Below are 72,089 nucleotides of genomic sequence, written 5' to 3'. Positions count from 1 at the left end.
CTTCCACACTGTTTGCAATTATTCATTTTATACAATGGAAAAGCTGTTGTATTTATATTGTATTTTATGCTTCTGGCGTTGACTTCTAAGGCCCTAACTATTCGATGTGGTGGCGTAACGACCTAGAGTGAAGTCTAGGTTGCCCGAAACGTAGGAATGACAATAACTTTAACACTGTTTGCAATTATTCATTATATACGATCGAACAACTGTTATATTTATATTGCATTTTCTGCTTTTGGCGTTGACTTCTGAGGCCGTAGCTATTCGATGTGGTGGAGCAACGCCCTAGAGTGAAGCCTAGGTTGCCCGGAATGTAGAAATGACCATATCTTTCATAGTGGTTGCAATTATTCCTGTCATACGATGGAAAAACTGTTGTATTTTTATTGTATTTTATGCTTCAGGCGTTGTCTTCTAAGGCCCTAACTATTCGATGTGGTGGCGTAACGACCTAGAGTGAAGTCTAGGTTGCCCGAAACGTAGGAATGACAATAACTTTCACACTGGTTGCAAGTATTCATGGTATGCGATGGAAAACCTGTTGTATTTTTATTGTATTTTATACTTCTGGCGTTGACTGCTTAGGCCCTGACCATTCGATCTGGTGAAGCAACGCCCTAGAGTGAAGCCTAGGCTGTCCGAAACGTAGAAATGACCATTAATTTCACTCTGGTTGCAATTATTCATGCTACACGGTGGAAGAACTGTTGCATTTCTATTGCATTTTCTGCTTCTGGCATTGACTTCTAAGGTCCTAGCTATTCGATCTGGTGGGGCAACGTCCAAGAGTGAAGCCTATGTTGCCCGGAACGTAGAAATGACCATTACCTTCACACTGGTTGCATTTATTCCTGTTATACGATGGAAAAACGGTTGCATTTATATTGTATTTTATGCTTCTGGCGTTGACGTCTTAGGCCCTAACTATTCGATGTGGTGGAGCAACGCCCTAGAGTGAAGCCTAGGTTGCCCGAAACGTAGAAATGACCATAACTTTCACACTGGTTACAATTATTCCTGTTACACGATGGACAAACTGTTGTCTTTTGATTGTATTTTACGCTTCTGGCGTTGAATTCTAAGGTCCTAGCCATTCGATCTGGTGGGGTAACGTCCAAAAGCCTATGTTGCCCGGAACGCAGAAATGACCATTACCTTCACACTGGTTGCAATTGTTCTTGTTATACGATGGAAAGACTGTTGTATTTTTATAGTATCTTCTGCTTCTGGCGTTGACTTCTTAGGCCCTAACTATTCGATGTGGTGGAGCAACGCCCTAGAGTGAAGCCTAGGTTGCCCGAAACGTAGAAATGACCATAACTTTCACACCGGTTACAATTATTCCTGTTACTCGATGGACAAACTGTTGTATTTTGATTATATTTTACGCTTCTGGCGTTGAATTCTATGTCCCTAGCCATTCGATCTGGTGGAGCAACGCCCTACAGTGAAGCCTCGGTTGCCCGAAACGTAGAAATGACCATAACTTTCACGCTGGTTGCAATTATTCGTTTTATACGATGGAAAAACAGTTGTATCTTTACTGTATTTTATGCTTCTGGCGTTGACTTCTAAGGTCCTAGCTAATCGATCTGGTGGGGCAACGTCCAAGGGTGAAGCCTATGTAGCCCGGTACGTAGAAATGACCATTAGTTTCACACTGGTTGGAATTATTCTTTTTATACGATGGAAAAACTGTTGTATTTATTTTGTATTTTATGTCTCTGGCGTCGACTTCTTAGGGCCTAGCTATTGGATTTGGTGGACCAACACCGTAGAGTGAATCCTCGGTTGCCCCGAACGTAGAAATGACCATATCTTTCATACTGGTTGCAATTATTCCTGTTACACGACGGAAAAACTGTTGTATTTTTATTGTATTTTATGCTTCTGGCGCTGACTTCTTAGGCTCTAACTATTCGATCTGGTGGAACAACGCCCTAGAGTGAAGCCTGGGTTGCCCGGAACGTAGAAGTGATCATCACTTTCACACTGGTTGCAATTATTCATGCTATACGATGGAAAAACTTTTGCATTTCTATTGCATTTTCTGCTTCTGGCATTGACTTCTAAGGTCCTAGCTATTCGATCTGGTGGGGCAACGTCCAAGAGTGAAGCCTATGTTGCCCGGAACGTAGAAATGACCATTACCTTCACACTGGTTGCATTTATTCCTGTTATACGATGGAAAAACTGTTGCATTTATATTGTATATTATGCTTCTGGCGTTGACTTCTAAGGCCGTAGCCGCTCGATGTGGTTGAGCAAATCCCTAGAGCGAAGCCTAGGTTGCTCGGAAAGTAGAAATGAACATCACTTTCACACTAGTTGCAATTATTCATGCTATACGATGGAAAAACTGTTGTATTTTTACTGGATTTTATGCTTCTGGCGTTGACTTCTAAGGTCCTAGCTATTCGATCTCGTTGGGCAACGTCCAAGAGTGAAGAGTGTGTTGCCCGAAACGTAGAAATGACCATTACTTTAACACCGGTTGCAAATATACATTATATACGGCGGAAAAACTGTTGTATTTATATTATATTTTATGTTTCTGGCGTCGAGATCTTAGGCCCCAGCTATTCGATCTGGCGGAGCAAGGCCCTAGAGTGAAGCCTAGGTTCCCCGAAACGTAGAAATGACCATAACTTTCACACTGGTTGCAATTATTCCTGTTACACGATGGACAAACTGTTGTATTTTTATGGTATTTCATGCTTCTGGCGTTGACTTCTAAGGCGCTAACTATTCGATCTGGTGTAGCAACGCCCTAGGGTGGAGCCTAGGTTGCCCGGAATGTAGAAATGACCATATCTTTCATACTGGTTGCAATTATTCCTGTTATACGATGGAAAAGCTGTTGTATTTTTATTGTATTTTATGCTTCAGGCGTTGACTTCTTAGGCCCTATCTGTTCGATCTGGTGGAACAACGCCCTAGGGTGGAGCCTAGGTTGCCTTGAACGTAAAAATGACCATAACTTTCACACCGGTTACAATTATTCCTGTTACACGATGGACAAACTGTTGTATTTTGATTGTATTTTACGCTTCTGGCGTTGAATTCTATGTCCCTAGCCATTCGATCTGGTGGAGCAACGCCCTAGAGTGAAGCCTCGGTTGCCCGAAACGTAGAAATGACCATAACTTTCACGCTGGTTGCAATTATTCGTTTTATACGATGGAAAAACAGTTGTATCTTTACTGTATTTTATGCTTCTGGCGTTGACTTCTAAGGTCCTAGCTAATCGATCTGGTGGGGCAACGTCCAAGGGTGAAGCCTATGTAGCCCGGTACGTAGAAATGACCATTAGTTTCACACTGGTTGGAATTATTCTTTTTATACGTTGGAAAAACTGTTGTATTTATTTTGTATTTTATGTCTCTGGCGTCGACTTCTTAGGGCCTAGCTATTGGATTTGGTGGACCAACACCGTAGAGTGAATCCTCGGTTGCCCCGAACGTAGAAATGACCATATCTTTCATACTGGTTGCAATTATTCCTGTTACACGATGGAAAAACTGTTGTATTTTTATTGTATTTTATGCTTCAGGCGTTGTCTTCTAAGGTCGTAGCTATTCTACGTAGTGGAGCAACGCCCTAGAGTGAAGCCAAGGTTGCCAGGAGCGTAGAAATGACCATTACCTTCACACTTGTTGCAATCATTCGTTTTATACGAAGGAAAAACTTTTGTATTTATATTGTATTTTATGCTTCTGGCGTTGCCTTCTTAGGGCCTGACCATTCGATCTGGTGGAGCAACGCCCTAGAGTGAGGCCTAGGCTGTCCGGAACGTTGAAATGTCCATTAATTTCACTCTGGTTGCAATTATTCATGCTATACGATGGAAAAACTGTTGCATTTTAATTGCATTTTCTGCTTCTGGAATTGACTTCTAAGGTCCTAGCCATTCGATCTGGTGGGGTAACGTCCAAAAGCCTATGTTGCCCGGAACGCAGAAATGACCATAACTTTCACGCTGGTTGCAATTATTCTTTTTATACTATGGAAAAACTGTTGTATTCATTTTGCATTTTATGTCTCTGGCATCGACTTCTTAGGCCCTAGCTATTGGATCTGGTCGACCAACGCCGTAGTGTGAAGCCTCGGTTGCCCTGAACGTAGAAATGACCATTGCTTTCACACTGTTTGCAATTATTCATTATATACGATCGAACAACTGTTACATTTATATTGTATTTTCTGCTTCTGGCGTTGACTTCTAAGGCCGTAGCTATTCGATGTGGTGGAGCAACGCCCTAGAGTGAGGCCTAGGTTGCCCGGAATGTAGAAATGACCATATCTTTCATACCGGTTGCAATTATTCCTGTTATACAATGGAAAAACTGTTGTATTTTTATTGTATTTTATGCTTCAGGCGTTGTCTTCTAAGGTCGTAGCTATTCTACGTAGTGGAGCAACGCCCTAGAGTGAAGCCTGGGTTGCCCGGAACGTAGAAATGACCATTACATTCACACTGGTTGCAATTATTCCTGTTATACGATGGAAAGACTGTTGTATTTTTATTATATCATATGCTTCTGGCGTTGACTTCTAAGGCCCGAACTATTCGATGTGGTGGAGCGACGCCCTAGAGTGAAGCCTAGTTTGCCCGGAAAGTAGAAATGACCATAACTTTCACACTGGTTGCAATTATTCCTGTTATACGATGGAAAAGCTGTTGTATTTATATCGTATTTTATGCTTCTGGCGGTGACTTCTTAGGCCCTAACTATACCATCTGGTGGAACAACGCCCTAGGGTGAAGCCTAGGTTGCCCGGAATGTAGAACTGACCATTACTTTCACACTGGTTGCAATTATTCGTTTTATACAATGGAAAAACTGTTGTATTTATTTTGTATTTGGTGCATCTGGCGTTGACTTCTTAGGCCTTAACTATTCGATCTGTTGGAGCAGCGCCATAGAGTGAAGCGTAGGGTGCCCGGAAAGTAGAAATGAACATTACTTTCACACTGGTTGCAATTATTCGTCTTATACGATGGAACAACTGTTGTATTTATAATGTATTTTATGCTTCTGACATTGAATTCTAAGGCCGTAGCTATTCGATGTGGTGGAGCAACGCCCTAGAGTGAAGCCTAGGTTGCCCGGAACCTAGAAATGACCATTACTTTCGAACTGGTTGCAAGTATTCGTTTTATACGATGGAAAAACTGTTGTATTTATTATGTATTTGGTGCTTCTAGCGTTGACTTCTTAGGCCATAACTATTCCGTCTGGTGGAGCAACGCCATAGAGTGAAATGTAGGTTGCCCGTATCGTAGAAATGACCACTATATTCACACTAGTTGCAATTATTCCTGTTATACGATGGACAAAATGTTTTATTTTTATTGTATTTTATGCTTATGGCGTTGAATTCTAAGTCCCTAGCTATTCGATCTGGTGGATCAACGCCCTATAGTGAAGCCCAGGTTGCCCGGAACGTAGAAATGACCATTACTTTCCCACTGTTTTCAATTATTCATTTTATACGATGTAAAAGCTGTTGTATTTATATTGTATTTTATGCTTCTGCCGTTGACTTCTAAGGCCCTAACTGATCGCTCTGGTGGAGCAACGCCCTAGAGTCAAGCCTAGTATGCCCGGAATGTTGAAATGTCCATAACTTTCACACTGGTTGCAATTATTCGTTTTATACGATGGAAAAACTGTTGCATCTTTATTGTAATTTATGCTTCTGGCGTTGACTTCTTAGGCCCTAACTATTCGATCTGGTGGAACAACGCCCTAGAGTGAAGCCTAGGTTTCCCGGAACGTAGCAATGACCATTACGATCACACTGTTTGCAAATATACATTATATACGATGGAAAAGCTGTTGTATTTATATTGTATTTTATGCTTCTGGCGTTGACTTCTTAGGCCCTAACTATTTGATCTGGTGGAGGACCGCCATAGAGTGAAGCCTAGGTCGCCCGGAACGTAGCACATACCATTACCTTCACACTGGTTGCAATTATTCCTGTTATACGATGGAAAAACTGTTATATTTATTTTGTATTTTATGCTTCGGGCGTCGACTTCTAAGGCCCTAACTATTCGGACTGGTGGAGCAACATCCTAGAGTGAAGCCCAGGGTGCCCGGAACGTTGAAATGACCATCACTTTCACACTGGTTGCAATTATTCCTGTTATACGATGGAAAAACTCTTGTATATTTATTGTATTTTATGCTTGGGCGTTGACTTCTATGGCCCTACCTATTCTATCGGTTGGAGCAACACCCTACAGTGAAGCCTAGGTTGCCCGGACAATAGAAATGGCCATAACTTTCATACTGGTTGCAATTATTCCTTTTATGCGATGGAAAAACTCTTGTATTTATATTGTATTTTATGCTTCTGGCGTTGACTTCTTAGGCCCTATCTATTCGATCTGGTGGAAAAACGCCCTAGTGTGAAGCCTAGGTTGCACGGAACGTAGCAATGACCATTACTTTCACAATGTTTGCAATTATTCATTTTATACGATGTAAAAACTGTTGTACCTATATTGTATTTTACTCTTCTGGCGTTGACTTCTTAGGCCCTAACTATTCGATCTGGTGGAAAAACGCCCTAGTGTGAAGCCTAGGTTGCGCGGAACGTCGCAATGACCATTACGATCACACTGTTTGCAAATATACATTATATACGATGGAAAAGCTGTTGTATTTATATTGTATTTTATGCTTCTGCCGTTGACTTCTTAGGCCCTAACTATTTGATCTGGTGGAGCATCGCCATAGAGTGAAGCCTAGGTTGCCCGGAACGTAGCACATACCATTACCTTCACACTGGTTGCAATTATTCCTGTTATACGATGGAAAAACTGTTCTATTTATTTTGTATTTTATGCTACGGGCGTCGACTTCTAAGGCCCTAACTATTCGATCTGGTGGAGCAGCGCCATAGAGTGAAGCCTAGGGTGCCCGGAAAGTTGAAATGAACATTACTTTCACACTGGTTGCAATTATTCGTTTTATACGATGGAAAAACTGTTGTATTAATTATGTATTTTATGCTTCTGACGTTGAATTGTAAGGCCGTAGCTATTCGATGTGGTGGAGCAACGCCCTAGAGTGAAGCCTAGGTTGCCCGGAACCTAGAAATGACCATTACTTTCACACTGGTTGCAATTATTCGTTTTGTACGATGGAAAAACTGTTGTATTTATTATGTACTTGGTGCCCCTAGCGATGACTTCTTAGGCCATAACTATTCCGTCTGGTGGAGCAACGCCATAGAGTGAAATGTAGGTTGCCCGGATCGTAGAAATGACCATTATATTCACACTGGTTGCAATTATTCCTTTTATACGATGGAAAAGCTGTTGTACTTATATTGTATTTTATTCTTGTGGCGTTGACTTCTTTGTCGCTAACTATTCGATCTGGTGGAACAACACCCTAGGGTGAAGCCTAGTTTGCCCGGAAAGTAGAAATGACCATAACTTTCATACTGGTTGCAAATATTCGTTTTATACGCTGGAAAAACTGTTGTATTTACATTGCATTTTATGCTTCGTGCGTCGACTTCTAAGGCCCTAGATACTCAATCTGTTGGAGCAACGCCCTAGGGTGAAACCTAGGTTGCCCGGAAAGTAGAAATGACCATAACTTTCACACTGGTTGCAATTATTCCTCTTATACGATGGAAAAGCTGTTGTATTTATATCGTATTTTATGCTTCTGGCGTTGACTTCTTAGGCCCTAACTATACCATCTGGTGGAACAACGCCCTAGGGTGAAGCCTAGGTTGCCCGGAATGTAGAACTGACCATTACTTTCACACTGGTTGCAATTATTCGTTTTATACAATGGAAAAACTGTTGTATTTATTTTGTATTTGGTGCATCTGGCGTTGACTTCTTAGGCCTTAACTATTCGATCTGTTGGAGCAGCGCCATAGAGTGAAGCGTAGGGTGCCCGGAAAGTAGAAATGAACATTACTTTCACACTGGTTGCAATTATTCGTCTTATACGATGGAACAACTGTTGTATTTATAATGTATTTTATGCTTCTGACATTGAATTCTAAGGCCGTAGCTATTCGATGTGGTGGAGCAACGCCCTAGAGTGAAGCCTAGGTTGCCCGGAACCTAGAAATGACCATTACTTTCACACTGGTTGCAAGTATTCGTTTTATACGATGGAAAAACTGTTGTATTTATTATGTATTTGGTGCTTCTAGCGTTGACTTCTTAGGCCATAACTATTCCGTCTGGTGGAGCAACGCCATAGAGTGAAATGTAGGTTGCCCGTATCGTAGAAATGACCACTATATTCACACTAGTTGCAATTATTCCTGTTATACGATGGACAAAATGTTTTATTTTTATTGTATTTTATGCTTCTGGCGTTGAATTCTAAGTCCCTAGCTATTCGATCTGGTGGATCAACGCCCTATAGTGAAGCCCAGGTTGCCCGGAACGTAGAAATGACCATTACTTTCCCACAGTTTTCAATTATTCATCTTATACGATGGAAAAGCTGTTGTATTTATATTGTATTTTATGCTTCTGCCGTTGACTTCTAAGGCCCTAACTGATCGCTCTGGTGGAGCAACGCCCTAGAGTCAAGCCTAGGATGCCCGGAATGTTGAAATGTCCATAACTTTCACACTGGTTGCAATTATTCGTTTTATACGATGGAAAAACTGTTGCATCTTTATTGTATTTTATGCTTCTGGCGTTGACTTCTTAGGCCCTAACTATTCGATCTGGTGGAACAACGCCCTAGAGTGAAGCCTAGGTTTCCCGGAACGTAGCAATGACCATTACGATCACACTGTTTGCAAATATACATTATATACGATGGAAAAGCTGTTGTATTTATATTGTATTTTATTCTTGTGGCGTTGACTTCTTTGTCGCTAACTATTTGATCTGGTGGAGGACCGCCATAGAGTGAAGCCTAGGTCGCCCGGAACGTAGCACATACCATTACCTTCACACTGGTTGCAATTATTCCTGTTATACGATGGAAAAACTGTTACATTTATTTTGTATTTTATGCTTCGGGCGTCGACTTCTAAGGCCCTAACTATTCGGACTGGTGGAGCAACATCCTAGAGTGAAGCCCAGGGTGCCCGGAACGTTGAAATGACCATCACTTTCACACTGGTTGCAATTATTCCTGTTATACGATGGAAAAACTCTTGTATATTTATTGTATTTTATGCTTGGGCGTTGACTTCTATGGCCCTACCTATTCTATCGGTTGGAGCAACACCCTACAGTGAAGCCTAGGTTGCCCGGACAATAGAAATGGCCATAACTTTCATACTGGTTGCAATTATTCCTTTTATGCGATGGAAAAACTCTTGTATTTATATTGTATTTTATGCTTCTGGCGTTGACTTCTTAGGCCCTAACTATTCGATCTGGTGGAACAACGCCCTAGAGTGAAGCCTAGGTTGCCCGGAACGTAGAAATGACCATCACTTTCAAACTGGTTGCAATTATTCCTGTTATAGGATGGAAAACCTGTTGAATTTATATTGTATTTTATGCTTCAGGCGTTGAATTCTAAGGCCGTAGCTATTCGATGTGGTGGAGCAACGCCCTAGAGTGAAGCCTAGGTTTCCCGGAACCTAGAAATGACCATCACTTTCACACTGGTTGCAATTATTCGTTTTATACGATGGAAAAACTGTTGTATTTATTATGTATTTGGTGCTTCTAGCGTTGACTTCTTAGGCCATAACTATTCCGTCTGGTGAAGCAACGCCATAGAGTGAAATGTAGGTTGCCCGGATCTTAGGAATGACCATTATATTCACACTAGTTGCAATTATTCCTGTTATACGATGGAAAAACTGTTTTATTTTTATAGTATTTTATGCTACTGGCGTTGAATTCTAAGTCCCTAGCTATTCGATCTGGTGGAGCAACGCCCTATAGTGAAGCCCAGGTTGCCCGGAACGTGGAAATGACTACTACTTTCACACTGTTTTCAATTATTCATTTTATACGATGGAAAAGCTGTTGTATTTATATTGTATTTTATGCTTCTGGCGTTGACTTCTAAGGCCCTAACTGTTCGATCTGGTGGAGCAACGCCCTAGAGTCAAGCCTAGGTTGCTCGAAATGTTGAAATGTCCATAACTTTCACACTGGTTGCAATTATTCGTTTTATACGATGGAAAAACTGTTGCATCTTTATTGTATTTTATGCTTCTGGCGTTGACTTCTTAGGCCCTAACTATTCGATCTGGTGGAACAACGCCCTAGAGTGAAGTCTAGATTGCCCGGAACGTAGCAATGACCATTACTTTCACAATGTTTGCAATTATTCATTTTATACGATGTAAAAACTGTTGTACCTATATTGTATTTTATTCTTCTGGCGTTGACTTCTTAGGACCTAACTATTCGATCTGGTGGAAAAACGCCCTAGTGTGAAGCCTAGGTTGCCCGGAACGTCGCAATGACCATTACGATCACACTGTTTGCAAATATACATTATATACGATGGAAAAGCTGTTGTATTTATATTGTATTTTATGCTTCAGCCGTTGACTTCTTAGGCCCTAACTATTTGATCTGGTGGAGCATCGCCATAAAGTGAAGCCTAGGTTGCCGCGAACGTAGCACATACCATTACCTTCACACTGGTTGCAATTATTCCTGTTATACGATGGAAAAACTGTTCTATTTATTTTGTATTTTATGCTACGGGCGTCGACTTCTAAGGCCCTAACTATTCGGGCTGGTGGAGCAACATCCTAGAGTGAAGCCTAGACTGCCCGGAACGTAGAAATGACCATCACTTTCACACTGGTTGCAACTATTCCTGTTATACGATGGAAAAACTCTTGTGTATTTATTGTATTTTATGCTTGGGCGTTGACTTCTATGGCCCTACCTATTCGATCGGTTGGAGCAACACCCTACAGTGAAGCCTAGGTTGCCCGGAACGTGGATATGACCATAACCTTCACACAGGTTGCAATTATTCGTTTTATACGATGGAAAGACTGTTGTATTTATTTTGTAGTTTATGCTTCTGGCGTTAACTTTTAAGGCCCTAACTCTTCGTTCTGGTGGAGCAACGCCTAGGAGTTAAGTCTGGGATGTCCGAAACGCCGAAATGATCATTACTTTCACACTGGTTGCAGTGATCCATGCTATACAATGGAAAAACTGTTGTATTTATATTGTATTTTATGCTTCAGGCGTTGACTTCTAAGGCCGTAGCTATTCGATGTTGTGGAGCAACGCCGTAGAGTGAAGCCTAGGTTGCGCGGAACGTAGAAATGACCATAACATTCACACTGTTTGCAATTATTCGTTTTATACGATGGAAAAGCTGTTGTACTTATATTGTATTTTATTCTTCTGGCGTTGACTTCTAAGGCCCTGATTATACCATCTGGTGGAACAACGCCCTAGGGTGAAGCCTATGTTGCCCGGAACGTAGAACTGACCATTACTTTCACACTGGTTGCAATTATTCGTCTTATACGACGGTAAAAATGTTGTATTTATTTTGTATTTGGTGCTTCTGGCGTTGACTTCATAGGCCTTAACTATTCGATCTGGTGGAGCAGCGCCATAGAGTGAAGCCTAGGGTGCCCGGAAAGTAGAAATGAACATTACTTTCACACTGGTTGCAATTATTCGTTTTATACGATGGAAAAACTGTTTATTTATTATGTATTTTATGCTTCTGACGTTGAATTCTAAGGCCGTAGCTATTCGATGTGGTGCAGCAACGCCCTAGAGTGAAGCCTAGGTTACCCGGAGCCTAGAAGTGACCATTACTTTCACGCTTGTTGCAATTATTCCTGTTATACGATGAAAAGACTGTTGTATTTTTATTGTATTTTATGCTTCAGGCGTTAACTTCTAAGGCCGTAACTATTCGATGTGGTGGAGCAACACCATAGAGTGAAGCCTAGGTTGCCCGGAACGTAGAAATGACCATAACATTCACACTGGTTGCAATTATTCCTTTTATACGATGGAAAAGCTGTTGTACTTATATTGTATTTTATTCTTCTGGCGCTGACTTCTTTGTCCCTAACTATTCGATCTGATGGAACAACACCCTAGGGTGAAGCCTAGGTTGCCCGGAAGGTAGAAATGACCATAACTTTCATACCGGTTGCAAATATTCGTTTTATACGCTGGAAAAACTGTTGTACTTATATTGTATTTTATGCTTCTGGCGTTGACTTCTAAGGCCCTAACTGTTCGATCTGGTGGAGCAACGCCCTAGAGTCAAGCCTAGGTTGCTCGCAATGTTGAAATGCCCATAACCTTCAGACTGGTTGCAATTATTCCTTTTATACGATGGAATAGCTGTTGTACTTATATTGTATTTTATTCTTCTGGCGTTGACTTCTTTGCCCCTAACTATTCGATCTGGTGGAGCAACGCCCTAGAGTGAAGCCTAGGTTGCCCGGAACGTAGATATGACCATCACTTTCAAACTGGTTGCAATTATTCGTTTTATACGATGTAAAGGCTGTTGTATTTATTATGTAGTTTATGCTTCTGGCGTTGACTTCTAAGGCCCTGAGTCTTCGATCTGGTGGAGCAACGCCTCTGAGTTAAGCCTAGGATGCCCGAAACGCCGAAATGATCATTACTTTCACGCTTGTTGCAATTATTCCTGTTATACGATGAAAAGACTGTAGTATTTTTATTGTATTTTATGCTTCAGGCGTTAACTTCTAAGGCCGTAGCTATTCGATGTGGTGGAGCAACACCATAGAGTGAAGCCTAGGTTGCCCGGAACGTAGAAATGACCATAACATTCACACTGGTAGCAATTATTCCTTTTATACGATGGAAAAGCTGTTGTACTTATATTGTATTTTATGCTTCTGGCGTTGACTTCTAAGGCCCTAACTATTCGATCTGGTGGACCAACGCAATAGAGGGAAGCCTAGGTTGCCCGGAACGTAGAAATGACCATCACTTTCAAACTGGTTGCAATTAATCCTGTTATAAGATGGAAAAACTGTTGTACTTTTATTGCATTTTATGCTTCGGGCGTCGACTTCTAAGGCCCTAACTACCCAATCTGTTGGAGCAACGCCCTAGGGTGAAACCTAGGTTGCGCGGAAAGTAGAAATGACCATAACTTTCATACTGGTTGCAATTATTCGTTTCATACGATGGAAAAACTGTTGCATTTATATTGTATTTTACGCTTCTGGCTTTGAATTCTAAGGCCGTATCTATTCGATGTGGTGGAGCAACGCCCTAGAGAGAAGCCTAGGTTGCCCGGAACGTAGAAGAGACCATTACTTTCACACTGGTTGCAATTATTCGTTTTATACGATGGAAAAACTGTAGTACTTATTTTGCATTTGGTGCTTCTGGCGTTGACTTCTTAGGCCCTAACTATTCGATCTGGTGGAGCAATGCCATAGAGTGAAACGTAGGTTGCCCGGAACATAGAAGTGACCATTACATTCACACTGGTTGCAATTATTCGTTTTATACGATGGAAAAACTGTTGTATTTATATTGTATTTTATGCTTCTGGCGTTGACTTCTGGGGCCCTAACTATTCGATCTGGTGTAGCAACTCTCTAGAGTGAGGCCTAAGTTGCCCGGAACGTAGAAATGACCATTACTTTCACACGGGTTGCAATTACTCCTGTTACCGATGGAAAAGCTGTTGTATTTATTTTGTATTTGGTGCTTCTGGCCTTGACTTCTTAGTCCCTAACTATTCGATCTGGTGGAGCAGCGCCATAGAGTGAAGCCTAGGGTGCCCGGGACATAGAAATGAACATTACTTTCACACTGGTTGCAATTATACGTCTTATACGATGGAAAAGCTGTTGTATTTATATTGTATTTGATGCTTCTGGCGTTGACTTCTAAGGCCCTAACTGATCGCTCTGGTGGAGCAACGCCCTAGAGTCAAGCCTAGGATGCCCGGAATGTTGAAATGTCCATAACTTTCACACTGGTTGCAATTATTCGTTTTATACGATGGAAAAACTGTTGCATCTTTATTGTATTTTATGCTTCTGGCGTTGACTTCTTAGGCCCTAACTATTCGATCTGGTGGAACAACGCCCTAGAGTGAAGCCTAGGTTTCCCGGAACGTAGCAATGACCATTACGATCACACTGTTTGCAAATATACATTATATACGATGGAAAAGCTGTTGTATTTATATTGTATTTTATTCTTGTGGCGTTGACTTCTCTGTCGCTAACTATTCGATCTGGTGGAACAACACCCTAGGGTGAAGCCTAGTTTGCCCGGAAAGTAGAAATGACCATAACTTTCATACTGGTTGCAAATATTCGTTTTATACGCTGGAAAAACTGTTGTATTTACATTGTATTTTATGCTTCTGGCGTTGACTTCTAAGGCCCTAACTATTCGATCTGGTGGAGCAACGCAATAGAGGGAAGCCTAGGTTGCCCGGAACGTAGAAATGACCATCACTTTCAAACTGGTTGCAATTAATCCTGTTATACGATGGAAAAACTGTTGAATTTTTATTGCATTTTATGCTTCGTGCGTCGACTTCTAAGGCCGTAACTACTCAATCTGTTGGAGCAACGCCCTAGGGTGAAACCTAGGTTGCCCGGAAAGTAGAAATGACCATAACTTTCACACTGGTTGCAATTATTCCTGTTATACGATGGAAAAGCTGTTGTATTTATATCGTATTTTATGCTTCTGGCGTGGACTTCTTAGGCCCTAACTATACCATCTGGTGGAACAACGCCCTAGGGTGAAGCCTAGGTTGCCCGGAATGTAGAACTGACCATTACTTTCACACTGGTTGCAATTATTCGTTTTATACAATGGAAAAACTGTTGTATTTATTTTGTATTTGGTGCATCTGGCGTTGACTTCTTAGGCCTTAACTATTCGATCTGTTGGAGCAGCGCCATAGAGTGAAGCGTAGGGTGCCCGGAAAGTAGAAATGAACATTACTTTCACACTGGTTGCAATTATTCGTCTTATACGATGGAACAACTGTTGTATTTATAATGTATTTTATGCTTCTGACATTGAATTCTAAGGCCGTAGCTATTCGATGTGGTGGAGCAACGCCCTAGAGTGAAGCCTAGGTTGCCCGGAACCTAGAAATGACCATTACTTTCACACTGGTTGCAAGTATTCGTTTTATACGATGGAAAAACTGTTGTATTTATTATGTATTTGGTGCTTCTAGCGTTGACTTCTTAGGCCATAACTATTCCGTCTGGTGGAGCAACGCCATAGAGTGAAATGTAGGTTGCCCGTATCGTAGAAATGACCACTATATTCACACTAGTTGCAATTATTCCTGTTATACGATGGACAAAATGTTTTATTTTTATTGTATTTTATGCTTCTGGCGTTGAATTCTAAGTCCCTAGCTATTCGATCTGGCGGATCAACGCCCTATAGTGAAGCCCAGGTTGCCCGGAACGTAGAAATGACCATTACTTTCCCACTGTTTTCAATTATTCATCTTATACGATGGAAAAGCTGTTGTATTTATATTGTATTTTATGCTTCTGCCGTTGACTTCTAAGGCCCTAACTGATCGCTCTGGTGGAGCAACGCCCTAGAGTCAAGCCTAGGATGCCCGGAATGTTGAAATGTCCATAACTTTCACACTGGTTGCAATTATTCCTTTTATACGATGGAAAAGCTGTTGTACTTATATTGTATTTTATTCTTCTGGCGTTGACTTCTTTGTCCCTAACTATTCGATCTGATGGAACAACACCCTAGGGTGAAGCCTAGGTTGCCCGGAAGGTAGAAATGACCATAACTTTCATACCGGTTGCAAATATTCGTTTTATACGCTGGAAAAACTGTTGTACTTATATTGTATTTTATGCTTCTGGCGTTGACTTCTAAGGCCCTAACTGTTCGATCTGGTGGAGCAACGCCCTAGAGTCAAGCCTAGGTTGCTCGCAATGTTGAAATGCCCATAACCTTCACACTGGTTGCAATTATTCCTTTTATACGATGGAATAGCTGTTGTACTTATATTGTATTTTATTCTTCTGGCGTTGACTTCTTTGCCCCTAACTATTCGATCTGATGGAACAACACCCTAGGGTGAAGCCTAGGTTGCCCGGAAGGTAGAAATGACCATAACTTTCAAACTGGTTGCAATTATTCGTTTTATACGATGTAAAGGCTGTTGTATTTATTTTGTAGTTTATGCTTCTGGCGTTGACTTCTAAGGCCCTGACTCTTCGATCTGGTGGAGCAACGCCTCTGAGTTAAGTCTAGGATGCCCGAAACGACGAAATGATCATTACTTTCACGCTTGTTGGAATTATTCGTTTTGTACGATGTAAAGGCTGTTGTATTTATTTTGTATTTGGTGCTTCTGGCGTTGACTTCATAGGCCTTAACTATTCCATCTGGTGGAGCAGCGCCATAGAGTGAAGCCTAGGGTGCCCGGAAAGTAGAAATGAACATTACTTTCACACTGGTTGCAATTATTCGTTTTATACGATGGAAAAACTGTTTATTTATTATGTATTTTATGCTTCTGACGTTGAATTCTAAGGCCGTAGCTATTCGATGTGGTGCAGCAACGCCCTAGAGTGAAGCCTAGGTTACCCGGAACCTAGAAGTGACCATTACTTTCACGCTTGTTGCAATTATTCCTGTTATACGATGAAAAGACTGTTGTATTTTTATTGTATTTTATGCTTCAGGCGTTAACTTCTAAGGCCGTAACTATTCGATGTGGTGGAGCAACACCATAGAGTGAAGCCTAGGTTGCCCGGAACGTAGAAATGACCATAACATTCACACTGGTTGCAATTATTCCTTTTATACGATGGAAAAGCTGTTGTACTTATATTGTATTTTATTCTTCTGGCGTTGACTTCTTTGTCCCTAACTATTCGATCTGATGGAACAACACCCTAGGGTGAAGCCTAGGTTGCCCGGAAGGTAGAAATGACCATAACTTTCATACCGGTTGCAAATATTCGTTTTATACGCTGGAAAAACTGTTGTACTTATATTGTATTTTATGCTTCTGGCTTTGAATTCTAAGGCCGTATCTATTCGATGTGGTGGAGCAACGCCCTAGAGAGAAGCCTAGGTTGCCCGGAACGTAGAAGAGACCATTACTTTCACACTGGTTGCAATTATTCGTTTTATACGATGGAAAAACTGTAGTACTTATTTTGCATTTGGTGCTTCTGGCGTTGACTTCTTAGGCCCTAACTATTCGATCTGGTGGAGCAATGCCATAGAGTGAAACGTAGGTTGCCCGGAACATAGAAGTGACCATTACATTCACACTGGTTGCAATTATTCGTTTTATACGATGGAAAAACTGTTGTATTTATATTGTATTTTATGCTTCTGGCGTTGACTTCTGGGGCCCTAACTATTCGATCTGGTGTAGCAACTCTCTAGAGTGAGGCCTAAGTTGCCCGGAACGTAGAAATGACCATTACTTTCACACGGGTTGCAATTACTCCTGTTACCGATGGAAAAGCTGTTGTATTTATTTTGTATTTGGTGCTTCTGGCCTTGACTTCTTAGTCCCTAACTATTCGATCTGGTGGAGCAGCGCCATAGAGTGAAGCCTAGGGTGCCCGGGACATAGAAATGAACATTACTTTCACACTGGTTGCAATTATACGTCTTATACGATGGAAAAGCTGTTGTATTTATATTGTATTTGATGCTTCTGGCGTTGACTTCTAAGGCCCTAACTGATCGCTCTGGTGGAGCAACGCCCTAGAGTCAAGCCTAGGATGCCCGGAATGTTGAAATGTCCATAACTTTCACACTGGTTGCAATTATTCGTTTTATACGATGGAAAAACTGTTGCATCTTTATTGTATTTTATGCTTCTGGCGTTGACTTCTTAGGCCCTAACTATTCGATCTGGTGGAACAACGCCCTAGAGTGAAGCCTAGGTTTCCCGGAACGTAGCAATGACCATTACGATCACACTGTTTGCAAATATACATTATATACGATGGAAAAGCTGTTGTATTTATATTGTATTTTATTCTTGTGGCGTTGACTTCTCTGTCGCTAACTATTCGATCTGGTGGAACAACACCCTAGGGTGAAGCCTAGTTTGCCCGGAAAGTAGAAATGACCATAACTTTCATACTGGTTGCAAATATTCGTTTTATACGCTGGAAAAACTGTTGTATTTACATTGTATTTTATGCTTCTGGCGTTGACTTCTAAGGCCCTAACTATTCGATCTGGTGGAGCAACGCAATAGAGGGAAGCCTAGGTTGCCCGGAACGTAGAAATGACCATCACTTTCAAACTGGTTGCAATTAATCCTGTTATACGATGGAAAAACTGTTGAATTTTTATTGCATTTTATGCTTCGTGCGTCGACTTCTAAGGCCGTAACTACTCAATCTGTTGGAGCAACGCCCTAGGGTGAAACCTAGGTTGCCCGGAAAGTAGAAATGACCATAACTTTCACACTGGTTGCAATTATTCCTGTTATACGATGGAAAAGCTGTTGTATTTATATCGTATTTTATGCTTCTGGCGTGGACTTCTTAGGCCCTAACTATACCATCTGGTGGAACAACGCCCTAGGGTGAAGCCTAGGTTGCCCGGAATGTAGAACTGACCATTACTTTCACACTGGTTGCAATTATTCGTTTTATACAATGGAAAAACTGTTGTATTTATTTTGTATTTGGTGCATCTGGCGTTGACTTCTTAGGCCTTAACTATTCGATCTGTTGGAGCAGCGCCATAGAGTGAAGCGTAGGGTGCCCGGAAAGTAGAAATGAACATTACTTTCACACTGGTTGCAATTATTCGTCTTATACGATGGAACAACTGTTGTATTTATAATGTATTTTATGCTTCTGACATTGAATTCTAAGGCCGTAGCTATTCGATGTGGTGGAGCAACGCCCTAGAGTGAAGCCTAGGTTGCCCGGAACCTAGAAATGACCATTACTTTCACACTGGTTGCAAGTATTCGTTTTATACGATGGAAAAACTGTTGTATTTATTATGTATTTGGTGCTTCTAGCGTTGACTTCTTAGGCCATAACTATTCCGTCTGGTGGAGCAACGCCATAGAGTGAAATGTAGGTTGCCCGTATCGTAGAAATGACCACTATATTCACACTAGTTGCAATTATTCCTGTTATACGATGGACAAAATGTTTTATTTTTATTGTATTTTATGCTTCTGGCGTTGAATTCTAAGTCCCTAGCTATTCGATCTGGCGGATCAACGCCCTATAGTGAAGCCCAGGTTGCCCGGAACGTAGAAATGACCATTACTTTCCCACTGTTTTCAATTATTCATCTTATACGATGGAAAAGCTGTTGTATTTATATTGTATTTTATGCTTCTGCCGTTGACTTCTAAGGCCCTAACTGATCGCTCTGGTGGAGCAACGCCCTAGAGTCAAGCCTAGGATGCCCGGAATGTTGAAATGTCCATAACTTTCACACTGGTTGCAATTATTCCTTTTATACGATGGAAAAGCTGTTGTACTTATATTGTATTTTATTCTTCTGGCGTTGACTTCTTTGTCCCTAACTATTCGATCTGATGGAACAACACCCTAGGGTGAAGCCTAGGTTGCCCGGAAGGTAGAAATGACCATAACTTTCATACCGGTTGCAAATATTCGTTTTATACGCTGGAAAAACTGTTGTACTTATATTGTATTTTATGCTTCTGGCGTTGACTTCTAAGGCCCTAACTGTTCGATCTGGTGGAGCAACGCCCTAGAGTCAAGCCTAGGTTGCTCGCAATGTTGAAATGCCCATAACCTTCACACTGGTTGCAATTATTCCTTTTATACGATGGAATAGCTGTTGTACTTATATTGTATTTTATTCTTCTGGCGTTGACTTCTTTGCCCCTAACTATTCGATCTGATGGAACAACACCCTAGGGTGAAGCCTAGGTTGCCCGGAAGGTAGAAATGACCATAACTTTCAAACTGGTTGCAATTATTCGTTTTATACGATGTAAAGGCTGTTGTATTTATTTTGTAGTTTATGCTTCTGGCGTTGACTTCTAAGGCCCTGACTCTTCGATCTGGTGGAGCAACGCCTCTGAGTTAAGTCTAGGATGCCCGAAACGACGAAATGATCATTACTTTCACGCTTGTTGGAATTATTCGTTTTGTACGATGTAAAGGCTGTTGTATTTATTTTGTATTTGGTGCTTCTGGCGTTGACTTCATAGGCCTTAACTATTCCATCTGGTGGAGCAGCGCCATAGAGTGAAGCCTAGGGTGCCCGGAAAGTAGAAATGAACATTACTTTCACACTGGTTGCAATTATTCGTTTTATACGATGGAAAAACTGTTTATTTATTATGTATTTTATGCTTCTGACGTTGAATTCTAAGGCCGTAGCTATTCGATGTGGTGCAGCAACGCCCTAGAGTGAAGCCTAGGTTACCCGGAACCTAGAAGTGACCATTACTTTCACGCTTGTTGCAATTATTCCTGTTATACGATGAAAAGACTGTTGTATTTTTATTGTATTTTATGCTTCAGGCGTTAACTTCTAAGGCCGTAACTATTCGATGTGGTGGAGCAACACCATAGAGTGAAGCCTAGGTTGCCCGGAACGTAGAAATGACCATAACATTCACACTGGTTGCAATTATTCCTTTTATACGATGGAAAAGCTGTTGTACTTATATTGTATTTTATTCTTCTGGCGTTGACTTCTTTGTCCCTAACTATTCGATCTGATGGAACAACACCCTAGGGTGAAGCCTAGGTTGCCCGGAAGGTAGAAATGACCATAACTTTCATACCGGTTGCAAATATTCGTTTTATACGCTGGAAAAACTGTTGTACTTATATTGTATTTTATGCTTCTGGCGTTGACTTCTAAGGCCCTAACTGTTCGATCTGGTGGAGCAACGCCCTAGAGTCAAGCCTAGGTTGCTCGCAATGTTGAAATGCCCATAACCTTCACACTGGTTGCAATTATTCCTTTTATACGATGGAATAGCTGTTGTACTTATATTGTATTTTATTCTTCTGGCGTTGACTTCTTTGCCCCTAACTATTCGATCTGATGGAACAACACCCTAGGGTGAAGCCTAGGTTGCCCGGAAGGTAGAAATGACCATAACTTTCAAACTGGTTGCAATTATTCGTTTTATACGATGTAAAGGCTGTTGTATTTATTTTGTAGTTTATGCTTCTGGCGTTGACTTCTAAGGCCCTGACTCTTCGATCTGGTGGAGCAACGCCTCTGAGTTAAGTCTAGGATGCCCGAAACGACGAAATGATCATTACTTTCACGCTTGTTGGAATTATTCGTTTTGTACGATGTAAAGGCTGTTGTATTTATTGTGTAGTTTATGCTTCTGGCGTTGACTTCTATGGCCCTGACTCTTCGATCTGGTGGAGCAACGCCTCTGAGTTAAGTCTAGGATGCCTGAAACGCCGAAATGATCATTACTTTCACGCTTGTTGCAATTATTCCTGTTATACGATGAAAAGACTGTTGTATTTTTATTGTATTTTATGCTTCAGGCGTTAACTTCTAAGGCCGTAACTATTCGATGTGGTGGAGCAACACCATAGAGTGAAGCCTAGGTTGCCCGGAACGTAGAAATGACCATAACATTCACGCTGGTTGCAATTATTCCTTTTATACGATGGAAAAGCTGTTGTACTTATATTATATTTTATTCTTCTGGCGTTGACATCTTTGTCCCTAACTATTCGATCTGGTGGAACAACACCCTAGGGTGAAGCGTAGGTTGCCCGGAAAGTAGAAATGACCATTACAGTCACACTGGTTGCAATTATTCCTGTTATACGATGGAAAAGCTGTTGTATTTATATCGTATTTTAAGCTTCTGGCGTTGACTTCTTAGGCCCTAACTATACCATCTGGTGGAACAACGGCCTAGGGTGAAGCCTATGTTGCCCGGAACGTAGAACTGACCATAACTTTCATACTGGTTGCAATTATTCGTTTTATGCGATGGAAAAACTGTTGTATTTATATTGTGTTTTATGCTTCTGGCGTTGACTTCTAGGGCCCTAACTATTCGATCTGGTGGGGCAACGCCTTACAGTGAAGTCTAGGTTGCCCGGAACGTAGCACGTACCATTACCTTCACACTGGTTGCAATTATTCCTGTTATACGATGGAAAAACTCTTGTATATTTATTGTATTTTATGCTTGGACGTTGACTTCTATGGCCCTACCTATTCGATCGGTTGGAGCAACACCCTACAGTGAAGCCTATGTTGCCCGGAACGTGTATATGACCATAACCTTCACACAGGTTGCAATTATTCGTTTTATACAATGGAAAGACTGTTGTATTTATTTTGTAGTTTATGCTTCTGGCGTTGACTCTTAAGGCCCTAACTCTTCGATCTGGTGGAGCAACGCCTAAGAGTTAAGTCTTGGATGCCCGAAACGCCGAAATGATCATTACTTTCACACGGGTTGCAGTGATCCATGCTATACAATGGAAAAACTGTTGTATTTATATTGTATTTTGTGCTTCTGGCGTTGACTACTAAGGCCCTAACTATTCAATCTGTTGGAGCAACGCCCTAGGGTGAAGCCTAGGTTGACCGGACAATAGAAATGGCCATAACTTTAATACTGGTTGCAATTATTCGTTTTATACGATGGAAAAACTGTTGTATTTATATCGTATTTTATGCTTCTGGCGTTGAATTGTAAGGCACTAACTATTCGATCTGGTGGAACAACACCCTAAGGTGAAGCCTAGGTTGCCCGGAAAGTAGAAATGACCATAACTTTAATACTGGTTGCAATTATTCATTTTATACGATGGAAAAACTGTATATTTATATTGTATTTTATGCTTCTGGCGTTGACTTCTAGGGCCCTAAATATTCGATCTGCTGGAGCAACGCCCTAGAGTGAAGCCCAGGTTGCCCGGAACGTAGAAATGACCATGACATTCACACTGTTTGCAATTATTCGTTTTATACGATGTAAAAGCTGCTGTACTTATATTGTATTTTATTCTTCTGGCGTTGAATTCTTAGGCCCTAACTATTCGATCTGGTGGAGCAACGCCATAGAGTGAAACGTAGGTTGCCCGGATCGTAGAAATGACCATTATATTCACACTAGTTGCAATTATTCCTGTTATACGATGGAAAAACTGTTTTATTTTTATTGTATTTTATGCTTCTGGCGTTGAATTCTAAGTCCCTAGATATTCGATCCGGTGGAGCAACGCCCTATAGTGGAGCCTAGGTTGCCCGGAACGTATAAATGACCATAACATTCACATTGTTTGCAATTATTCGTTCTATACGATGGAAAAGCTGTTGTACTTATATTGTAAATTATTCTTCTGGCGTTGACATCTTAGGCCCTAACTATTCGATCCGGTGGAACAACACCCTAAGGTGAAGCCTAGGTTGCCCGGAAAGTAGAAATGACCATAACTTTCATACTGGTTGCAATTATTCGTTTTATACGATGGAAAAACTGTTATATTTATATTGTATTTTATACTTCTGGTGTTGACTTCTTAGGCCCTAACTATTCGATCTGGAGCATCAACGCCTCAGAGTTAAGTCTAGGATGCCCGAAACGCCGAAATGATCATTACTTTCACGCTGGTTGCAGTTACTCCTGTTATACGATGAAAAGACACTTGTATTTTTATTGTATTTTATGCTTCAGGCGTTGACTTCTAAGGCCGTAGCTATTCGATCTGGTGGAGCAACGCCCTACAGTGAAGCCTAGGTTGCCCGGAACGTAGCAATGACCATTACGATCACACTGTTTGCAAATATACATTATATACGATGGAAAAGCTGTTGTATTTATATTGTATTTTATGCTTCTGGCGTTGAGTTCTTAGGCCCTAACTATTCGGGCTGGTGGAGCAACATCCTAGAGTGAAGCCTAGGCTGCCCGAAAAGTAGAAATGACCATAACTTTAATACTGGTTGCAATTATTCGTTTTATACGATGGAAAAACTGTATATTTATATTGTATTTTATGCTTCTGGCGTTGACTTCTAGGGCCCTAAATATTCGATCTGGTGGAGCAACGCCCTAGAGTGAAGCCTAGGTTGCCCGGAACGTAGAAATGACCATGACATTCACACTGTTTGCAATTATTCGTTTTATACGATGGAAAAGCTGTTGTACTTATATTGTATTTTATTCTTCTGGCGTTGACTTCTTAGGCCCTAACTATTCGATCTGGTGGAGCAACGCCATAGAGTGAAACGTAGGTTGCCCGGATCGTAGAAATGACCATTATATTCACACTAGTTGCAATTATTCCTGTTATACGATGGAAAAACTGTTTTATTTTTATTGTATTTTATGCTTCTGGTGTTGACTTCTAAGGCCCTAACTATTCGATCTGGTGCAGCAACGCAATAGAGGGAAACCTAGGTTGCCCGGAAAGTAGAAATGACCATCACTTTCAAACTGGTTGCAATTAATCCTGTTAGACGATGGAAAAACTGTTGTATTTTTATAACATTTTATGGTTCTGGCGTTGACTTCTAAGGCCCTAACTATTCGATCTGATGGAGCAACGCCCTAGAGTGAAGTCTTGGTTGCCCGAAACGTAGAAATGACCTTTACTTTCACACTGGTTGCAATTATTCCTGTTATACGATGGAAGGACTGTTGTATTTTTATAGTATTTTATGCTTCTGGCGTTGACTTCTTAGGCCCTAACTATTCGATCTGGTGGAGCCACGCCCTAGAGTGAAGCCGAGGTTACCCGGAACGTAGAAATGTCCATTACTTTCACACTGGTTGCAATTATTCCTGTTATACGATGGAGAAGCTGTTGTATTTATATCGTATTTTATGCTTCTGGCGCTGACTTCTTAGGCCCTAACTATTCCATCTGGTGGAACAACGCCCTAGGGTGAAGCCTAGGTTGCCCGGAACGTAGAAATGACCATTAGTTTCACACTGGTTGCAATTATTCGATTTATACGATGGAAAGACTGTTGTATTTATTTTGTATTTGGTGCTTCTGGCCTTGACTTCTTAGTCCCTAACTATTCGATCTGGTGGAGCAGCGCCATAGAGTGAAGCCTAGGTTGCACGTAACGTAGAAATGACCATAATATTCAAACTGTTTGCAATTATTCGTTCTATACGATGGAAAAACTGTTATATTTGTATTGTATTTTATGCTTCTGGTGTTCACTTCTAAGGCCCTAACTATTCGATCTGGTGTAGCAACTCTCTAGAGTGAGGCCTAAGTTGCCCGGAACGTAGAAATGACCATTACTTTCACACGGGTTGCAATTACTCCTGTTACCGATGGAAAAGCAGTTGTATTTATTTTGTATTTGGTGCTTCTGGCCTTGACTTCTTAGTCCCTAACTATTCGATCTGGTGGAGCAGCGCCATAGAGTGAAGCCTAGGGTGCTCGGGACATAGAAATGAACATTACTTTCACACTGGTTGCAATTATACGTCTTATACGATGGAAAAGCTGTTGTATTTATTTTGTATTTGATGCTTCTGGCGTTGACTTCTTAGGCACTAACTATTCGATCTGGTGGAGCAACGCCATAAAGTGAAAGGTAGGTTGCCCGGAACGTAGAAACGACCATTATATTCACACTAGTTGCAATTATTCCTGTTATATGATGGAAAAACTGTTGTATTTTTATTGTATTTTATGCTTCTGGCGCTGAATTCTAAGTCCCTAGCTCTTCGACCTGGTGGAGCAACGCCCAATAGTGAAGCCCAGGTTGCACGGAACGTAGAAATGACCATATCTTTCATTCTGGTTGCAATTATTCGTTTTATACGATGGAAAAACTGTTGCATCTTTATCGTATTTTATGCTTCTGGCGTTGACTACTAAGGCCCTAACTGTTCGATCTGGTGGAGCAACGCCCTAGAGTCAAGCCTAGGTTGCCCGAAACGTAGAAATGACCATTACTTTCACACTGGTTGCAATTATTCATGCTATACGATGGAGAAACTGTTGCATTTTTATTCTATTTTATGTTTCAGGTGTTGACTTCTAAGGTCGTATCTATTCGATCTCGTGGGGCAACGTCCAATAGTGAAGCGTATGTTGCCCGAATCGTAGAAATGACCATTACTTCCAGACTGGTTGCAATTATTCTTTTTATACGATGGAAAAACTGTTGAATTTTTATTGTATTTTCTGCTTCTGGCGTTGAATTGTAATTCCCTAACTACTCGATCTGTTGGAGCAACGCCCTAGAGTGAAACCTAGGTCTGTCGGAATGTAGAAATGTCCATAACTTTCACACTGGTTGCAATTATTCGTTTTATGCGATGGAAAGGCTGTTGCATTTTTATTGTATTTTATGCTTCTGGCGTTGAATTGTAAGTCCCTAACTATTCGATCTGGTGGAGCAACGCCCTAGAGCGAAACCTAGGTCGCTCGGAAAGTAGAAATGTCCATAACTTTCACACTGGTTGCAATTATTCGTTTTATACTATGGAAAAACTGTTGCATCTTTATTGTATTTTATGCTTCTGGCGTTGACATCTAAGGCCCCAACTATTCCATCTGGTGGAACAACGCCCTAGGGTGAAGCCTAGGTTGCCCGGAACGTAGAAATGTCCATTACTTTCACACTGGTTGCAATTATTCGTTTTATACGATGGAAAAACTGTTGTATTTATATTGTATTTTATGCTTCGGGCGTGGACTTCTAAGACCCTAAATGTTTAATCTGTTGGAGCAACGCCCTAGGGTGAAGCCTAGGTTGCCCGGAAAGTAGAAATGACCATATCTTTCATACTGGTTGCAATTATTCGTTTTATATGATGGAAAAACTGTTGCATCTTTATCGTATTTTATGCTTCTGGCGTTGGCTACTAAGGCCCTAACTGTTGGATCTGGTGGAGCAACGCCCTAGAGTCAAGCATAGGATGCCCGAAACGTAGAAATGACCATTACCTTCACACTGGTTGCAATTATTCATGCTATACGATGGAGAAACTGTTGCATTTTTATTGTATTTTATGTTTCAGGTGGTGACTTCTAAGGTCGTAGCTATTCGGTCTCGTGGGGCAACGTCCAATAGTGAAGCGTATGTTGCCCGAATCGTAGAAATGACCATTACTTTCACACTGGTTGCAATTATTCGATTTATACGGTGGAAAAACTGTTGTATTTATATTGTATTTTATGCTTCAGGCGTTGACTTCTAAGGCCGTAGCTATTCGATGTTGTGGAGCAACGCCGTAGAGTGAAGCCTAGGTTGCGCGGAACGTAGAAATGACCATAACACTCACACTGTTTGCAATTATTCGTTTTATACGATGGAAAAGCTGTTGTACTTATATTGTATTTTATTCTTCTGGCGTTGACTTCTAAGGCCCTGACTATACCATCTGGTGGAACAACGCCCTAGGGTGAAGCCTATGTTGCCCGGAACGTAGAACTGACCATTACTTTCACACTGGTTGCAATTATTCGTCTTATACGACGGTAAAAATGTTGTATTTATTTTGTATTTGGTGCTTCTGGCGTTGACTTCATAGGCCTTAACTATTCGATCTGGTGGAGCAGCGCCATAGAGTGAAGCCTAGGGTGCCCGGAAAGTAGAAATGAACATTACTTTCACACTGGTTGCAATTATTCGTTTTATACGATGGAAAAACTGTTTATTTATTATGTATTTTATGCTTCTGACGTTGAATTCTAAGACCGTAGCTATTCGATGTGGTGCAGCAACGCCCTAGAGTGAAGCCTAGGTTACCCGGAACCTAGAAGTGACCATTACTTTCACGCTTGTTGCAATTATTCCTGTTATACGATGAAAAGACTGTTGTATTTTTATTGTATTTTATGCTTCAGGCGTTAACTTCTAAGGCCGTAACTATTCGATGTGGTGGAGCAACACCATAGAGTGAAGCCTAGGTTGCCCGGAACGTAGAAATGACCATAACATTCACACTGGTTGCAATTATTCCTTTTATACGATGGAAAAGCTGTTGTACTTATATTGTATTTTATTCTTCTGGCGTTGACTTCTTTGTCCCTAACTATTCGATCTGGTGGAACAACGCCCTAGAGTGAAGTCTAGATTGCCCGGAACGTAGCAATGACCATTACGATCACACTGTTTGCAAATATACATTATATACGATGGAAAAGCTGTTGTATTTATATTGTATTTTATGCTTCAGCCGTTGACTTCTTAGGCCCTAACTATTTGATCTGGTGGAGCATCGCCATAGAGTGAAGCCTAGGTTGCCGCGAACGTAGCACATACCATTACCTTCACACTGGTTGCAATTATTCCTGTTATACGATGGAAAAACTGATCTATTTATTTTGTATTTTATGCTACGGGCGTCGACTTCTAAGGCCCTAACTATTCGGGCTGGTGGAGCAACATCCTAGAGTGAAGCCTAGACTGCCCGGAACGTAGAAATGACCATCACTTTCACACTGGTTGCAACTATTCCTGTTATACGATGGAAAAACTCTTGTGTATTTATTGTAGTTTATGCTTCTGGCGTTGACTTTTAAGGCCCTGACTCTTCGATCTGGTGGAGCAACGCCTCTGAGTTAAGTCTAGGATGCCCGAAACGACGAAATGATCATTACTTTCACGCTTGTTGGAATTATTCGTTTTGTACGATGTAAAGGCTGTTGTATTTATTTTGTAGTTTATGCTTCTGGCGTTGACTTCTAAGGCCCTGACTCTTCGATCTGGTGGAGCAACGCCTCTGAGTTAAGTCTAGGATGCCCGAAACGCCGAAATGATCATTACTTTCACGCTTGTTGCAATTATTCCTGTTATACGATGAAAAGACTGTTGTATTTTTATTGTATTTTATGCTTCAGGCGTTAACTTCTAAGGCCGTAACTATTTGATGTGGTGGAGCAACACCATAGAGTAAAGCCTAGGTTGCCCGGAACGTAGAAATGACCATAACATTCACGCTGGTTGCAATTATTCCTTTTATACGATGGAAAAGCTGTTGTACTTATATTATATTTTATTCTTCTGGCGTTGACATCTTTGTCCCTAACTATTCGATCTGGTGGAACAACACCCTAGGGTGAAGCGTAGGTTGCCCGGAAAGTAGAAATGACCATTACATTCACACTGGTTGCAATTATTCCTGTTATACGATGGAAAAGCTGTTGTATTTATATCGTATTTTAAGCTTCTGGCGTTGACTTCTTAGGCCCTAACTATACCATCTGGTGGAACAACGGCCTAGGGTGAAGCCTATGTTGCCCGGAACGTAGAACTGACCATAACTTTCATACTGGTTGCAATTATTCGTTTTATGCGATGGAAAAACTGTTGTATTTATATTGTGTTTTATGCTTCTGGCGTTGACTTCTAGGGCCCGAACTATTCGATCTGGTGGGGCAACGCCTTACAGTGAAGTCTAGGTTGCCCGGAACGTAGCACGTACCATTACCTTCACACTGGTTGCAATTATTCCTGTTATACGATGGAAAAACTGTTCTATTTGTTTTGTATTTTAGGCTTCGGGCGTCGACTTCTAAGGCCCTAACTATTCGGGCTAGTGGAGCAACATCCTAGAGTGAAGCCGAGGCTGCCCGAAAAGTAGAAATGACCATCACTTTCACACTGGTTGCAATTATTCCTGTTATACGATGGAAAAACTCTTGTATATTTATTGTATTTTATGCTTGGACGTTGACTTCTATGGCCCTACCTATTCGATCGGTTGGAGCAACACCCTACAGTGAAGCCTATGTTGCCCGGAACGTGTATATGACCATAACCTTCACACAGGTTGCAATTATTCGTTTTATACAATGGAAAGACTGTTGTATTTATTTTGTAGTTTACGCTTCTGGCGTTGACTCTTAAGGCCCTAACTCTTCGATCTGGTGGAGCAACGCCTAAGAGTTAAGTCTTGGATGCCCGAAACGCCGAAATGATCATTACTTTCACACGGGTTGCAGTGATCCATGCTATACAATGGAAAAACTGTTGTATTTATATTGTATTTTGTGCTTCTGGCGTTGACTACTAAGGCCCTAACTATACAATCTGTTGGAGCAACGCCCTAGGGTGAAGCCTAGGTTGACCGGACAATAGAAATGGCCATAACTTTAATACTGGTTGCAATTATTCGTTTTATACGATGGAAAAACTGTTGTATTTATATCGTATTTTATGCTTCTGGCGTTGAATTGTAAGGCACTAACTATTCGATCTGGTGGAGCAACGCCATAGAGTGAAACGTAGGTTGCCCGGATCGTAGAAATGACCATTATATTCACACTAGTTGCAATTATTCCTGTTATACGATGGAAAAACTGTTTTATTTTTATTGTATTTTATGCTTCTGGCGTTGAATTCTAAGTCCCTAGCTATTCGATCCGGTGGAGCAACGCCCTATAGTGGAGCCTAGGTTGCCCGGAACGTATAAATGACCATAACATTCACATTGTTTGCAATTATTCGTTCTATACGATGGAAAAGCTGTTGTACTTATATTGTAAATTATTCTTCTGGCGTTGACATCTTAGGCCCTAACTATTCGATCCGGTGGAACAACACCCTAAGGTGAAGCCTAGGTTGCCCGGAAAGTAGAAATGACCATAACTTTCATACTGGTTGCAATTATTCGTTTTATACGATGGAAAAACTGTTATATTTATATTCTATTTTATACTTCTGGTGTTGACTTCTTAGGCCCTAACTATTCGATCTGGAGCATCAACGCCTCAGAGTTAAGTCTAGGATGCCTGAAACGCCGAAATGATCATTACTTTCACGCTGGTTGCAGTTACTCCTGTTATACGATGAAAAGACACTTGTATTTTTATTGTATTTTATGCTTCAGGCGTTGACTTCTAAGGCCGTAGCTATTCGATCTGGTGGAGCAACGCCCTACAGTGAAGCCTAGGTTGCCCGGAACGTAGCAATGACCATTACGATCACACTGTTTGCAAATATACATTATATACGATGGAAAAGCTGTTGTATTTATATTGTATTTTATGCTTCTGGCGTTGAGTTCTTAGGCCCTAACTATTCGGGCTGGTGGAGCAACATCCTAGAGTGAAGCCTAGGCTGCCCGAAAAGTAGAAATGACCATCACTTTCACACTGGTTGCAATTATTCCTGTTATACGATGGAAAAACTCTTGTATATTTATTGTATTTTATGCTTGGACGTTGACTTCTATGGCCCTACCTATTCGATCGGTTGGAGCAACACCCTACAGTGAAGCCTAGGTTGCACGGAACGTGTATATGACCATAACCTTCACACAGGTTGCAATTATTCGTTTTATACAATGGAAAGGCTGTTGTATTTATTTTGTAGTTTATGCTTCTGGCGTTGACTTTTAAGCCCCTAACTCTTCGATCTGGTGGAGCAACGCCTAAGAGTTAAGTCTTGGATGCCCGAAACGCCGAAATGATCATTACTTTCACACTGGTTGCAGTGATCCATGCTATACAATGGAAAAACTGTTGTATTTATATTGTATTTTGTGCTTCTGGCGTTGAATTGTAAGGCACTAACTATTCGATCTGGTGGAACAGCACCCTAAGGTGAAGCCTCGGTTGCCCGGAAAGTAGAAATGACCATAACTTTAATACTGGTTGCAATTATTCGTTTTATACGATGGAAAAACTGTTGTATTTATATTGTATTTTATGCTTCGGGCGTGGACTTCTAAGACCCTAACTGTTGGATCTGGTGGAGCAACGCCCTAGAGTCAAGCATAGGATGCCCGAAACGTAGAAATGACCATTACCTTCACACTGGTTGCAATTATTCATGCTATACGATGGAGAAACTGTTGCATTTTTATTGTATTTTATGTTTCAGGTGGTGACTTCTAAGGTCGTAGCTATTCGGTCTCGTGGGGCAACGTCCAATAGTGAAGCGTATGTTGCCCGAATCGTAGAAATGACCATTACTTCCAGACTGGTTGCAATTATTCTTTTTATACGAATGAAAAACTGTTGAATTTTTATTGTATTTTATGCTTCTGGCGTTGAATTGTAAGTCCCTAACTATTCGATCTGTTGGAGCAACGCCCTAGAGTGAAACCTAGGTCGGTCGGAATGTAGAAATGTCCATAACTTTCACACTGGTTGCAATTATTCGTTTTATACGATGGAAAAACTGTTGCATCTTTATTGTATTTTATGCTTCTGCTGTTGACTTCTTAGGCCCTAACTATTCGATCTGATGGAGCAACGCCCTAGAGTGAAGTCTTGGTTGCCCGGAACGTAGAAATGACCATTACTTTCACACTGGTTGCAATTATTCCTGTTATACGATGGAAGGACTGTTGTATTTTTATAGTATTTTATGCTTCTGGCGTTGACTTCTTAGGCCCTAACTATTCGATCTGGTGGAGCAACGCCCTAGAGTGAAGCCTAGGTTATCGGGAACGTAGAACTGACCAGTACTTTCGCACTAGTTGCAGTTATTCCTGTTATACGAAGGAAAAACTGTTGAATTTTTATTGTATTTTATGCTTCTGGCGTTGAATTCTAAGTCCCTAACTATCCGATGTGGTGGAGCAACGCCCTAGACTGAAGCCTAGGTTGCCCGGAACGCAGAAATGACCATTACTTTCACACTGGTTGCAATTATTCCTGTTATACTATAAAAGATTGGGTATTTTTATTGTATTTTTTGCTTCGGGCATTGACTTCTCAGGCACTAGCTATTCGATCTGGTGGCACAACGCACTAGAGTGAAGCCTAGTTTGCCCGGATCGTAGAAATGACCATAACTTTCACACTGGTTGCAATTATTCGCTTTATACGCTGGAAAAGCTGTTGGATTTATATTGTATTTTATGCTTCTGGCGTTGACTTCTTAGGTCCAAACAATTCGGTCTGTTGGACCAACGCCCTAGAGTGAAGCCTAGGTTGCACGGAACATATAAATGACATTAACTTTCACACTGGTTGCATTATTCGCTATATGCAATGGAAAAACTGTTCTATTTATATTGCATTTTATGGTTCTGGCGTTGACTTCTAAGGCCCTAACTATTCGATCTGGTGGAGCAACGCCCTAGAGTGAAGCCGAGGGGCCCCGGAACGTGTATATGACCATAACCTTCACACAGGTTGCAATTATTCGTTTTATACAATGGAAAGGCTGTTGTATTTATTTTGTAGTTTATGCTTCTGGCGTTGACTTTTAAGCCCCTAACTCTTCGATCTGGTGGAGCAACGCCTAAGAGTTAAGTCTTGGATGCCCGAAACGCCGAAATGATCATTACTTTCACACTGGTTGCAGTGATCCATGCTATACAATGGAAAAACTGTTGTATTTATATTGTATTTTGTGCTTCTGGCGTTGAATTGTAAGGCACTAACTATTCGATCTGGTGGAACAGCACCCTAAGGTGAAGCCTAGGTTGCCCGGAAAGTAGAAATGACCATAACTTTAATACTGGTTGCAATTATTCGTTTTATACGATGGAAAAACTGTTGTATTTATATTGTATTTTATGCTTCGGGCGTGGACTTCTAAGACCCTAACTGTTGGATCTGGTGGAGCAACGCCCTAGAGTCAAGCATAGGATGCCCGAAACGTAGAAATGACCATTACCTTCACACTGGTTGCAATTATTCATGCTATACGATGGAGAAACTGTTGCATTTTTATTGTATTTTATGTTTCAGGTGGTGACTTCTAAGGTCGTAGCTATTCGGTCTCGTGGGGCAACGTCCAATAGTGAAGCGTATGTTGCCCGAATCGTAGAAATGACCATTACTTCCAGACTGGTTGCAATTATTCTTTTTATACGAATGAAAAACTGTTGAATTTTTATTGTATTTTATGCTTCTGGCGTTGAATTGTAAGTCCCTAACTATTCGATCTGTTGGAGCAACGCCCTAGAGTGAAACCTAGGTCGGTCGGAATGTAGAAATGTCCATAACTTTCACACTGGTTGCAATTATTCGTTTTATACGATGGAAAAACTGTTGCATCTTTATTGTATTTTATGCTTCTGCTGTTGACTTCTTAGGCCCTAACTATTCGATCTGATGGAGCAACGCCCTAGAGTGAAGTCTTGGTTGCCCGGAACGTAGAAATGACCATTACTTTCACACTGGTTGCAATTATTCCTGTTATACGATGGAAGGACTGTTGTATTTTTATAGTATTTTATGCTTCTGGCGTTGACTTCTTAGGCCCTAACTATTCGATCTGGTGGAGCAACGCCCTAGAGTGAAGCCTAGGTTATCGGGAACGTAGAAATGACCAGTACTTTCGCACTAGTTGCAGTTATTCCTGTTATACGAAGGAAAAACTGTTGAATTTTTATTGTATTTTATGCTTCTGGCGTTGAATTCTAAGTCCCTAACTATCCGATGTGGTGGAGCAACGCCCTAGACTGAAGCCTAGGTTGCCCGGAACGCAGAAATGACCATTACTTTCACACTGGTTGCAATTATTCCTGTTATACTATAAAAGATTGGGTATTTTTATTGTATTTTTTGCTTCGGGCATTGACTTCTCAGGCACTAGCTATTCGATCTGGTGGCACAACGCACTAGAGTGAAGCCTAGTTTGCCCGGATCGTAGAAATGACCATAACTTTCACACTGGTTGCAATTATTCGCTTTATACGCTGGAAAAGCTGTTGGATTTATATTGTATTTTATGCTTCTGGCGTTGACTTCTTAGGTCCAAACAATTCGGTCTGTTGGACCAACGCCCTAGAGTGAAGCCTAGGTTGCACGGAACATATAAATGACATTAACTTTCACACTGGTTGCATTATTCGCTATATGCAATGGAAAAACTGTTCTATTTATATTGCATTTTATGGTTCTGGCGTTGACTTCTAAGGCCCTAACTATTCGATCTGGTGGAGCAACGCCCTAGAGTGAAGCCGAGGGGCCCCGGAACGTAGAAATGACCAGCACTTTCACACTGGTTGCAATTATTTGTGTTATACGATGGAAAAATTGTTTTCTTTTTATTGTATTTTATGCTTCGGGCGCTGACTTCTCAGGCCTTAACTATTCGATCTGGTGGATCAACGCCCTAGGGTGAAACCTGGGTTGCCGGATCGTAGAAATGTCCATCACTTTCACACTTATTGCAATTATTCCTGTTATACCATGGAAAAATGGTTGTATTTTTATTGTATTTTATGCTTCGGGCGTCGACTTCTAAGGCCATAACTATTCGATCTGGTGGAGCAGCGCCCTAGGCTGAAGCCTAGGTTGCCCGGTACGTAGAAATGACCATAACGTTCATACTGGTTGCAATTATTCGTTTTATGCGATGGAAAGGCTGTTGCATTTTTATTGTATTTTATGCTTCTGGCGTTGAATTGTAAGTCCCTAACTATTCGATCTGGTGGAGCAACGCCCTAGAGCGAAACCTAGGTCGCTCGGAAAGTAGAAATGTCCATAACTTTCACACTGGTTGCAATTATTCGTTTTATACTATGGAAAAACTGTTGCATCTTTATTGTATTTTATGCTTCTGGCGTTGACATCTAAGGCCCCAACTATTCCATCTGGTGGAACAACGCCCTAGGGTGAAGCCTAGGTTGCCCGGAACGTAGAAATGTCCATTACTTTCACACTGGTTGCAATTATTCGTTTTATACGATGGAAAAACTGTTGCATCTTTATCGTATTTTATGCTTCTGGCGCTGACTTCTAAGGCCGTAGCTATTAGATGTGGTAGAGCAACGCCCTAGTGTGACGCCTAGGTTGCCCGGAACGTAGATATGACCATTACTTTCACAATGTTTGCAATTATTTATTTTATACGATGGAAAAACTGTATATTTATATTGTATTTTATGCTTCTCGCGTTGACTTCTAGGGCCCTAAATATTCGATCTGGTGGAGCAACGCCCTAGAGTGAAGCCTAGGTTGCCCGGAACGTAGAAATGACCATGACATTCACACTGTTTGCAATTATTCGTTTTATACGATGGAAAAGCTGTTGTACTTATATTGTATTTTATTCTTCTGGCGTTGACTTCTTAGGCCCTAACTATTCGATCTGGTGGAGCAACGCCATAGAGTGAAACGTAGGTTGCCCGGATCGTAGAAATGACCATTATATTCACACTAGTTGCAATTATTCCTGTTATACGATGGAAAAACTGTTTTATTTTTATTGTATTTTATGCTTCTGGTGTTGACTTCTAAGGCCCTAACTATTCGATCTGGTGCAGCAACGCAATAGAGGGAAACCTAGGTTGCCCGGAACGTAGAAATGACCATCACCTTCAAACTGGTTGCAATTAATCCTGTTAGACGATGGAAAAACTGTTGTATTTTTATAACATTTTATGGTTCTGGCGTTGACTTCTAAGGCCCTAACTATTCGATCTGGTGGAGCAACGCAATAGAGGGAAGCCTAGGTTGCCCGGAACGTAGAAATGACCATCACTTTCAAACTGGTTGCAATTAATCCTGTTATACGATGGAAAAACTGTTGTATTTTTATAGCATTTTGTGCTTCTGGCGTTGACTTCTAAGGCCGTAGCTATTAGATGTGGTGGAGCAACGCCCTAGTGTGACGCCTAGGTTGCCCGGAACGTAGAAATGACCATTACTTTCACAATGTTTGCAATTATTCATTTTATACAATGGAAAAATTGTTGTACTTATACTGTATTTTATTCTTCTGGCGTTGATTTCTAAGTCCCTAGCTATTCGATCTGGTGGAGCAACGCCCTAGAGTTAAACCTAGGTTACCCGGAACGTAGAAATGACCAGTACTTTCACACTGTTTGAAGTTATTCCTGTTATACGGTGGAAAAACTGTTGCATCTTTATTGTATTTTATGATTCTGGCGTTGACTACTAACTCCCTAACTGTTCGATCTGGTGGAGCAACGCCCTAGCGTGACGCCTAGGTTCCACGGAACGTAGAAATGACCATTACTTACACAATGTTTGCAATTATTCATTTTATACGATGGAAAAACTGTTGTACTTATATTGTATTTTATTCTTCTGGCGTTGACTTCTTAGGCCCTAACTATTCGATCTGGTGGACCAACGCCCTAGAGTGATGCCTAGGTTGCCCGGCACGTAGCATTGACCATTACGATCACACTGTTTGCAAATATACATTATATACGATGGAAAAGCTGTTGTATTTATATTGTATTTTATGCTTCTGGCGTTGACTTCTTAGGCCCTAACTATTCGATCTGGTGGACCAACGCCCTAGAGTGAAGCCTAGGTTGCCCGGCACGTAGCATTGACCATTACGATCACACTGTTTGCAAATATACATTATATACGATGGAAAAGCTGTTGTATTTATATTGTATTTTATGCTTCTGGCGTTGACTTCTTAGGCCCTAACTATTTGATCTGGTGGAGCACCGCCATAGAGTGAAGCCTAGGTTGCCCAGAACGTAGCACATACCATTACCTTCACACTGGTTGCAATTATTCCTGTTATACGATGGAAAAACTCTTGTATATTTATTGTATTATATGCTTGGGCGTTGACTTCTATGGCCCAGCCTATACGATCGGTTGGAGCAACACCCTAGAGTGTAGCCTAGGTTGCCCGGAACGTATATATGACCATAACCTTCACACAGGTTGCAATTATTAGTTTTATACGATGGAAAGACTGATGCATTTATTTTGTAGTTTATACTTCTGGCGTTGACTTTTAAGGTCCTAACTCTTCGTTCTCGTGGAGCAACGCCTAAGAGTTAAGTCTTGGATGCCCGAAACGCCGAAATGATCATTACTTTCACACTGGTTGCAGTGATCCATGCTATACAATGGAAAAACTGTTGTATTTATATTGTATTTTGTGCTTCTGGCGTTGACTACTAAGGCCCTAACTATTCATTCTGTTGGAGCAACGCCGTAGAGTGAAGCCTAGGTTGCCCGGAACGTAGAAATGACCATAACATTCACAGTGTTTGCAATTATTCGTTCTATACGATGGAAAAGCTGATGTACTTATATTGTATTTTATTCTTCTGGCGTTGACTTCTTAGGCCCTAACTATTCGATCTGGTGGCGCGACGCCATAGAGTGAAACGTAGGTTGCCCGGAACGTAGAAATGAACATTACTTTCACAATGGTTGCAATTATTCCTGTTATACGATGGAAAAACTGTTGTATATATATCGTATTTTATGCATCGGGCATTGATTTCTAAGACCCTAGCTATTCGATCTTGTGGAGCAACGCCGTAGAGTGAAGCCTAGGTTGCCCGAAACGTAGAAATGAACATTACTTTCACACTGGTTGCAATTATTCCTGTTATACGGTGGAAAAACTGTTGTATTTATATTGTGTTTTATGCTTCTGGCGTTGACTTCTAAGGCCCTATGTACTCGACCTGCTGGATCAGCGTCCAAGGGTGAAGCCTATGTTGACCGGAACGTAGAAATGGTCATTACTTTCACACTCGTTGCAATTATTCGTTTTATACGATGGAAAAGCTGTTTTATTTATATCGTATTTTATGCATCTGGCGTTGACTTCTTAGGCCCTAACTATTTGATCTGGTGGCGCAACGCCATAGAGTGAAACGTAGGTTGCCCGGAACGTAGAAATGAACATTACTTTCACACTGGTTGCAATTACTCCTGTTATACGATGAAAAAACTCTTGTATATTTATTGTATTTTATGCTTCGGGCGTTGACTTCTATGGCCCTACCTATTCGATCTGTTGGAGCAACTCCCTACAGTGAAGCCAAGGTTGACCGGAACGTAGAAATGACCATAACATTCACACTGGTTGCAATTATTCGTTTTATAGGATGGTAACGCTGTTGTATTTATATTGTATTTTATGCTTCTGGCGTTGACATCATGTGCCCAAACTATTCGATCTGGTAGGGCAATGCCTCAGAGTTAAGTCTAGGATGCCCGAAACGCCGAAATGATCATTACTTTCACACTGATTGCAATTATTCATGCTATACGATGGAAAAACGGTTGCATTTTTATTGTATTTTCTGCTTCTGGCTTCGACTTCTAAGGTCCTAGCTATTCGATCTGGTGGGGCAACGCCATAGAGTGAAGCCTAGGTTGCCCGGAACATAGAAATAACCATATCTTTCACACTAGATGCAATTATTCCTGTAATACGATGGAAAAACTGTTGTATTTATATTGTGTTTTATGCTTCTGGCGTTGACTTCTAAGGCCCTATGTACTCGACCTGGTGGAGCAACGTCCAAGGGTGAAGCCTATGTTGCCAGGAACGTAGAAATGACCATAACTTTCACACTGGTTGCAATTATTCGTTTTATTCGATGGAAAAGCTGTTGTATTTGTATCGCATTTTATGCATCTGGCGTTGACTTCTTAGGCCCTAACTATTCGATCTGGTGGACCAACGCCGTAGAGTGAAGCCTAGGTTGCCCGGAACGTAGAAATGACCATAACTTTCACACTGGTTGCTATTGTTCCTTTTATACGATGGAAAAATTGTTATATTTATATTGTATTTTATGCTTCTGGCGTTGACTTCTTAGGCCCCAACTATTCGATCTGGTGGAGCAACGTCCTGGAGTGAAGCCTTGGTTGCACTGAATGTAGAAATGACGATAACTTTCACACTGGTTGCAATTATTCGTTTTATACAATGGAAAAACTGATGCATCTTTATTGTAATTTATGCTTCTGGCATTGAATTCTAAGACCCTAGCTATTCGATCTTGTGGAGCAACGCCGTAGAGTGAAGCCTAGGTTGCCCGGAACGTGGAAATGACCAAAACTTTCACACTGGTTGCTATTATTCGTTTTATACGATGGAAAAACTGTTATATTTATATTGTATTTTATGCTTCTGGCGTTGGCTTGTTAGGCCCTAACTATTCGATCTGGTGGAGCAACGCCTCAGAGTTATATCTAGGTCTCCCGGAACGTAGAAATGACAGTCACTTTCACACTGGTTGCAATTATTCGTTTTATACGACGGAAAAGCTGTTGTATTTGGATTGTGTTTTATGGTTCTCGCGTTGACTTCTTAGGCCCCAACTATTCGATCTGGTGGAGCAACGCCCTAGAGTGAAGTCTAGGTTGCCCGACACGTAGAAATGACAATTACCTTCACACTGGTTGCAATTATTCCTGCTATACGATGGAAAAACTGTTGTATTTTTATTGTATTTTATGCTTCGGGCGTTGACTTCTAAGACCCTAAATGTTCAATCTGTTGGAGCAGCGCCCTAGGGGGAAAACTAGGTTGCCCGGAAAGTAGAAATGACCATATCTTTCATTCTGGTTGCAATTATTCGTTTTATACGATGGAAAAACTGTTGCATCTTTATGGTATTTTATGCTTCTGGCGTTGACTACTAAGGCCCTAACTGTTCGATCTGGTGGAGCAACGCCCTACAGTCAAGCCTAGGTTGCCCGAAACGTAGAAATGACCATTACTTTCACACTGGTTGCAATTATTCGTTTTATTCGATGGAAAAGCTGTTGTATTTGTATCGCATTTTAAGCATCTGGCGTTGAATTCTAAGTCCCTAGCTATTCGACCTGGTGGATCAACGCCCTAGAGTGAAACCCAGGTTACCCAGAACGTGGAAATGACCAGTACTTTCACACTGTTTGCAGTTATTCCTGTTATACGATGGAAAAACTGTTGTACATATATTGTATTTTATTCTTCTGGCGTTGAATTCTAAGTCCCTAGCTATTCGATCTGGTGGATCAACGCCCTAGAGTGAAACCCAGGTTACCCAGAACGTGGAAATGACCAGTACTTTCACACTGTTTGCAGTTATTCCTGTTATACGATGGAAAAACTGTTGTACGTATATTGTATTTTATTCTTCTGGCGTTGAATTCTAAGTCCGTAGCTATTCGATCTGGTGGATCAACGCCCTAGAGTGAAACCCAGGTTACCCAGAACGTGGAAATGACCAGTACTTTCACACTGTTTGCAGTTATTCCTGTTATACGATGGAAAAACTGTTGCATCTTTACGTATTTTATGCTTCTGGTGTTGACTTCTAAGGCCCTAACTATTCGGTCCGGTAAAGCAACGCCCTGGAGTGAAGCCTAGGTTGCTCTGAATGTAGAAATGACCATAACTTTCACACTGGTTGCAATTATTCATTTTATACGCAGGAAAAGCTGTTGCATCTTTATTGTATTTTATGCTTCTGGCGTTGACTTCTAAGGGCCTAACTATTCGATCTGGTGGAGCAACGCCATAGAGTGAAGCCTAGGTTGCTCGGAACGTAGAAATGTCCATTACTTTCACACTGTTTGCAAATATTCATTTTATCCGATGGCAAAGCTGTTGTATTTATATTGTATTTTATGCCCCTGGCGTTGACTTCTAAGGCCGTAGTAATTAGATGTGGTGGAGCAACGCCCTGGAGTCGCGCCTAGGTGGCCCGGAACGTAGAAATGACCATTACCTTCACAATGTTTGCAATTATTCATTTTATACGATGGAAAAGCTGTTGTACTTATATTGTATTTTATTCTTCTGGCGTTGACTTCTTAGGCCCTAACTATTCGATCTGGTGGAACAACGCCCTAGAGTGAAGCCTAGGTTGCCCGGAACGTAGAAATGACCAGTACTCACACACTGTTTGCAGTTATTCCTATTGTACGATGGAAAAACTGTTGTATATATATTGTATTTTATGCATCGGGCATTGAATTCTAAGACCCTAGCTATTCGATCTTGTGGAGCAACGCCGTAGAGTGAAGCCTAGGTTGCCGGAACGTAGAAATGACCATAACTTTGACACTGGTAGCAATTATTCGGTATATACAATGGAAAAACTGTTCTATTTATTTTGTATTTTATGCCTCGGGCGTTGACTTCTTAGGCCCCAACTATTCGATCTGGTGGACCAACGCCCTAGAGTGAAGACTAGGTTGCCCGGAACGTAGAAATGACCATCACTTTCACACTGGTTGCAATTATTCCTGTTATACGATGGAAAAACTCTTGTATATTTACTGTATTTTATGCTGCGGGCGTTGACTTCTATGGCCCTACCTATTCGATCTGTTGGAGCAACTCCCTACAGTGAAGCCTAGGTTGCCCGGAACGTAGAAATGACCATAACTTTCACACTGGTTGCAATTATTCCTGTTATACGACGGAAAAACTGTTGTATTTATATTGTGTTTTATGCTTCTGGCGTTGACTTCTAGGGCCCTATGTACTCGACCTGGTGGATCAACGTCCAAGGGTGAAGCCTATGTTGCCCGGAACGTAGAAATGGCCATTACTTTCACACTGGTTGCAATTATTCGTTTTATACGATGGAAAAGCTGTTGTATTTATATCGTATTTTATGCATCTGGCGTTGACTTCATAGGCCCTAACTATTCGATCTGGTGGCGCAACGCCATAGAGTGAAACGTATTTTGCCCGGAACGTAGAAATGAACATTACTTTCACACTGGTTGCAATTATTCCTGTTATACGATGTAAAAACTGTTGAATTTTTAGTGTATTTTATGCATCGGGCGTTGAATTCTAAGTCCCTAGCTATTCGATCTGGTGGAGCAACGCCGTAGAGTGAAGCCTAGGTTTCCCGGAACGTAGAAATGACCATAACTTTCACACTGGTTGCTATTGTTCCTTTTATACGATGGAAAAACTGTTATATTTATATTGTATTTTATGCTTCTGGCGTTGACTTCTTAGGCCCTAACTATTCGATCTGGTGGAACTACGCCCTAGAGTGAAGCCTAGGTTGCCCGGAAAGTAGAAATGACTATTACTTTCACACTGGATGCAATTATTCGATTTATACGATGGAAAAGCTGTTGTATTTATATCGTATTTTATGCAGCTGGCGTTGACTTCTTAGGCCCTAACTATTCGATCTGGTGGCGCGACGCCATAGAGTGAAACGTAGGTTGCCCGGAACGTAGAAATGAACATTACTTTCACACTGGTTGCAATTATTCCTGTTATACGATGGAAAAACTGTTGTACTTATATTGTATTTTATCCTTCTGGCACTGAATTCTATGTCCCTAGCTATTCCCTCTGGTGGATCAACGCCCTATAGTGAAACCCAGGTTGCCCGGAACGTAGAAATGACCAGTACTTTCACACTGGTTGCAGTTATTCCTGTTATACGATGGAAAAACTGTTGCATCTTTATTGTATTTTATGCTTCTGGCGTTGACTTCTAAGGCCCTAACTATTCGATCTGGTGGAGAAACGCCCTAGAGTGAAGCCTAGGTTGCTCGGAATGTTGAAATGTCCATAAATTTCACACTGGTTGCAATTATTCGTTTTATACGATGGAAAAACTGTTGCATTTATATCGTATTATATGCTTCTGGCGTTCACTTCTTACGCCCTAACTATTCGATCTGGTGGAAGAACGCCTTAGGGTGAAGCCTAGTTTGCCCGGAAGGTAGAAATGACCACAACTTTGACACTGGTAGCAATTATTCGATTTATACGATGGAAAAGCTGTTGTATTTATATCGTATTTTATGCAGCTGGCGTTGACTTCTAAGGCGCTAACTATTCGATCTGGTGGAGCAACGCCCTATAGTGAAACCCAGGTTGCCCGGAACGTAGAAATGACCATTACTTTCACAATGTTTGCAATTATTCATTTTATACGATGGAAAAACTGTTGTACTTATATCGTATTTTATGCAGCTGGCGTTGACTTCTTAGGCCCTAACTATTCGATCTGGTGGCGCGACGCCATAGAGTGAAACGTAGGTTGCCCGGAACGTAGAAATGAACATTACTTTCACACTGGTTGCAATTATTCCTGTTATACGATGGAAAAACTGTTGTATATATAATGTATTTTATGCATCGGGCATTGAATTCTAAGGCCCTAGCTATTCGATCTTGTGGAGCAACGCCGTAGAGTGAAGCCTAGGTTGCCCGGAACGTAGAAATGACCATAACTTTCACCCTGGTTGCTATTATTCGTTTTATACGATGGAAAAACTGTTATATTTATATTGTATTTTATGCTTCTGGCGTTGGCTTCTTAGGCCCTAACTATTCGATCTGGTGGAGCAACGCCTCAGAGTTATATCTAGGTCTCCCGGAACGTAGAAATGACAGTCACTTTCACACTGGTTGCAATTATTCGTTTTATACGATGGAAAAGCTGTTGTATTTGGATTGTGTTTTATGGTTCTCGCGTTGACTTCTTAGGCCCCAACTATTCGATCTGGTGGAGCAACGCCCTAGAGTGAAGTCTAGGTTGCCCGGAACGTAGAAATGACAATTACCTTCACACTGGTTGCAATTATTCCTGCTATACGATGGAAAAACTGTTGTATTTTTATAGTATTTTATGCTTCTGGCGTTGACTTCTTATTCCCTAACGATTCGATCTGGTGGAGCAACGCCCTAGAGTGAAGCCTAGGTTGCCCGGAACGTAGAAATGACAATTACCTTCACACTGGTTGCAATTATTCCTGCTATACGATGGAAAATCTGCTGTATATTTATTGTATTTTATGCTTCGGGCGTTGACTTCTATGGTCCTACCTATTCGATCTGTTGGAGCAACTCCCTACAGTGAAGCCTAGGTTGCCCGGAACGTAGAAATGACCATAACTTTCACACTGGTTGCAATTATTCCTGTTATACGACGGAAAAACTGTTGTATTTATATTGTGTTTTATGCTTCTGGCGTTGACTTCTAGGGCCCTATGTACTCGACCTGGTAGATCAACGTCCAAGGGTGAAGCCTATGTTGCCCGGAACGTAGAAATGGCCATTACTTTCACACTGGTTGCAATTATTCGTTTTATACGATGGAAAAGCTGTTGTATTTATATCGTATTTGATGCATCTGGCGTTGACTTCATAGGCCCTAACTATTCGATCTGGTGGCGCAACGCCATAGAGTGAAACGTATTTTGCCCGGAACGTAGAAATGAACATTACTTTCACACTGGTTGCAATTATTCCTGTTATACGATGTAAAAACTGTTGAATTTTTAGTGTATTTTATGCATCGGACGTTGAATTCTAATTCCCTAGCTATTCGATCTGGTGGAGCAACGCCGTAGAGTGAAGCCTAGGTTGCCCGGAACGTAGAAATGACCATAACTTTCACACTGGTTGCTATTGTTCCTTTTATACGATGGAAAAACTGTTATATTTATATTGCATTTTATGCTTCTGGCGTTGACTTCTTAGGCCCCAACTATTCGATCTGGTGGAGCAACGTCCTAAAGTGAAGCCTAGGTTGCTCTGAATGTAGAGATGACCATAACTTTCACACTGGTTGCAATTATTCCTGTTATACGATGGAAAAACTGTTGTACATATATTGTATTTTATTCTTCTGGCGTTGAATTCTAAGTCCCTAGCTATTCGATCTGGTGGATCAACGCCCTAGAGTGAAACCCAGGTTAGCCTGAACGTGGAAATGACCAGTACTTTCACACTGTTTGCAGTTATTCCTGTCATACGATGGAAAAACTGTTGCATCTTTACGTATTTTATGCTTCTGGTGTTGACTACTAAGGCCCTAACTATTCGATCCGGTGGAGCAACGCCCTGGAGTGAAGCCTAGGTTGCTCTGAATGTAGCAATGACCATAACTTCCACACTGGTTGCAATTATTCATTTTATACGCAGGAAAAGCTGTTGCATCTTTATTGTATTTTATGCTTCTGGCGTTGACTTCTAAGGGCGTAACTATTCGATCTGGTTGAGCAACGCCATAGAGTGAAGCCTAGGTTGCTCGGAACGTAGAAATGACCAGTACTTTCACACTGTTTGCAGTTATTCCAGTTATACGATGGAAAAACTGTTGCATATTTATTGTATTTTATGCTTCTGGCGTTGCCTTCTAAGGCCATAACTGTTCGATCTGGAGGAGCAACGCCTCAGAGTTATATCTAGGTCTCCCGGAACGTAGAAATGACCGTCACTTTCACACTGGTTGCAATTATTCGTTATATACGATGGAAAAGCTGTTGTATTTAGATTGTGTTTTATGCTTCTGGCGTTGACTTCTTAGACCCTAACTATTCGATCTGGCGGAGCAGCGCCCTAGGGTGAAGACTAGGTTGCCCGGAACGTAGAAATGACAATTACCTTCACACTGGTTGCAATTATTCCTGCTATACGATGGAAAAACTGTTGTACTTTTATAGTATTTTATGCTTCTGGCGTTGACTTCTTACGCCCTAACTATTCGATCTTGTGGAGCAACGCCCTAGAGTGGAGCCTAGGTTGCTCGGAACGTAGAAATGACCATTACTTTCACACTATTTGCAATTAATCATTTTATACGATGGAAAAGCTGCTGTATTTATATTGTATTTTATGCGTCTGGCGTTGACTTTTAAGGCCGTAGCTATTCGATGTGGTGGAGCAACGCCCTAGAGTGAAGGCTAGGTTGCCCGGAACGTAGAAATGGCCGTCACTTTCACTCTGGTTGCAATTATTCGTTTTATACGATGGAAAAGCTGATGTATTTAGATTGTGTTTTATTCTTCTGGCGTTAACTTCTTAGGCCCAAACTATTCGGTCTGGAGGAGCAACACCCTAGAGAGAAGACTAGGTTGCCTGGAACGTAGAAATGACCAGTACTTTCACACTGGTAGCAATTATCCGTTTTATACGATGATAAACTGTTGTATTTTTATTTTATTTTAAGCTTTTGGCGTTGAATTCTAAGTCCCTAGCTGTTCGATCTGGTGGAGCAACGCCCTAGAGAGAAGCCTAGGTTGCCCGGAACGCAGAAATGACCAGTACTTTCACACTGTTTGCAGTTATTCCTGTTATACGATGGAAAAACTGTTGCATCTTTATTGTATTTTATGTTTCTGGCGTTGACTTCTTAGGCCCTAACTATTCGATCGGGTGGAGCAACGCCCTAGAGTGAAGCCTCGGTTGCTGGGAATGTAGAAATGACCATAACATTAACACTGGTTGCAGTTATTCGTTTTATACGATGGAAAAACTGTTGATCCTTTATTGTATTTTATGGTTCTGGCGTTGACTTCTAAGGCCCTAACTATTCGATCTAGTGGTCCAACGCCCTAGAGTGAAGCCTAGGTTGCGCGGAACGTGGAAATGCCCATTACTTTCACACTGTTTGCTATTATTCATTTTATACGATGGCAAACTGCTGTATTTATTTTGTATTTTATGCGTCTGGCGTTGACTTCTAAGCCCGTAGCTATTAGATGTGGTGGAGAAACGCCCTAGAGTGACGCCTAGGTTGCACGGAACGTAGAAATGGCCGTCACTTTCCCACTGGTTGCAATTATTCGTTTTATACGATAGAAAAGCTGTTGTATTTAGATTGTGTATTATGCTTCTGGCGTTGACTTCTTACGCCCTAACTATTCGATCTGGTGCAGCAACGCCCTAGATTGAAGCCTAGGTTGCCCGGAACGAAGAAATCACCAATTCTTTCACACTATTTACAATTAATCATTATATACGATGGAAAAGCTGCTGTATTTATATTGTATTTTATGCTTCTGGCGTTGACTTCTAAGGCCCTAACTATTCGATCTGGAGGAACAACGCCCTAGAGTGAAGCCTAGGTTGCACGGAAAGTAGAAATGACCATTACTTTCACACTGGTTGCAATTATTCGTTTTATACGATGGAAAAGCTGTTGTATTTATATCGTATTTTATGCAGCTGGCGTAGCCTTCTTAGGCCCTAACTATTCGATCTGGTGACGCAACGCCATAGAGTGAAACGTAGGTTGCCCGGAACGTAGAAACGAACATTACTTTCACACTGGATGCAATCATTCCTGTTATACGATGGAAAAACTGTTGCATTTTTATTGTATTTTATGCATCGGGCGTTGAATTCTAAGTCCCTTGCTATTCGATCTGGTGGAGCAACTCCCTACACTGAAGCCTAGGTTACCCGGAACATAGAAATGACAATAACTTTCACACTGGTTGCAATCATTCCTGTTATACGACGGAAAAACTGTTGTATTTATATTGTGTTTTATGCTTCTGGCGTTGACTTCTAGGGCCCTATGTACTCGACCTGGTGGATCAACGTCCAAGGGTGAAGCCTATGTTGCCCGGAACGTAGAAATGGCCATTACTTTCACACTGCTTGCAATTATTCGTTTTATACGATGGAAAAGCTGTTGTATTTATATCGTATTTTATTCATCTGGCGTTGACTTCATAGGCCCTACCTATTCGGTCTGTTGGAGCAACACCCTACAGTAAAGCCTAGGTTGCCCGGAACGTAGAAACGACCATATCTTTCACACTGGTTGCAATTATTCGTTTTATACGATGGAAAAACTGTTGCATCTCTATTGTATGTTATGCTTCTGGCGTTGACTTCTAAGGCGCTAACTATTCGATCTGGTGGAGCAACGCCCTAGAGTGACTCCTAGGTTGCCGGAACGTAGAAATGACCATTACCTTCACAATGTTTGCAATTATTCATTTTATCCGATGGAAAAACTGTTGTACTTATATTGTATTTTATCCTTCTGGCGCTGAATTCCATGTCCCTAGCTATTCCCTCTGGTGGATCAACGCCCAATAGTGAAACCCAGGTTGCCCGGAACGTAGAAATGACCAGTACTTTCACACTGGTTGCAGTTATTCCTGTTATACGATGGAAAAACTGTTGCATCTTTATTGTATTTTGTGCTTCTGGCGTTGACTTCTAAGGGCCTATCTATTCGATCTGGTGGAGCAACGCCATAGAGTGAAGCCTAGCTTGCCGGAACGTAGAAATGACCATAACTATCACACTGGTTGCTATTATTCTTTTTATACGATGGAAAAACTGTTATATTTATATTGTATTTTCTGCTTCTGGCGTTGACTTCTTAGGCCCTAACTATTCGATCTGGTGGAACTACGCCCTAGAGTGAAGCCTAGGTTGCCCGGAAAGTAGAAATGACCATTACTTTCACACTGAATGCAATTATTCGATTTATACGATGGAAAAGCTGTTGTATTTATATCGTATTTTATGCAGCTGGCGTTGACTTCTTAGGCCCTAACTATTCGATCTGGTGGCGCGACGCCATAGAGTGAAACGTAGGTTGCCCGGAACGTAGAAATGAACATTACTTTCACACTGGTTGCAATTATTCCTGTTATACGATGGAAAAACTGTTGTATATATAATGTATTTTATGCATCGGGCATCGAATTCTAAGACCCTAGCTATTCGATCTTGTGGAGCAACGCCGTAGAGTGAAGCCTAGGTTGCCCGGAACGTAGAAATGACCATAACTTTCACACTGGTTGCTATTATTCGTTTTATACGATGGAAAAACTGTTATATTTATATTGTATTTTATACTTCTGGCGTTGGCTTCTTAGGCCCTAACTATTCGATCTGGTGGAGCAACGCCTCAGAGTTATATCTAGGTCTCCCGGAACGTAGAAATGACAGTCACTTTCACACTGGTTGCAATTATTCGTTTTATACGATGGAAAAGCTGTTGTATTTGGATTGCGTTTTATGGTTCTCGCGTTGACTTCTTAGGCCCCAACTATTCGATCTGGTGGAGCAACGCCCTAGAGTGAAGTCTAGGTTGCCCGGAACGTAGAAATGACCATAACTTTCACACTGGTTGCAATTATTCGTTTTATTCGATGGAAAAGCTGTTGTATCTGTATCGCATTTTATGCATCTGGCGTTGACTTCTTAGGCCCTAACTATTCGATCTGGTGGACCAACGCCCTAGAGTGAAGACTAGGTTGCCCGGAACGTATAAATAACCATCACTTTCACGCTGGTTGCAATTATTCCTGTTATACGATGGAAAAACTCTTGTATATTTATTGTATTTTATGCATCGGGCGTTGACTTCTATGGCCCTACCTATTCGATCTGTTGGAGCAACTCCCTACAGTGAAGCCTAGGTTGCCCGGAACGTAGAAATGACCATAACTTTCACACTGGTTGCAATTATTCCTGTTATACGACGGAAAAACTGTTGTATTTATATTGTGTTTTATGCTTCTAGCGTTTACTTCTAGGGCCCTATGTACTCGACCTGGTGGATCAACGTCCAAGGGTGAAGCCTATGTTGCCCGGAACGTAGAAATGGCCATTACTTTCACACTGGTTGCAATTATTCGTTTTATACGATGGAAAAGCTGTTGTATTTATATCGTATTTTATGCATCTGGCGTTGACTTCATAGGCTCTAACTATTCGATCTGGTGGAACTACGCCCTAGAGTGAAGCCTAGGTTGCCCGGGAAGTAGAAATGACCATTACTTTCACACTGGATGCAATTATTCGATTTATACGATGGAAAAGCTGTTGTATTTATATCGTATTTTATGCAGCTGGCGTTGACTTCTTAGGCCCTAACTATTCGATCTGGTGGCGCGACGCCATAGAGTGAAACGTAGGTTGCCCGGAACGTAGAAATGAACATTACTTTCACAATGTTTGCAATTATTCATTTTATACGATGGAAAAACTGTTGTACTTATATTGTATTTTATCCTTCTGGCACTGAATTCTATGTCCCTAGCTATTCCCTCTGGTGGATCAACGCCCTATAGTGAAACCCAGGTTGCGCGGAACGTAGAAATGACCAGTACTTTCACACTGGTTGCAGTTATTCCTGTTATACGATGGAAAAACTGTTGCATCTTTATTGTATTTTATGCTTCTGGCGTTGACTTCTAAGGCCCTAACTATTCGATCTGGTGGAGAAACGCCCTAGAGTGAAGCCTAGGTTGCTCGGAATGTTGAAGTGTCCATAAATTTCACACTGGTTGCAATTATTCGTTTTATACGATGGAAAAACTGTTGCATTTATATCGTATTTTATGCTTCTGGCGTTCACTTCTTACGCCCTAACTATTCGATCTGGTGGAAGAACGCCTTAGGGTGAAGCCTAGTTTGCCCGGAAGGTAGAAATGACCACAACTTTGACACTGGTAGCAATTATTCGGTATATACAATGGAAAAACTGTTCTATTTATTTTGTATTTTATGCATCGGGCGTTGACTTCTATGGCCCTACCTATTCGATCTGTTGGAGCAACTCCCTACAGTGAAGCCTAGGTTGCCCGGAACGAAGAAATGACCATTCCTTTCACACTGTTTGCAATTACTCATTGTATACGATGGATAGACTCTTCTACTTATATTGTATTTTATTCTTCTGGCGTTGACTTCTTACGCCCTAACTATTCGATCTGGTGGAGCAACGGCCTAGACTGGAGCCTAGGTTGCCCGGAACCTAGAAATGACCATTACTTTCACACTATTTGCAATTAATCATTTTATACGATGGAAAAGGTGCTCTATTTATATTCTATTTTATGCTTCTGGCGTTGACTTCTAAGGCCGTAGCTATTCGATGTGGTGGAGCAACGCCCTAGAGTGAAGCCTAGGTTGCCCGGAACGTAGAAATGACCAATACTTTCACGCTGGTTGCAATTATTCCTTTTATACGATGATAAACTGTTGTATTTTTATTTTATTTTATGCTTTTGGCGTTGAATTCTAAGTCCCTAGCTGTTCGATCTGGTGGAGCAGCGCCCTAGAGAGAAGCCTAGGTTGCCCGGAACGCAGAAATGACCAGTACTTTCACACTGTTTGCAGTTATTCCTGTTATACGATGGAAAAACTGTTGCATATTTATTGTATTTTATGTTTCTGGCGTTGACTTCTAAGGCCCTAACAATTCGATCTGGTGGAGCAACGCCCTAGAGTGAAGCCTCGGTTGCTGGGAATGTAGAAATGACCATAACTTTAACACTGGTTGCAGTTATTCGTTTTATACGATGATAAACTGTTGTATTTTTATTTTATTTTATGCTTTTGGCGTTGAATTCTAAGTCCCTAGCAGTTCGATCTGGTGGAGCAACACCCTAGAGAGAAGACTACGTTGCCTGGAACGTAGAAATGACCAGTACTTTCACACTGGTAGCGATTATCCGTTTTATACGATGGAAAAGCTGTTGTATTTATTGTGTATTTTATTCTTCTGGCGTTGAATTCTAAGTCCCTAGCTATTCGATCTGGTGGAGCAACGCCCTAGAGTTAAACCTAGGTTACTCGGAATGTGGAAATGACCGTCACTTTCACACTGGTTGCAATTATTCGTTTTATACGATGGAAAAGCTGTTGTATTTAGATTGTGTTTTAAGCATCTGACGTTGACTTCTTAGGCCCTAACTATTCGATCTTGTGGAGCAACGCAATAGAGTGATGACTAGGTTGCCCGGAACGCAGAAATGACAATTACCTTCACACTGGTTTTAATTATTCCTGCTATACGATGGAAAAACTGTTGCATTTTTATAGCATTTTATGCTTCTGGCGTTGACTTCTTACGCCCTAACTATTCGATCTGGTGGAGCAACGGCCTAGAGTGGAGCCTAGGTTGCCCGGAACGTAGAAATGACCATTACTTTCACACTATTTGCAATTAATCGTTTTATACGATGGAAAAGCTGCTGTATCTATATTGTATTTTATGCTTCTGGCCTTGACATCTAAGGCCGTAGCTATTCGATGTGGTGGAGCAACGCCCTAGAGTGAAGCCTAGGTTGCCCGGAACGTGGAAATGGCCGTCACTTTCACACTGGTTGCAATTATTCATGCTATGCGATGGAAAATCTGTTGTATTTTTATTGTATTTTATGCTTCTGGCGTTGTCTTCTAAGGTCCTAGCTATTCGATCTCGTTGGGCAACATCCACGTGTGAAGAGTATGTTGCCCGAAACGGAGAAATGACCATTACTTTCACACTGGTTGGAATTATTCTTTTTATACGATGGAAAAACTGTTGCAGTTATTTTGTATTTTCTGCTTCTGGCGTTGACGTCTTAGGCCGTAGCTGTTCGATCTGGTGGAGCAACGCCCTAGAGAGAAGCCTAGGTTGCCCGGAACGTAGAAATGACCAGTACTTTCACACTGGTTGCAGTTATTCATTTAATGCGATGGAAAAACTCTCCTATTTATATTGTATTTTATTCTTCTGGGGTTGACTTCTAAGGCCGTAGCTATCCGATGTGGTGGAGCAACGCCCTAGAGTGAAGCCTAGGTTGCCCGGAACGTAGAAATGGCCGTCACTTTCACACTGGTTGCAATTATTCGTTTTATACGACGGAAAAGCTGTTGTATTTATTGTGTATTTTATGCTTCTGGCGTTGACTTCTTACGCCCTAACTATTCGATCTGGTGGAGCAACGGCCTAGACTGGAGCCTAGGTTGCCCGGAACCTAGAAATGACCATTACTTTCACACTATTTGCAATTAATCATTTTATACGATGGAAAAGGTGCTCTATTTATATTGTATTCTATGCTTCTGGCCTTGACTTCTAAGGCCGTAGCTATTCGATGTGGTGGAGCAACGCCCTAGAGTGAAGCCTAGGTTGCCCGGCACGTAGAAATGACCAGAACTTTCACACTGGTTGCAGTTATTCGTTTTATACGATGGAAAAACTGTTGCATCTTTATTGTACTTTATGGTTCTGGCGTTGTCTTCTAAGGCCCTAACTATTCGATCTGGTGGAGCAACGCCCTAGAGTGAAGCCTAGGATGCGCGGAACGTAGAAATGACCATTACTTTCACACTATTTGCAATTATTCACTTTATACGATGGCAACGCTGTTGTATTTATATTGTGTTTTTTGCGTCTGGCGTTGACTTCTAGGGCCGTAGCTACTAGATGTGGTGGAGCAACGCCCTAGAGTGACGCCTAGGTTGCCCGGAGCGCAGAAATGACCATTACTTTCACACTGTCTGCAATTAATCATTTTATACGATGGGAAACCTGCTGTACTTATATTGTATTTTATGCTTCTGGCGTTGACTTCTAAGGCCGTAGCTATTCGATGTGGTGGAGCAACGCCCTAGAGTGAAGCCTAGGTTGCCCGGAACGTAGAAATGACCAATACTTTCACGCTGGTTGCAATTATTCCTTTTATACGATGATAAACTGTTGTATTTTTATTTTATTTTATGCTTTTGGCGTTGAATTCTAAGTCCCTAGCTGTTCGATCTGGTGGAGCAGCGCCCTAGAGAGAAGCCTAGGTTGCCCGGAACGCAGAAATGACCAGTACTTTCACACTGTTTGCAGTTATTCCTGTTATACGATGGAAAAACTATTGCATATTTATAGTATTTTATGTTTCTGGCGTTGACTTCTAAGGCCCTAACAATTCGATCTGGTGGAGCAACGCCCTAGAGTGAAGCCTCGGTTGCTGGGAATGTAGAAATGACCATAACTTTAACACTGGTTGCAGTTATTCGTTTTATACGATGGAAAAACTGTTGCCCCTTTATTGTATTTTATGCTTCTGGCGTTGACTTCTAAGGCCCTAACTATTGGATCTAGTGGTCCAACGCCCTAGAGTGAAGCCTAGGTTGCGCGGAACGTAGAAATGCCCATTACTTTCACACTGTCTGCAATTACTCATCTTATACGATGGATAGACTCTTCTACTTATATTGTATTTTATTCTTCTGGCGTTGACTTCTTACGCCCTAACTACTCGATCTGGTGGAGCAACGGCCTAGACTGGACCCTAGGTTGCCCGGAACCTAGAAATGACCATTACTTTCACACTATTTACAATTAATCATTATATACGATGGAAAAGCTGCTGTATTTATATTGTATTTTATGCTTCTGGGGTTGACTTCTAAGACCGTAGCTATCCGATGTGGTGGAGCAACGCCCTAGAGTGAAGCCTAGGTTGTCCGGAACGAAGAAATGACGAGTACTTTCACACTGTTTGCAGTTGTTCCAGTTATACGATGGAAAAACTGTTGCATATTTATTGTATTTTATTCTTCTGGCGTTGATTTCTAAGTCCCTAGCTATTCGATGTGGTGGAGCAACAACCTAGAGAGAAGCCTAGGGTGCCCGGAACGTAGAAATGACCAGTACTTTCACACTGGTTGCAATTATTCCTGTTATACGATGGAAAAACTGTTGTATTTTTATTGTATTTTATTCTTCTGGCGTTGATTTCTATGTCCCTAGCTATTCCATCTGGTGGAGGAACGCCCTAGAGTTAAACCCAGGTTACCCGGAACGTAGAAATGCCCAGTACTTTCACAATGCTTGCAAATATACATTATATACGATGAAAAAGCTGTTGTATTTATATTGTATTTTATGCTTCTGGCGTTGACTTCTTAGGCCTTAACTATTTGGTCTGGCGGAGCAAAGCCCTAGAGTGAAGCCTAGGTTGCCCGGAACGTAGAAATGACCATAACTTTCACACTCGTTGCAATTATTCGTTTTATACGATGGAAAAGCTGTTGTATTTATATCGTATTTTATGCTCCTGGCGTTGACTTCTTAGACCCTAACTCTTCGATCTGGTGGAGCAACGCCTCAGAGTTAAGTCTAGGAAGCCCGAAACGTCGAAATGATAATTACTTTCGCACTGGTTGCAATTTGTCCTGCTATATGATGGAAAAACTGTTGCATTTTTATTATATTTTCTGCTTCTGGCTTTGACTTCTAAGGTCGTAGCTATTCGATGTGGTGGAGCAACGCCCTAGAGAGAAGCCCAGGGTGCACGGAATGTAGAAATGACCATTACTTTCACACTGGTTGCAATTATTCGTTTTATACGATGGAAAAGCTGTTGTATTTATATTGTATTTTATGCTTCTGGCGTTCACTTCTAAGGGCGTAGCTATTAGATGTGGTGGAGCAACGCCGTAGAGTGACGCCTAGGTTGCCTGGAACGAATAAATGACCATTACTTTCACAATGTTTGCAATTATTCATTTTATACGATGGAAGAACTGTTGTACCCATATTGTATTTTATTCTTCTGGCGTTGATTTCTAAGTCCCTAGCTAGTCGATCTGGTAGAACGACACCCTAGAGTTTAACCTAGGTTACGCGGAACGTAGAAATGACCAGTACTTTTACACTGTTTGCAGTTATTCCTGTTATACGATGGAAAAACTGTTGCATCCTTCTTGTATTTTATGCTTCTGGCGCTGACTTCTAAGGCCCTAACTATTCGATCTGGTGGAGCAACGCCTCAGAGTTATATCTAGGCCTCCTGGAACGTAGAAATGTCCGTCACTTTCACACTGGTTGCAATTATTCGTATTATACGGTGGAAAAGCTGTTGTATTTATATTGTATTTTATGCTTCTGGCGTTGACTTCTTAGGCCCTAACTATTCGATGTGGTGGAGCAACGACCTAGAGTGAAGCCTAGGTTGACCGAAACGTAGAAATGACCATTACTTTCACACTGGTTGCAATTATTCCTGTTACACGATGGACAAACTGTTGTATTTTTATTGTATTTTATGCTTCTGGCGTTGAATTCTATGTCCCTAGCCATTCGATCTGGTGGAGCAACGCCCCAGAGTGAAGCCTAGGTTGCCCGAAACGTAGAAATGACCATAACTTTCACGCTGGTTGCAATTATTCGTTTTATACGAAGGAAAAACAGTTGTATCTTTACTGTATTTTATGCTTCAGGCGTTGTCTTCTAAGGTCGTAGCTATTCTACGTAGTGGAGCAACGTCCAAGAGTTAAGCCTATGTTCCCCGGAACGTAGAAATGACCATTACTTTCACACTGGTTGGAATTATTCTTTTTATACGATGGAAAAACTGTTGTATTTATATTGTATTTTATGCTTCTGGCGTTGACTTCTAAGACACTAACCATTCGATGTGGTGGCGTAACGACCTAGAGTGAAGTCTAGGTTGCCCGAAACGTAGGAATGACAATAACTTTCACACTGGTTGCAAGTATTCATGGTATACGATGGAAACCCTGTTGTATTTTTATTGTATCATATGCTTGTGGCGTTGACTTCTTAGGCCCTAACTATTCGATGTGGTGGAGTAACGCCCTAGAGTGAAGCCTAGGTTGCCCGAAACGTAGAAATGACCATTACTTTCACGCTGGTTGCAATTATTCGTTTTATACGATGGAAAAACAGTTGTATCTTTACTGTATTTTATGCTTCTGACTTTGACTTCTAAGGTCCTAGCTAATCGATCTGGTGGGGCAACGTCCAAGGGTGAAGCCTATGTTGCCCGGTACGTAGAAATGACCATTAGTTTCACACTGGTTGGAATTATTCTTTTTATACGATGGAACAACTTTTGTATTTATATTGAATTTTATGCTTCTGGCGTTGACTTCTTAGGCCCTAACTATTCGATCTGGTGGAACAACGCACTAGGGTGGAGCCTAGGTTGCCTTGAACGTAGAAATGACCATACCTTTCACAGTCGTTGCAATTATTCGTTTTATACGATGGAAAAACTGTTGCATTTTTATTGTATTTTTTGCTTCTGGTGTTGGATTCTACGTCGCCAGCTATTCGATCTGGTGGAGCAACTTCCTAGAGTAAAGAATAGGTTGCCCGGAATGCAGAAATGACCATAACTTTCGGACTGGTTGCAATCGTTCCTGTTAGGCGATGGTAAAACTCTTGTATTTTCATTGTATTTTATGATTCTGGTGTTGACTTCTAAGTCCCTAGCTATGGGATCTGGTGGAGCAACGCCCCAGAGTGAAGCCTAGGTTGCCCGGAACGTAGAAGTGACCATTACCTTCACACTGTTTGCAATAATTCATTTTATACGATGGCAGAACTGTTGCACTTATATTGTATTTTATGCTTCTGGCGTTGACTTCTGAGGCCCCAACTATTCGATCTGGTGGAGCGACGCCCTAGAGTGAAGCCTAGGTTGCCCAGAATGCAGAAATGACCATAAGCTTCACACTGGTTGCAATTATTCGTTTCATACGATGGAAAAACTGTTGTATCTATTTTGTATTTTATGCTTCTGGAGTTGACTTCTTAGGCCCTAACTATTCGATCTGGTGGTGCAACGTCCAAGAGCGAAGCCTAGGTTGCCCGGAACATAGAAATGACCATTACCTACACACTGGTTGCAATCGTTCCTGTTATACGATGAAAAAACTGTTGTATTTATATTGTGTTTTATGCTTCTGGCGTTGACTTCTTAGGCCTTAGCTATTCGATCTGGTGGAGCAACGCCCTAGAGTGAAGCCTAGGTTGCCCGAGACGTAGAAATGGCCATTACTGTCACACTGGTTGTAATTGTTCCTGTTATACGCAGGAAAGACTGTTGTATTTATATTGTATTTTATGCTTCTGGCGTTGACTTCTAAGTTCCTAGCTATTCGATTTGGTGGAGCATCGCCCTAGAGTAAAGCCTAGGTTGCACGGAACGTAGGAATGACCATTACCATCACACTGGTTGCAATTATTCCTGTTATACGATGGAAAAGCTGTTGTATTTTTATTGTATTTTATTCTTCTGGCCTTGACTTATAAGTCGCTAGCTATTCGATTTGGTAGAGCAAGGCCCTAGAGCGAAGCCTAGGTTGCCCAGAACGTAGAAATGACTGCCCCTTTCACACTGGTTGCAATTATTCGTGTTATACGATGGAAAAACTGTTGCATTTTTATTTTATTTTGTGCTTTGGGTGTTGACTTCTAAGGCCCTAACTATTCGATCTGGTGGACCAACGCGCTAGAGTGAAGCCTAGGTTGCCCGGAACGTAGTAATGACCATAACTTTCACACCAGTCTCAATTATTCGTTTCATACGATGGAAAAACTGTTGTATTTAAATTGTATTTTATGCTTTTGGCGTTGACTTCTAAGGTCGTAGCTATTCGATCTGGTAGAGAAACGCCCTAGTGTGAAGCCTAGGTTGCCCGGAACGTAGAAATGGCCATAACTTTCACACTGGTTGCAGTTATTCCTGTTATACGATGGAAAAACCGTTGTATTCTTATTGTATTTTTTGCTTCTGGTGTTGACTTCTAAGTCGGTAGCTATTCGATTTCGTGGCGCAACGACCTAGAGCGAAGCCTAGGTTGCCCGGAACGTAGAAATGGTCATTACCTTCGCACTGGTTGCAATCGTTCCTGTTACACGGTGGAAAAACTGTTGTATCTTTAGTGTATTTTATGCTTTGGGCGTTGATTACTAAGGCCATTCCTGTTCGGTCTGGTGGAGCAACGCCCTATAGTCAAGCCTAGGTTGCCCGGAATGCAGAAATGACCATAACCTTCACACTGGTTGCAGTTATTCGTTTCATACGATGGAAAAACTGTTGTATCTATTTTGTATTTTATGCTTCTGGTGTTGACTTCTTAGGCCCTAACTATTCGATCTGGTGGAGCAACGTCCAAGAGCGAAGCCTAGGTTGCCCGGAACGTAGAAATGACCATTACCTTCACACTGGTTGCCATCGTTCCTGTTATACGATGAAAAAACTGTTGTATTTATATTGTGTTTTATGCTTCTGGCGTTGACTTCTTAGGCCTTAGCTATTCGATCTGGTGGAGCAACGCCCTAGAGTGAAGCCTAGGTTGCCCGGAACGTAGAAATGACCATTGCTTTCACACTGTTTGCAATTAATCATTTTATACGGTGGAAAAGCTGCTGTATTTATATTGTACTTTATGCTTCTGGCGTTGACTTCTGAGGCCCTAACTATTCGATCTGGTGGAGCAACGCACTAGGGTGAAGCCTAGGTTGCCCGGAACGCAGAAATGACCATTTCTTTCACACTGTTTGCAATTATTCGTTATATACGATGGAAAAACTGTTGCATTTACATTGTATTTTATGCATCTGGCGTTGAATTCTAAGTCCCTAGCTATTCGATCTGGTGGAGAAACGCCCTAGTGTGAAGCCTAGGTTGCCCCGAACGTAGTAATGTCCAGTACTTTCAAACTGGTTGCAGTTACTCCTGTTATATGGTGGAAAAACTGTTGTATTTTTATTGTACTTTTTGCTTCTGGCGTTGAATTCAATGTCGCTAGCTATTCGATCTGGTGGAGCAACACCCTAGAAGCGAAGCCTAGGTTGCCCGGAATGTAGAAATGACCATTACCATCACACTGGTTGCAATTACTCCTGTTATACGATGGAAAAGCTGTTGTATTTTTATTTTATTTTATGCTTCTGGCGTTGACTTCTGAGGCCCTAACTATTCGATCTGGTGGAGCAACGCACTAGGGTGAAGCCTAGGTTGCCCGGAACGCAGAAATGACTATTACTTTCACACTGTTTGAAATTATTCGTTATATACGATGGAAATACTGTTGCATTTATATTGTATTTTATGCTTCTGGCGTTGACTTCTTAGGCCCTAGCTATTCGATCTGGTGGATCAACGCCTCAGAGTTATATCTAGGATGCCCGGAACGTAGAAATGTCCGTCACTTGCACACCGGTTGCAATTATCCGTTTTATACGATGGAAAAGCTGTTGTATTTATATTGTGTTTTATGCTTCTGGCGTTGACTTCTTAGGCCCTAGCTATTCGATCTGGTGGAGCAACGCCCTAGAGTGTAGCCCCGGTTACCCGGGACATAGAAATAACCATTACCATCACACTGGTTGCAATTATTCATTTTATACGATGGAAAAACTGTTGTATCTTTATTGTATTTTATGTTTCGGGCGATGACTTCTGAGGCCCTAACTATTCGATCTGGAGTAGCAACGTCCCAGGGTGAAGCCTACGTTGACCGGAACGTAGAAGTGAGCATTACTTTCACACTGTTTGCAATAATTCATTTTATACGATGGCAGAACGGTTGCACTTATATTGTACTTTATGCTTCTGGCGTTGACTTCTGAGGCCCTAACTATTCGATCTGGTGGAGCGACGCCCTAGAGTGAAGCCTAGGTTGCCCGGAACGTAGTAATGTCCAGTACTTTCAAACTGGTTGCAGTTACTCCTGTTATATGATGGAAAAACTGTTGTATTTTTATTGTACTTTTTGCATCTGGCGTTGAATTCAAAGTCGCTAGCTATTCGATCTGGTGGAGCAACACCCTAGAAGCGAAGCGTAGGATTCCCGGAACGTAGAAATGACCATTACCATCACACTGTTGCAATTACTCCTGTTATACGATGGAAAAGCTGTTGTATTTTTATTGTATTTTATGCTTCTGCCGTTGACTTCTGAGGCCCTAACTATTCGATCCGGTGGAGCAACGCACTAGGGTGAAGCCTAGGTTGCCCGGAACGTAGAAATGACCATTACTTTCACACTGTTTGCAATTATTCGTTATATACGATGGAAAAACTGTTGCATTTATATTGTATTTTATGCTTCTGGCGTTGACTTCTTAGGCCCTAGCTATTCGATCTGGTGGATCAACGCTTCAGAGTTATATCTAGGATGCCCGGAACGTAGAAATGGCCGTCACTTGCACACTGGTTGCAATTATCCGTTTTATACGATGGAGAAGCTGTTGTATTTATATTGTGTTTTATGCTTCTGGCGTTGGCTTCTTAGGCCCTAGCTATTCGATCTGGTGGAGCAACGCCCTAGAGTGAAGCCTAGGTTGCCCGGAACGTAGAAATAACCATTACCATCACACTGGTTGCAATTACTCCTGTTATACGATGGAAAAACTGTTGTATTTTTATTGTATTTTATGCTTCTGGCGTTGACTTCTAAGACCCTAGCAATTCGATCTGGAGTAGCAACGCCCCAGAGTGAAACCTAGGTTGCGCGGAACGTAGAAGTGAGCATTACTTTCAAACTGTTTGCAATAATTCATTTTATACGATGGCAGAACTGTTGCACTTATATTGTACTTTATGCTTCTGGCGTTGACTTCTGAGGCCCTAACTATTCGATCTGGTGGAGCGACGCCCTAGAGTGAAGCCTAGGTTGCCCGGAATGCAGAAATGACCATTGCCATCACACAGGTTGCAATTATGCATTTTATACGATGGAAAAACTGTTGTACTTTTATTGTATTTTATGCTCCGGACGTAGACCTCTAAGGCCCTAGCTATTCGATCTGGTCGAGCAACGCCCTAGAGTGAAGCCTAGGTTGCCCGGAACGTAGAAATGACTATCACTTTCACACTGGTTGCAATTATTCCTGTTGTACGATGAAAATCTGTTGCATTTTTATTGTATTTTATGCTTCTGACGTTGAAGTCTAAGTCCCTAGCTATTCGATCCGGTGGAGAAACGCCCTAGAGTGAAGCCTAGGTTGCCCGGATCGTTGAAATGACCATTACCATCAGACTGGTTGCAATTATGCATTCCATACGATGGAAAAACTGTTGTATTTTTATTGTATTTTATGCTTCTGGCGTTGACTTCTAAGGCCCTAGCAATTGGATCTGGTGTAACAACGCCCTAGAGTGAAGCGTAGGTTGACCGGAACGTAGAAATGACCATTACTTTCACACTGTTTGCAATTATTCGTTATATACGATGGAAAAACTGTTGCATTTATATTGTATTTTATGGTTCTGCCGTTGACTTCTGAGGCCCTAACTGTTCGATCTGGTGGAGCGACGCCCTAGAGTGAAGCCTAGGTTGCCCGGAATGCAGAAATGACCAAAACCTTCACACTGGTTGCAATTATTCGTTTCATACGATGGAAAAACGGTTGTATCTGTTTTGTATTTTATGCTTCTGGCGTTGACTTCTTAGTCCCTAACTATTCGATCTGGTGGTGCAACGTCCAAGGGCGAATCCTAGGTTGCCCGGAACGTAGAAGTGACCATTACCTTCACACTGGTTGCAATCGTTCCTGTTATACGATGAAAAAGCTGTTGTATTTATATTGTGTTTTATGCTTCTGGCGTTGACTTCTTAGGCCCTAGCTATTCGATCTGGCGGAGCAACGCCCTAGAGTGAAGCCTAGGTTGCCCGGATCGTTGAAATGACCATTACCATCAGACTGGTTGCAATTATGCATTCCATACGATGGAAAAACTGTTGTATTTTTATTGTATTTTATGCTCCGGGCGTAGACCTCTAAGGCCCTAGCTATTCGATCTGGTCGAGCAACGCCCTAGTGTGAAGCCTGGGTTGCCCGGAACGTAGAAATGACTACCACTTTCACACTGGTTGCAATTATTCCTGTTGTACGATGAAAATCTGTTGCATTTTTATTGTATTTTATGCTTCTGGCGTTGAGGTCTAAGTCCCTAGCTATTCGATCTGGTGGAGAAACGCCCTAGAGTGAAGCCCAGGTTGCCCGGATCGTTGAAATGACCATTACCATCAGACTGGTTGCAATTATGCATTCCATACGATGGAAAAACTGTTGTATTTTTATTGTGTTTTATGCTTCTGGCGTTGACTTCTAAGGCTCTAGCTATTCGATCTGGTGGAGCAACGCCCCAGAGTGAAGCCTAGGTTACCCGGAACGTAGAAATGACCATTACTTTCACACTGTTTGCAATAATTCATTTTATACGATGGCAAAGCAGTTGCATTTATATTGTATTTTATGCTTCTGGCGTTGACTTCTGAGGCTCTAACTATACGATCTGGTGGTCAAACGCCCTAGAGCGAAACCTAGGTTGCCCGGAATGCAGAAATTACCATAACTTTCACACTGGTTGCAATTATTTGCTTCATACGAATGAAAAACTGTTGTATCTGTTTTGTATCTTATGCTTCTGGCGTTGACTTCTAAGGCCCTAGCAATTGGATCTGGTGGAACAACGCCCTAGAGTGAAGCCTAGGTTGACCGGAACGTAGAAATGACCATTACTTTCACACTGTTTGCAATTATTCGTTATATACGATGGAAAAACTGTTGCATTTATATTGCATTTTATGCTTCTGGCGTTGACTTCTTAGACCCTAACTATTCGATCTGGTGGATCAACGCCTCAGAGTTATATCTAGGATGCCTGGAACGTAGAAATGGCCGTCACTTTCACACTGGTTGTAATTATCCGTTTTATACAATAGAAAAGCTGTTGTATTTATATTGTGTTTCATGCCTCTGGCGTTGACTTCTTAGGCCCTAGCTATTCGATCTGGTGGAGCAACGCCCTAGAGTGAAGCCTAGGTTGCCCGGAACGTTGAAATGACCATTGCTTTCACACTGTTTGCAATTAATCATTTTATACGGTGGAAAAGCTGCTGTATTTATATTGTACTTTATGCTTCTGGCGTTGACTTCTGAGGCCCTAACTATTCGATCTGGTGGAGCAACGCACTAGGGTGAAGCCTAGGTTGCCCGGAACGCAGAAATGACCATTTCTTTCACACTGTTTGCAATTATTCGTTATATACGATGGAAAAACTGTTGCATTTACATTGTATTTTATGCATCTGGCGTTGAATTCTAAGTCCCTAGCTATTCGATCTGGTGGAGAAACGCCCTAGTGTGAAGCCTAGGTTGCCCCGAACGTAGTAATGTCCAGTACTTTCAAACTGGTTGCAGTTACTCCTGTTATATGGTGGAAAAACTGTTGTATTTTTATTGTACTTTTTGCTTCTGGCGTTGAATTCATTGTCGCTAGCTATTCGATCTGGTGGAGCAACACCCTAGAAGCGAAGCCTAGGTTGCCCGGAATGTAGAAATGACCATTACCATCACAGTGGTTGCAATTACTCCTGTTATACGATGGAAAAGCTGTTGTATTTTTATTTTATTTTATGCTTCTGGCGTTGACTTCTGAGGCCCTAACTATTCGATCTGGTGGAGCAACGCACTAGGGTGAAGCCTAGGTTGCCCGGAACGCAGAAATGACTATTACTTTCACACTGTTTGAAATTATTCGTTATATACGATGGAAATACTGTTGCATTTATATTGTATTTTATGCTTCTGGCGTTGACTTCTTAGGCCCTAGCTATTCGATCTGGTGGATCAACGCCTCAGAGTTATATCTAGGATGCCCGGAACGTAGAAATGTCCGTCACTTGCACACCGGTTGCAATTATCCGTTTTATACGATGGAAAAGCTGTTGTATTTATATTGTGTTTTATGCTTCTGGCGTTGACTTCTTAGGCCCTAGCTATTCGATCTGGTGGAGCAACGCCCTAGAGTGTAGCCCCGGTTACCCGGGACATAGAAATAACCATTACCATCACACTGGTTGCAATTATTCATTTTATACGATGGAAAAACTGTTGTATCTTTATTGTATTTTATGCTTCGGGCGATGACTTCTGAGGCCCTAACTATTCGATCTGGAGTAGCAACGTCCCAGGGTGAAGCCTACGTTGACCGGAACGTAGAAGTGAGCATTACTTTCACACTGTTTGCAATAATTCATTTTATACGATGGCAGAACGGTTGCACTTATATTGTACTTTATGCTTCTGGCGTTGACTTCTGAGGCCCTAACTATTCGATCTGGTGGAGCGACGCCCTAGAGTGAAGCCTAGGTTGCCCGGAACGTAGTAATGTCCAGTACTTTCAAACTGGTTGCAGTTACTCCTGTTATATGATGGAAAAACTGTTGTATTTTTATTGTACTTTTTGCATCTGGCGTTGAATTCAAAGTCGCTAGCTATTCGATCTGGTGGAGCAACACCCTAGAAGCGAAGCGTAGGATTCCCGGAACGTAGAAATGACCATTACCATCACACTGTTGCAATTACTCCTGTTATACGATGGAAAAGCTGTTGTATTTTTATTGTATTTTATGCTTCTGCCGTTGACTTCTGAGGCCCTAACTATTCGATCCGGTGGAGCAACGCACTAGGGTGAAGCCTAGGTTGCCCGGAACGTAGAAATGACCATTACTTTCACACTGTTTGCAATTATTCGTTATATACGATGGAAAAACTGTTGCATTTATATTGTATTTTATGCTTCTGGCGTTGACTTCTTAGGCCCTAGCTATTCGATCTGGTGGATCAACGCTTCAGAGTTATATCTAGGATGCCCGGAACGTAGAAATGGCCGTCACTTGCACACTGGTTGCAATTATCCGTTTTATACGATGGAGAAGCTGTTGTATTTATATTGTGTTTTATGCTTCTGGCGTTGGCTTCTTAGGCCCTAGCTATTCGATCTGGTGGAGCAACGCCCTAGAGTGAAGCCTAGGTTGCCCGGAACGTAGAAATAACCATTACCATCACACTGGTTGCAATTACTCCTGTTATACGATGGAAAAACTGTTGTATTTTTATTGTATTTTATGCTTCTGGCGTTGACTTCTAAGACCCTAGCAATTCGATCTGGAGTAGCAACGCCCCAGAGTGAAACCTAGGTTGCGCGGAACGTAGAAGTGAGCATTACTTTCAAACTGTTTGCAATAATTCATTTTATACGATGGCAGAACTGTTGCACTTATATTGTACTTTATGCTTCTGGCGTTGACTTCTGAGGCCCTAACTATTCGATCTGGTGGAGCGACGCCCTAGAGTGAAGCCTAGGTTGCCCGGAATGCAGAAATGACCATTGCCATCACACAGGTTGCAATTATGCATTTTATACGATGGAAAAACTGTTGTACTTTTATTGTATTTTATGCTCCGGACGTAGACCTCTAAGGCCCTAGCTATTCGATCTGGTCGAGCAACGCCCTAGAGTGAAGCCTAGGTTGCCCGGAACGTAGAAATGACTATCACTTTCACACTGGTTGCAATTATTCCTGTTGTACGATGAAAATCTGTTGCATTTTTATTGTATTTTATGCTTCTGACGTTGAAGTCTAAGTCCCTAGCTATTCGATCCGGTGGAGAAACGCCCTAGAGTGAAGCCTAGGTTGCCCGGATCGTTGAAATGACCATTACCATCAGACTGGTTGCAATTATGCATTCCATACGATGGAAAAACTGTTGTATTTTTATTGTATTTTATGCTTCTGGCGTTGACTTCTAAGGCCCTAGCAATTGGATCTGGTGTAACAACGCCCTAGAGTGAAGCGTAGGTTGACCGGAACGTAGAAATGACCATTACTTTCACACTGTTTGCAATTATTCGTTATATACGATGGAAAAACTGTTGCATTTATATTGTATTTTATGGTTCTGCCGTTGACTTCTGAGGCCCTAACTGTTCGATCTGGTGGAGCGACGCCCTAGAGTGAAGCCTAGGTTGCCCGGAATGCAGAAATGACCAAAACCTTCACACTGGTTGCAATTATTCGTTTCATACGATGGAAAAACGGTTGTATCTGTTTTGTATTTTATGCTTCTGGCGTTGACTTCTTAGTCCCTAACTATTCGATCTGGTGGTGCAACGTCCAAGGGCGAATCCTAGGTTGCCCGGAACGTAGAAGTGACCATTACCTTCACACTGGTTGCAATCGTTCCTGTTATACGATGAAAAAGCTGTTGTATTTATATTGTGTTTTATGCTTCTGGCGTTGACTTCTTAGGCCCTAGCTATTCGATCTGGCGGAGCAACGCCCTAGAGTGAAGCCTAGGTTGCCCGGATCGTTGAAATGACCATTACCATCAGACTGGTTGCAATTATGCATTCCATACGATGGAAAAACTGTTGCATTTTTATTGTATTTTATGCTCCGGGCGTAGACCTCTAAGGCCCTAGCTATTCGATCTGGTCGAGCAACGCCCTAGTGTGAAGCCTGGGTTGCCCGGAACGTAGAAATGACTACCACTTTCACACTGGTTGCAATTATTCCTGTTGTACGATGAAAATCTGTTGCATTTTTATTGTATTTTATGCTTCTGGCGTTGAGGTCTAAGTCCCTAGCTATTCGATCTGGTGGAGAAACGCCCTAGAGTGAAGCCCAGGTTGCCCGGATCGTTGAAATGACCATTACCATCAGACTGGTTGCAATTATGCATTCCATACGATGGAAAAACTGTTGTATTTTTATTGTGTTTTATGCTTCTGGCGTTGACTTCTAAGGCTCTAGCTATTCGATCTGGTGGAGCAACGCCCCAGAGTGAAGCCTAGGTTACCCGGAACGTAGAAATGACCATTACTTTCACACTGTTTGCAATAATTCATTTTATACGATGGCAAAGCAGTTGCATTTATATTGTATTTTATGCTTCTGGCGTTGACTTCTGAGGCTCTAACTATACGATCTGGTGGTCAAACGCCCTAGAGCGAAACCTAGGTTGCCCGGAATGCAGAAATTACCATAACTTTCACACTGGTTGCAATTATTTGCTTCATACGAATGAAAAACTGTTGTATCTGTTTTGTATCTTATGCTTCTGGCGTTGACTTCTAAGGCCCTAGCAATTGGATCTGGTGGAACAACGCCCTAGAGTGAAGCCTAGGTTGACCGGAACGTAGAAATGACCATTACTTTCACACTGTTTGCAATAATTCATTTTATACGATGGCAAAGCAGTTGCATTTATATTGTATTTTATGCTTCTGGCGTTGACTTCTTAGACCCTAACTATTCGATCTGGTGGATCAACGCCTCAGAGTTATATCTAGGATGCCTGGAACGTAGAAATGGCCGTCACTTTCACACTGTTTGCAATTATTCGTTATATACGATGGAAAAACTGTTGCATTTATATTGTATTTTATGCTTCTGGCGTTGACTTCTTAGACCCTAACTATTCGATCTGGTGGATCAACGCCTCAGAGTTATATCTAGGATGCCTGGAACGTAGAAATGGCCGTCACTTTCACACTGGTTGTAATTATCCGTTTTATACAATAGAAAAGCTGTTGTATTTATATTGTGTTTCATGCCTCTGGCGTTGACTTCTTAGGCCCTAGCTATTCGATCTGGTGGAGCAACGCCCTAGAGTGAAGCCTAGGTTGCCCGGAACGTTGAAATGACCATTACCATCACACTGGTTGCAATTATTCATTTTATACGATGGAAAAACAGTTGTATTTTAATTGTATTTTATGCTCCAGGCGTAGACCTCTAAGGCCCTAGCTATTCGATCTGGTCGAGAAACGCCCTAGAGTGAAGCCTATGTTGCCCGGAATGCAGAAATGACCATAGCTTTCACCCTGGTTGCAATTATTCCTGTTGTACGATGAAAATCTGTTGTATTTTTAATGTATTTTATGCTTCTGGCGTTGACTTCTGAGGCCCTAACTATTCGATCTGGTGGAGCAACGCACTAGGGTGAAGCCTAGGATGCCCGGGACGTGGAAATGGCCATTACTGTGACACTGGTTGCAGTTATTCCTATTATACGTAGGAAAAGCTGTTGTATTTTTATTGTATTTTATCCTTCTGGCGTTGACCTCTAAGGCCCTAACTCTTCGATCTGGTGGAGCAACGCCCGAGCGTGAAGCCTAGGTTGCCCGGATTGTAGAAATGACCATAACTTTCACACTAGTTGCAATTATTTCTGTTATACGATGGAAAGACTGTTGTATTTATATTGTGTTTTATGCTTCTGGCGTTGACTTCTTAGGCCTTAGCTATTCGATCTGGTCGAGCAACGCCCTAGAGTGAAGCCTAGGTTGCCCGAATCGTTGAAATGACCATCACTTTCACACTGGTTGCAGTTACTCATGTTATGCGGTGGAAAAACTGTTGTGTCTTCTTTGTATTTTATGCTTCTGGCGTTGACTTCTTAGGCCCTAACTATTCGATCCGGTGGATCAACGCCTCAGAGTTATATCTAGGATGCCCGGAACGTAGAAATGGCCGTCACTTTCACACTGGTTGTAATTATCCGTTTTATACGATGGAAAAGCTGTTGTATATATATTGTGTTTCATGCCTCTGGCGTTGACTTCTTAGGCCCTAGCTATTCGATCTGGTGGAGCAACGCCCTAGAGTGAAGCCTAGGTTTCCCGGAACGTAGAAATGACCATTACCATCAGGCTGGTTGCAATTATTCATTTTATACGGAGGAAAACCTGTTGTATCTTTATTGTATTTTATGCTCCGGGCGTAGACTTCTAAGGCCCTAGCTATACGATCTGGTGGAGCAACGCCCTAGAGTGAAGCCTAGGTTGCCCAGAACGTAGATATGATTACCCATTTCACACTGGTTGCAAGTATTCGTGTTATACGATGGAAAAACTGTTGCATTTTTATTTTATTTTATGCTTTGGGTGTTGACTTCTAAGGCCCTAACTATTCGATCTGGTGGACCAACGCGCTAGAGTGAAGCCTAGGTTGCCCGTGACATAGAAATAACCATTACCATCACACTGTTTGCAATTATTCGTTATATACGATGGAAAAACTGTTGCATTTATATTGTATTTTATGCTGCTGGCGTTGACTTCTTAGGCCTTAGCTATTCGATCTGGTGGAGCAACGCCCTAGAGTGAAGCCTAGGTTGCCCGGAACGTTGAAATGACCATTACCATCACACTGGTTGCAATTATTCATTTTATACGATGGAAAAACTGTTGCATTTTTATTGTATTTTATGCTCCGGGCGTAGACCTCGAAGGCCCCAGCTATTCGATCTGGTCGAGCAACGCTCTAGAGTGAAGCCTAGGTTGCCCGGAACTTAGAAATGGCCATAACTTTCACACTGGTTGCAGTTATTTCTGTTATACGATGGAAAAACTGTCGTATTCTTATTGTATTTTTTGCTTTTGGTATTGAATTCTAAGTCGCTAGCTATTCGATCTGGTGGAGCAACGCCCTAGAGCGAAGCCTAGGTTGTCCGGAACGTAGAAGTGACCATTACCTTCACACTGGTTGCAATCGTTCCTGTTATACGATGAAAAAACTGTTGTATTTAAATTGTGGTTTACGCTTCTGGCGTGGACTTCTTAGGCCTTAGCTATTCGATCTGGTGGAGCAACGCCCTAGAGTGAAGCCTAGGTTGCCCGGAACGTTGAAATGACCATTACCATCACACTGGTTGCAATTATTCATTTTATACGATGGAAAAAATGTTGTATTTTTATTGTATTTTATGCTCCGGGCGTAGAACTCGAAGGCCCTAGCTATTCGATCTGGTCGAGCAACGCCCTAGAGTGAAGCGTAGGTTGCCCGGAACGTAGAAATGACTATCACTTTCACACTGGTTGCAATTATTCCTGTTGTACGATGAAAATCTGTTGTGTTGTTATTGTATTTTATGCTTCTGGCGTTGAATTCTAAGTCCCTAGCTATTCGATCTGGTGGAGAAACGCCCTATTGTGAACACTAGGTTGCCCGGAACGTAGAAATGGCCATAACTTTCACACTGGTTGCAGTTATTCCTGTTATACGATGGAAGAACTGTTGTATTCTTATTGTATCTTTTGCTTTTGGTTTTGAATTCTAAGTCGCTAGCTATTCGATCTGGTGGAGCAACTTCCTAGGGTGAAGACTAGGTTGCCGGGAATGCAGAAATGACCATAACTTTCACACTGGTTGCAATTATTCGTTTCATACGATGGAAGAACTGTTGTATCTATTTTGTATTTTATGCTTCTGGCGTTGACTTCTAAGGCCCTAACTATTCGATCTGGTGGAGCAACGCCCTAGAGCGAAGCCTAGGTTGCCGGGAACGTAGAAATGACCGTTACTTTCACACTGTTTGCAATTATTCATTTTATACGATGAAAAAGCTGTTGTATTTATATTGCATTTCATGCGTCTGGCGTTGACTTCTTAGGCCCTAACTATTCGATGTGGTGGAGCAACACCCTAGAGTTAAGCCTAGGTGGCCCGGAACGTAGAAATGACTATCACCTTCACACTGGTTGCAATTATTCCTGTTATACGATGGAAAAACTTGTGTATCTTTATTGTATTTTATTCTTCGGGTGTTGACTTCTAACGCCCTAACTATTCCATTTGGTGGAGCAACGCCCTAGAGTCAAGCCTAGGTTGCCCGGAACGTAGAAATGGCCATAACATTCACAACGGATGCAATTATTCGTTATATACCATGAAAAACTGTTGTATTTATATTGTATTTTGTGCTTCTGGCGTTGACTTCCAAGGCCGTAGCAATTCGATGTGGTGGAACAACGCCCTAGAGTAAAGCGTAGGTTGCCCGGAACGTAGAAATGGCCATTACTTTCACAGCGCTTGCAATTACTAGTTTTATACGTTGGAAAAACTGTTGTATTTATATTGTATTTTATGCTTCTGGCGTTGACTTCTCAGGCCCAAACTATTCGATCTGGTGGAACAACGCCCTAGAGTGAAACCTGGGTTGCCCGGATCGTAGATATGACCATCGCTTTCACACTGCTGGCAATTATTCCTGTTATACGATGGAAAAACGGATGTATTTTTATTGTATTTTATGCTTTGGTCGTTGTCTTCTAAGGCCCTAACCATTCGATCTGGTGGAGCAACGCCCTGGAGTGAAGCTGAGGTTGCCTGGAACGTAGAAAGGACCATAACAATCACACTGGTTGCAATTATTCGTTTTATACGATGGAAAGACTGTTGTATTTATTTTGTAGTTTATGCTTCTGGCGTTGACTTCTAAGGCCCTAACTCTTCGATCTGGTGGAGCAACGCCACAGGGTTAAGCCTAGGATGCCCGAAACGTCGAAATGATCATTAATTTCACACTGGTTGCAATTACTCATGCTATACGATGGAAAAACTGGTGCATTTTTATTGTTTTTTCTGCTTCTGGCTTTGACTTCTAAGGTCC

This window comes from Calliopsis andreniformis, unplaced genomic scaffold (assembly GCF_051401765.1).
Source record: "Calliopsis andreniformis isolate RMS-2024a unplaced genomic scaffold, iyCalAndr_principal scaffold0007, whole genome shotgun sequence".
In the NCBI taxonomy this organism is placed as follows: domain Eukaryota; kingdom Metazoa; phylum Arthropoda; class Insecta; order Hymenoptera; family Andrenidae; genus Calliopsis; species Calliopsis andreniformis.
The sequence above is the reverse complement of the archived record's forward strand: the minus strand, read 5'-3'. Positions refer to the sequence as shown.